The sequence below is a fragment of the Vipera berus genome (assembly GCF_964194415.1).
Source record: "Vipera berus genome assembly, chromosome: 1".
Classification (NCBI taxonomy): Eukaryota; Metazoa; Chordata; class Lepidosauria; order Squamata; family Viperidae; genus Vipera; species Vipera berus.
Window position 1 is genome coordinate 211,442,627 of NC_138202.1, and position 72,089 is coordinate 211,514,715.

The 72,089-nt window shown below is 39.9% G+C and overlaps 1 protein-coding gene across 1 annotated transcript; it reads left to right on the top strand.

Moving 5' to 3' along the window:
- Positions 1-5,386: 5,386 nt before the first annotated feature.
- LDAH (lipid droplet associated hydrolase) lies at positions 5,387-34,092 on the top strand. The gene is made up of 5 exons (XM_081315347.1): positions 5,387-5,506; positions 8,289-8,444; positions 16,075-16,209; positions 31,877-32,046; positions 32,657-34,092. Exons 1-5 carry the CDS (start codon positions 5,470-5,472, stop codon positions 32,660-32,662), a joined length of 504 nt encoding a protein of 167 aa, XP_081171473.1. The 5' UTR covers positions 5,387-5,469; the 3' UTR covers positions 32,663-34,092.
- Positions 34,093-72,089: the final 37,997 nt, after the last annotated feature.

Consider the following 72,089-nt stretch of genomic DNA (forward strand, 5'->3'; position numbering starts at 1 on the left):
ACCTGCTTATATCTCGATGGTACACAGGCTCCCTATACCTAGTATATATTAACTGGTAGCAAGATATTAGGTGTAAGGGTAGATGGGAAAGGACCTTGGGAGATAACAGAATAATGAAGATGAAAAGGGAACAGTTAGATAAGAGACAACATAACCCACTGCTGGTTAGTAGGTGAGGCAAGAGACTCAGAAGAAATGCTCTCTAGTTTTTCAGGCTGTAAAGGACCCTGTACTTTCAGGCTTGCAAGATTCTGCTAATGTTTTGGGGATATGTATTGTAAAAATTTTTTTTTGTAAAACTCTTTAATAAAAAAAATTGAATGAATAAAAAGAAAAAAAGAAAAAAGCACGGTTACTGGTGGGACAATACTGGAAGAAGGATAGTTTGCCTACCATAGAAGAATGGGTGTTTAAAGTATTGAATCTTGCAGAAATGTCTAAGATTTCTGCTTATTTGAAGGATCATTCACAAGAAAGATATATTTCAGTTTGGAGGAGATGGATAGATTATATTCAGAATAAATATGGGACTAAAAAGTTCCATTTAGCTTATGAGTAGATTTTAGAGGGATATTGTTATTAATTTTAGTGTTAGTACTTTGTATGTATCTATGTTAAAGGGGAGTTAAAGCACATTATGAATTTGGTTAATTTTATATTATGGATAATTTTTAGTTAGAATATGATTATTATATCTATAACCCTGTATTTAGCTCTGGGAAGCGGGGGGGAAGGGGGGTGGTTTGGGGTGGGTGGGTTTTGGGGATATGTATTGTAAAAAAATTTTTTTGTAAAACTCTTTAATAAAAAAAATATTGAATGAATAAAGATTCTGCTAATATAGCTTTACAATTAGCTTATCTGATTATATTTCCTGTCTAGACTACCTGGTAAGGCTGATATCAAGATTGCCGCCCTTCTCAACATCACTTACATCTTCCTTGATATAATGTGTCTTCTATGTACTACTTTTTGGTTTGGGCATCTTCCAGAATAGTACAGAAGAAAGAACTAGACACTGCAAATAGGAACTATTACTCCCTGTCCCCTTCTTCTAATGGAAAGCTTCACAAATTTGTTCCTTTACATTTGCAAGGAGGGAAGTCTGGATCCAACTTGTTTTCAAATTCCTCCTCTAAGGAAGTTTACCAAATTCTGTGATTATCAAGATTCTCCAGCAAGTCAGATGAAGTGTATAGTTGGGGTGCCTGGTAAAAATCTTCCACACTTTAAACACGTAGACCTCCTCAGACTCAGAGTAATACGCATGGAGCTGATCCGCCACGGCATATGCGCCAGAAACAACAAACTGCATTAAATCAAACCCAATAAAATGTAATAGGAGTAGAAAGGGATATTTTCCAAAAAATCAAATGTTATATTTCTTCTGTAATATTGCTGAAAGCCGAAATGTTACCATGTAAAATGCAAGCAGTTTTGATAGCTTCTCTACTTTTTCTGTACAGCCGATCTGAATTTCATTATCTCGCTAACTTTAGATCATGAAGAGATTGGAAAGGATTCATTTTCACATCCTTATACTAACTACATGAAGTAAACTTATAATCATGAAAATTGATGAGAACCCACTGAACATCTTTCATCCACAACATGAAGTTTTATTAGTTTCTTCTTCAGCACTTTTCCCCATTTATGTTTCAGACATAAAAATATGCAGAAATAATTCACTCTGAGAATCAAGGTGGCCAGAGAGACTGATGAAGCCCAATCTGCTGGAAGCATTGCGTTGTTTCTAGACTAGAGCATGCCATGTTTTATTTCATTCATGTCCTCTTGAGTAGAAATACAGGAAGAGTTATTCTGGCACACACAGCTGTGTTAATCAAACATTCATCTCCACCTAACACATTATATGTTGGGACACTTTGAAGCCTTTTCTTTACTGTTATTTTATTATGTATTTGTTCAGTTCCAGTTCATGTTTCATGTTTTTTCCACATATGTTTGATTCTTTCCCTGCCCAGATTGCTTTTTAAACTTATTTTCCATACATTCAGAGGGTAAAATTAACATAGGAGGTGCCATCTGTGCCTGGATGGCATTTGCTGTCACAACGGTTGACATGTAAAATGAATTTTGTATTTTGCTTGGATACCACTGGTGCTTTCTTTGGAAGAGGTATTTTGAGCTGATCTGCACAAATGGAGTAAAATCCATAGGTCATAGCAATTAATGCATTATTTACATTATTAAACTGCAAAACATATAGATCCTATAACTTTAAGAACCTTGGCCAGAATAACCCATCTCCTGTAGATTAGATGCTTTGAGATACTACCACAAACTTCTGAAACTCTTCCGTATGCCACTGGGCCTGCAGTTGTTTGCCAAGGAAAATACCTCAAGCCAATATGTTAGGACATTGATGTTTCTTTTGCCTTCTCTGGTAGCCAAGCACTGAAAGTGTTCACACTAAACTCTGCTGGCTCTGAACTCATGCAGAACCCCCACTGGGATGATGTAACAGGATCTACTGCTCAAGAAAGTAAGGGTGGTCTTGTTTCCTTGGCTTCCAATGCCACATTCCATTTGGCATTTGTACACCGAGAACTGATGTCAACTAGTCTGAGAAAAAGAAGGTTCACAAATGGGTAGTAGAGCATTTCTTTTGCAGACCAAGATCCCAAGTTCAATTCCTGGTATCTCCATGGAGGATGGTAAAAATTCGTGTTTGAAACCCCAGCGTATAGTTATCTTGCCAATGAGTATTTTTTTTTCTTTTGCCAAATAGGCAGACCGCAACAAGCAATGCATCCACAGTCTGGCTAACTCTACCCTTAGGTTCCTTCTCTAAAAAAGTAAAGGTAAATGTGCACCTGTCCAAAATCATTTGGATGAGCTGAGAGGATCCAGATAGTTGGGGGCAATAAGCTGACTTTGTAAAATTGCTGCTGGGGGGGGGGCAAAAGCCCTAATAAGCAGGCATATACATAGAATGAAGGCTATTGCTAAGCACATTGATTTGTGCTTCTTAGACTGTAAGCCGCCTTGAGTCTTCGGAGAAGGGCGGGATATATATGGGATTAAAAAAAAGTCAATGGGGAAAGCCAGATTTGCTTAACAACTGTGTGATTCACCTATCTGCAGTAATTTAATTTTAATTTAATTTAATTTAATTTAATTTAATAATATTTATATACCGCCCTTCTCCCTGAGGACTCAGGGCGGTTCACAGGGCAAAAGTCAAATACAAAGACAAACATTAAAAAGAGATTAAATAATTGCCCAAGTTAAAACAATTAATACAATAATAAAACCCCAAAAATAAAATTAAGAGTACAAAAAAAATAAAAACCCCACCAATCCCCATCAGGCTAGGCCGGCTTGTACAAACAAAAACGTCTTGAGATCGCGACGAAAGGAGCGAAGATCGGGCGCCATCCGGAGCTCTACCGGCAACTGATTCCACAGCTCCGGAGCGCCCACAGAGAAGGATCTCCCCCTGGGCGCCACCAATCGACATTCTCTGATCGGTGGCACCCTGAGGAGGCCCTCTCTGTGGGAACGCACAGGGCGCAGGGAGCTTGATGCCGGCAGCAGATGTTCCCTAAGGTACTCCGGCCCCATGCCATGAAGGGCTTTGAACACCATTACCAGTACCTTGAATCTCACCCGGAAGGCAACTGGCAACCAATGCAGCTCACGGAGCAAAGGTGTAACGTGGGAGTATCGGGAGACTCCCAACACAACTCTCGCGGCTGCATTCTGTACCAGTTCGAGCTTCCGGGTGGTCCTCAAGGGCAGCCCCATGTAGAGAGCGTTGCAGTAGTCCAGACGAGAGGCCACGAGCGCATGAGTGACCGTGCATAAATCATCCCGGCTAAGATAGGGCCGCAACTGGCGCACCAGGCGAACCTGGGCGAAAGCCCCCCTAGTCACAGCTCCTATATGGTCTTCCAAGGTGAGCCGTGAATCTAGGAGGACTCCCAAGTTGCGAGCCCTATCTACGGGGGGTAATAGTTCACCCCCCATAGCAAGAGATGGAATGTCCGAATAGACCCGGGATGAAGATATGCAAAGCCACTCAGTCTTGTCGGGGTTGAGTTGAAGTCTGTTCCTCCCCATCCAGACCCGAACCGCCTCCAGGCAACGGGACATCACGTTGAGGGCATCACTGGGGTGGTTTGGGGTCGAAAAGAAAAGTTGGGTATCATCCGCGTACTGATGATACCCAACTCCAAAACCACGAATGATCTCACCCAGCGGTGAGATTTGCTTAACAACCATGGCAAAAAGGGTCATAATATCAGGCATGACTCACTTAACAATTGCTTTGTTTAATAACAGATATTCTGGACCCAATTTTGGTCTTAAGTCAAGGACTACCTGTATATGACACTATATATTATGTATTAGAGGCAAACATAAATAGAAACCAAAACTAGGATGCTGGAGATTGCCATATGCCTATCCAGGGATCTAGGAAGAATACCAAGGTAGGGAGGTATTTGAGTTCAGCGTTAGAAGTGAGAGGAGGCAGCATCCTGAGACTCAGAGGAACCCTGGGGCTCCCAGGGCATTAAAAGTGCTGTTTTACAATGCAAATGGGCTGGAATGGGAGTCTACTTTTAACCTTCCAAAAAATGCTCAAGACATGGCTTTTCCCTCCAAGTGCTGGGATAGGGTGGAGACTGGTAAAATGATCTTGTTGCAGGCTACATGGCAAAGCTTAACTGTGGTGGAAAGTCTATTGGTTTTAAAATTTTTGGATTTAATATTTTAATTATAGATGTTGTTGTTAGTTGCGAAGTCGTGTCTGACCCATCGCGACCCTATGGACAATGTTCCTCCAGGCCTTCCTGTCCTCTACCATCTTCTGGAGTCCATTTAAGCTCAGGCCTACTGCTTCAGTGACTCCATCCAGCCACCTCATTCTCTGTCGTCCCCTTCTTCTCTTGCCCTCAATCTTTCCCAGCATTAGGCTCTTCTCCAGTGAATCCTTCCTTCTCATTAGGTGGCCAATTATAGATAGATGATACCTTATTTTTGGGTTGTAAGCCACTCAATTTAGGTGCAAGACGGTTGCAAGATAGTGCAAGATACATAAATGTTTTGAATGGATGGATGAGATGACCGACACAGAACATTAATGGATGGATGGATGGATTGAGATGACAGACAGATACAGAACACCCGTCTTTTTACCTTGGTGCTACTGTAAAAGAAAGAAAGAAGAGTCGCGAAGGAATAGAGTGAGGATTGCGCATGCGTGCATCAGAAGAGAAGCCGCCCCCAAGTGCGACCTATGCTCTGAATATCGGAATTAAGCGGCCTCCACGGGGGAGGGGGGGCGGAAGCTTTGGAACGATTCGAGCCTCAACGCCCCGTTACGTCTCAGCCGGGCGGAAGAGTCACGGGTGCCGAGCGAGCATCTCGCTACTGTTTTCAACTTCCGCCCGGCCGAGCTTATGAGGAGCAGGAGCTGCTTCGCTTCTCCCTGTCTGAGAGATGCTGAGAGCCGGTCGAGAGCCGCTGAATGGGGAAGGTACGTGCTTGGCCAAGGATTGCCTCGTTGGTTTTTCCGCCGTTCTCCGGTGCTCCTCTTCTCCAGCCCCTGATATTAATCGCTCCCGTTTCCCACCTTCTTTTTCCAGGGTAACGATGGCAGAAGCCATCACGCTTTGCTTGTTTTCTGGACAGCCATCAAGCGGTCATAATTGCACTGAGCCTATGCTAATAATTGAACTTTATAGTTGAAATAAGGAGGCTGATGGAGCAACTCAAGCGAGGCAATCTGGTGCGGAAAAGAAGAGTAACCAAGGAAGGTTCCTGCTCAGTGTCGCGTTTGCACTAAATGCAATATTTCCGTCTGTTTCACACACACACAAACAAACAAACCAACAAACCCTGCGTCACTGCACTTTTGGATTAACTGCTGCTTTGTTTTGGCTATTGTTCCCATGTTATTAGCCTAACCCTAACTATTGGCCACGAGGTGGGCATAGTCCCGCGGGGACGGGGAGCGCCTGGTTGCCTCCCTTGGTTTTTTATATGTTATGACTCAGGCAAAAAAAAAATACTACAGAAGACATTCCCTCCCCCCCTCTCCTCCCAATCCTGTTCTCTAACAGGAAAGAGGGAAAATCATTACTGCTTCCTGGACTGTTTTTTCAACTGTTAATTTGCAGAGAAAGCAACAGTAGTCTTATGATGTTGACTTTTGGAATGTAACCTCTCCTGGGTACAGTAAAATAATGTGATTACAAATATGTGAGAATAAACTACACTACACTTTGGATCAACATAGTTGCATCGTGCAATTTCTCTGAAGAGAAATTTTGTGCTTTGTTCCCTAAGGATGGTGCTGGAAATAATTTCCTGTTTGATTTCTCCTGAGGACAGGGATAAGGCTCACTATTGCATATGCAGTAAACTATACTCAGTGTCAAATGGTGCCATGATATTTTCTGATTTTTATTAGCAAAAGACATTGACTTGATGAAGACTGGTAAGAACATCAGAGATCTAAAAAGGAATATTCACCCCTTCCTCTTTCTTGGTACAGGTAGTCCTCGACCTATGACCACAATTGAGCCCAAAATTTCTGTTGTTAAGTGAGACATTTATTATTTTTATTTATTTTTATTTTAATTCCATTTATATCCCGCCCTTCTCCGAAGACTCAGGGCGGCTTTACAAACTTAGCAGTAGCCTTCATTCTATGTATATGCCTGCTTATTAGGGCTTTCACACACACACACCCAAGCGGCATTATTACAAACTCAGCTTATTGCCCCCAACAATCTGGGTCCTCATTTTACCTACCTCGGAAGGATGGAAGGCTGAGTCAACCTTGAGCCTGGTGGGATGCGAACCTGCACTAATTGCAGGCAGCTGGTGTTACTTAAGGAGGCATTAGCCCACTGCTCCACCAAGGCTCTTTTAAGTGAGTTTTGCCTCATTTTACGACCTTTCTTGCCACAGTCATTAAGTGAATCACTGCAGTTGTTAAGTTAGTAACCCCGGTTGTTTAGAGCCTTGGTGGAGCAGTGGGCTAATGCCTCCTTAAGTAACACCAGCTGCCTGCAATTAGTGCAGGTTCGAGTCCCACCAGGCTCAAGGTTGACTCAGCCTTCCATCCTTCCGAGGTAGGTAAAATGAGGACCCAGATTGTTGGGGGCAATAAGCTGACTTTGTAATAATGCTGCTTGGGGGGGGGGACGAAAGCCCTAATAAGCAGGCATATACATAGAATGAAGGCTATTGCTAAGCACATTGATTTGTGCTTTAAAATTGTAAGCCGCCCTGAGTCTTCGGAGAAGGGTGGGATATAAATGGGATTAAAAAAAAAAGAATCTGCTTTCCCATTGACTTTGGGTGGCAAAAGGTGATCACATGACCCTGGGATACAGCAACTGTCATAAATATGAACCAGTTGCCAAGCATCTGAATTTTAATCATGACCATGGGAATGCTGCAAAGGTCGTAATGTGAAATTGATCATAAGTCACTTTTTTCAGTGCCGTTGTAACTAAATGAACTGTTGTAAGTCAAGGACTACCTGTAGTCATAAGGAATACCCCCCCCCCTTATTTTCAAGGGGTGAGGGAAGCACTCCTCCAAAGCAGTACCATACAATATTAGCTCCAGAGTGCATCAGGGAGCAAATGGAGTAGATTCCCTCCAGGCCTGATTTAATCCCATTAATTGAAGTTTTTTTTTTTTTAATTAAAAAAAGGTTGGCACTGAAGAGTTTGAATTTGGTAAATTAAATCTGAGAGTTTATTTTCCTTGACAAAGTTTAAAATAAGTGATTTTTTTTCCATTACTAATATACTAGGAATAAAAGCCTTGATTTGCTACCTTGCTCATTGATTTTTGTTTTCAATCCACATGCAACAAACATCAGGCCCTTGATCAGTGGTGGGATTCAGCCAATTCACACCACTTCTGGTAGCTAATTTTTTGTTGCCCAGGCCCAGAATGGACTTCCGGAAGTGGCATCCACCCAGAGAACCAGTTGTTCACATATTTGAATCTCACCACTGCCCTTGATGTAACTAGCTTTAGTAAACATTCTGTGCTTGTGGTATTGTAAATTACCAGTTGTAATTCTGATAAGAATCAGTGCCTCTTCTGAAAGTATTTAATAACATAGGAAGCTGCTGTTAATCTTACTTGTTTGCTACATGAGAATTTCTGAAACCATCATGTAGGAGTTGACAAAGCTCCTGTATCTTGTTTGGACAGAAAATAGCCAAACAAGCCAAACAAGTATGGAATGATTATTCATAGCTACCTTTAAACTCTCTTTATTGTCTCTTCAGCAACAAGCATGGAATCAGATTCCAAAGAGCAAGATTTGATACATGAGGAGTTCACTTACATTTCTGGAGCCCTTACACAGATTCTAAAGTGTGGCCCTTGGGAAGATCTCTGGAATGATAAAAGTGCACCCAGACTTCTATTTCTAGTTATCCCTGGTAAGTTTCACATGGTGATGGTTTGACATGTACGTTTTCTTGATCAATCGGTTCTAGAAAATGAAAAGGGGAAGGCTTGAGTATAATTCCATAGAACAGATTTTAATAAAGGCTTGTTTTCTGAAAGGGCAGAGAGGATATGGTAATAAGGATTGAGATACTAGTTGGAAAAAAAGCCCTAAGAGGCATTTTCTGATTTATCCCTTTGGGGAGATGGTGGAGCTAGAATGAGGGTTGTTTTTATTGAAATCCTAGTTGCTCAGTTATGGGAGAAAAAATATTAAGTGACAGTTCTGCCGAATAAGAGAAGCCTGTCGATCAGAAAGTCGGCAGTTTAGCAGGTCGAATCCCGAGTGCCGCGTAACAGAGTGAGCGCCTGTTACTCGTCCCAGCTTCTGCCAACCTAGCAGTTCGAAAGCACGTCAAAATGCAAGTAGAAAAATAGGGACCACTCCGGTGGGAAGGTAACAGCGTTCCGTGCGCCTTTGGCATCTAGTCATGCCGGCCACATGACCACGGAGACGTCCTTGGACAAATGCTGGCTCTTCAGCTTTGAAACGGAGATGAGCACCGGCCCCTAGAGTCGGAAACGACTAGCACGCATGTGCGGGGGAACCTTTACCTTTACCTTTAGTGATAATCAAGTCATCCTTTTTCAAAAAAGGGAAATAGCAGAAAAATGGGACTGGAGGATGGAAATATTTATTATAGTATTGGAATAAGTTTTTCAGTGCCTCGTAAGGCTAAAAGTTTAACTTTTTCTTCCTGGCAGAAATGTTCGTGACTATTATCAGATACTGGTTTTAGAATAGAATAGCTTCTTTGGATTTTGGTGCTTGAATATTGTGGCCACTGGTGGACAAATATTGCCTAGATTTCTAGTTTCCTCATTTAAAAAAAAGGTAAACCTGCTTTCTCAAGTTTAAGCATCTCTGTATTGATGAGTGAGCTATTCAGACTAAAGGGTTACTAAGGCTATAAAAATGGATATCATGATATGAACCAAGCAGGCACAAAACATGTTCTTCCGATAACAGACATGTTGCTTCAGGAGGATTATGCAATATACACTTCAAACAACATAAATCTTCAATTTATGATCAGTCACTTAATGACTGTTCAAAGTTACAATGGGTCTCCCAGAGGTCTTTAGAACCTGTGTGTGGAGTTACAACAGTTGCAACCTCTTGCATCATGTAATTATATTTTGGAGGCTTGGCAGTTGGCTAACTTTTGTGGCTGTTTGCAGTGTCCCATGGTCACATGACCACAATTTGTGACGTTTTTGCCAGTTTCTGGTTCCCAGCAAAACCTGCCCATTGGGGAAATAGATTCATTTAACGACCACCTTATTCATTTAATGACCATAGCATTTTATTTTTTTTATTCCCATTTATATCTCGCCCTTCTCCGAAGACTCAGGGCGGCTTACAATCTAAAGCACAATTGTCATAAAAAGTGGTTGCAACTTAAATTTGGTTAGGTCGCGGGTCGGCAACCCGCGGCTCCGGAGCCGCATGCGGCTGTTTGAGCTGTCTCCTGCGGATCCCAGTCCTCCTCCGCCGGCGGAGGTTTGGGGAGCTGCGCGCGCAGCTCTCCAAACCTCCACTGCCCCGTTTGAAGAGATGCTGCCTTCGTCCATGTTTGACGAAGGCAGCAGCTCTCCAAACAGCTTTCCAAACAGTTTGCAGAACTGCTGCCTGCAGCAGAGGTTTGGAGAGTTGCGCATGCACTCTCCAAACCGCCGCCATCCCGTTTGCACAGCTGCCACGTTCGTCCGTGTTTGGCGAGCGCAGCAGGTCTCCAAACGGGCAGCGGCGGTTTGGAGAGTGTGCACGCACCTCTCCAAACCACCGCCGTCCCGTTCAGAGGTCTGCTGCGCTCGTCAAACACGAACGAATGCGGCAGGTCTCCAAACGGGCGGCGGCGGTTTGGAGAGGTGTGCGCGCACTCTCCAAACCGGCGCCGTTCTGTTTACACAGCTGCCGCGTTCGTCCATTTTTGACGAGCGTGGCAGGTCTCCAAACGGGTGGCGGCAGTTTGGAGAGGCACGCACGCACTCTCCAAACTACCACCGTCCCGTTTGCACAGCTGCTGCGTTCGTCCGTGCTTGACGAACGCGGCAGATCTCCAAACGGGACGGTGGAGGTTTGGAGAGGTGCACACGCACTCTCCAAACTACCACCGCCCTGTTTGCACAGCTGCTGCGTTCGTGTTTCTTTCAAACGTGGAGACATGCAGCAGCTCTGCAAACGGGGCGGCGGTGGTTTGGAGAGCTGCGCAGCTCTCCAAACCTCTGCCTCCACGTTTGGAGAGCTGCTACGTTCATCAAACGCAGAGGTTTGGAGGTCCCGGGAGAGGGGCAGGGCGCTCAGGTGGCTCTGGCGGCGCCCGGGCTGAAGGCACCGCCGCAACCCAGTGCCCGTCGCCAGGGAGACCCATCGCCGCCGTCGCACAGGTGCCTCACGGCTCGAGGGAGCCACGCTGCAGGAGACGCTCGCGAGGCTTCCTTCGGCCGGGGAAGGGCCCGTTGCCTCCGAGGGGGGCCGGGCAGGATCCTCTGAAAGGCCGTTTCCTTCCTCAGCCTGCGAGTCCGTCCCTCCCCCCCCATAAGCTGGCAGCACTGGGCAGCGCCAGGTGCGTGCGGCTCAGGATGCGGTGCGGGCATAGGGGTGTGTGTATGTTTTTGCTTGTTCTGCGCATGCGCGTGCGTGCCCACATGCGCGTGCACATTTTGTGGCTCCCACTTTTTTGTGTGTATGACGGAACCGGTTCCGAGTGGCTCTTTTGCTGTTTCGGGTTGCTGACCCCTGGGTTAGGTAATGCCTTGACTTACATCCATAAAGATTTGTAGCCTAATTCCAGGCTCAATTGTGATAGTAAGACAAAGGATGACCTATAAATGAAAGTAAAGTGAGTTCTAAATCTTCACCATTCATTTCTCCCCATCGACACTGCAAAAGACCAAAGAGAACGAGATAGCAGTAGTTAAGACTGTAGGAAGAGCAGGGTTCAAGTCCATCCTCAGCCACAGAACCTCACTGGGTGACTTTGAGCCAGTCTTTCTCACTCAACCCAACAGACATCCCAGGGTTGCTGTTTTGAGAAAGAACAAGGAGGAGGAAACACCATACATACCACTTTCTGCTCCAAAACAAAAGGAAGAATGGAATTTTAGATACGTAAATACATTCATTTATTCCCAACCACCGTATTACTGATTTCTGTAGAATGCTCACTAATGTCTCTGAAAGGAACATGAGGTCTGTAGTTCAGAAGTAGAATCTCAGGCAACTTCAGGTTTTATTTCTCTGGGTTCTCCCAAATAAAACTGGGAAGCACTCCAATGGTTCAGTGATCTAACTTGTTATAGGGCAGTTTCCAAAATTTGTACTTGAGAACGTGGGAAGAGCCTTGGTGGAGCAGTGGGCTAATGCTTCCTTAAGTAACACCAGCTGCCTGCAATTAGTGCAGGTTCACGTCCCACCAGGCTCAAGGTTGACTCAGCCTTCCATCCTTCCGAGGTAGGTAAAATGAGGACCCAGATTGTTGGGGGCAATAAGCTGACTTTGTAATAATGCCGCTTGGGGTGTGTGTGAAAGCCCTAATAAGCAGGCATATACATAGAATGAAGGCTACTGCTAAGCTTGTAAGCCGCCCTGAGTCTTCAGAGAAGGGCGGGATATAAATGGAATTAAAAAAATAAAATAAAATAAAAAAAGATTTGTGAGAAATCATGTGAAATTATCAAGTTAATGAAAATGATGCCCGAAAAAAATGTAATACTTTATTAAGTCTCTTAGGTTGCATGCAACAAAGTATGCATAAAAGAAAAAAATATCCAGATATATTGTAATGATGGGCACTGCATGTACAAATTGCAGCCACATTCTACATGGCACCCTTCCCTCCCTATTTTCTCTGGATTACAGTAATACATGGCTACAATACGTGCCAAACTAAAATGCCACTTTTGGAAATGGAAGCTGATATGTGCTCAGCTGGAGATGCTGTTTGTTCTGGAAGGAGTTGTATGATCTTTGAACAATCACATTTGCACTTGGGAGTTTTTGGTGTTCTATCTGACATTTCAAAGGAAAGGTGTCTGGTCCTTTCTCCTATATATTTGTGTTAATTGGCTTTATTTGGATGTGATGAGAAGAAGACTAGCATTTCCTAAGCTTGCATATTCTCATGTTTTCCTTGAGCATAACAAGGAGTTCTAAAGCTCTCTTTTGCATTTTAGTTTGCTGTGTTGTCACACTTCACTTAAATGAAATTTGAAGCATTTGATCTTAGAAATGATGGTAGTAGACTGCTGATGATGTTGCCAAGTTTAGTAATGAAATGTCTGCAAGAAAACAACCAAGCTCAAAAGGCACCAAGCATCCCACAGTTTAACTCTAAGCTATAAGTATTCTCTTCTATCATATCACAGTATCATTTTATAGTCAATGACTTACGAAGAAATCAAAAATACAGTGAAGTGGCTAGAAGCTTAAAGCTTTTGCAGTACTGATTTGCCTTATTTTGTTTAAAGATTGCAGTGGAATCTCTCTTAATGTTGGGATCAGATATATTTGTTCAAAGCAGTTCTTGTTTTGCAGATAATGTGGCCTATTCTACATTATGTCAAACTGTCAGGAACTGCTAAATAGGCATTTAAACCAAACCAAATAAAGTTTAATAATGCCCAAGACAATTGTGCTTTCTGACTATAATGTAGAAAGAAGTATGCCAGAAGATGGTGCTGTTTTAAAGATAAGTACAAGGGGTTTTTTAAAACTATTTTTTGGAATGGAGAACTTGATTTTTCAATAATGTTGGAGGTTCCAAAGAGCTGGTCTCACTGCATTCTTCCAGATATTTAAGTTGCCATGTATATGATATACTTCTTCACAGTCAAAGAGCATTTGATGTGTCTGAAGCTAGTTTCTGGGTCATTGGTTGTTTCCCATGATTAGATTTTTCTCAACAGTAATCCCAGTGACAAAAGACTGAAGACTGCCGCTTCCAAAATTGATTTAGTGGTCTGCTCTTCAAACCATTGCATCTGGATGTGGAATTATTTCATTATCCCGAACAATACACAATGCTAAAACAATAATGAGAAAAGTTCAGAAGTCTCTACATATTCTACATTAAGTCAAACTGTTAGGGCATTGGCACCAAGCTAATTAAAGGATCCATGCAGTGATTTTTCCTCAGTGGAGTAGGTAGAACAAGAATGTGGTATGGAGCATTTTGGGGCAGCCTCTCTATCTCTTCTCCTACATTGTGTGTCCTATATAGGTTAGCTTGGGCTCTTACTATTCCTAAAGATGGAAGATAAATGAATATGTTTATATGAGAGAGAAGAATGTAAGGTGCATTGTTCTTATCTCTCTCTTTTTTAATTGGGTGGTTATAAAGAATGCTGAGATTATGCATGTTGTTTATTTCGTACAGGGTAACAAATAACAATTGGTTGCCAAGGTTCTACATTTAAACGACTTGCACAGGGCCAAAATACTTCCTCCTGCTCTATCGGATTTTGGGATGGGATTATGAAATAGTGAGAATTCCCACTGTTCACAGAGCTTTGAACGTATCCTTGGATTTTAATCTTGCTGAACCAGACTTTGTGATAGGTTCATTTGTTCAGCATGCTACCAAAGACCAAGGACAATTCACATTTTGTGGCAGAAAAGTGTTTGTCTTGCTTAAAAGAACAAAGAGTGATAATTTAATAAGCATTGTAAGGTACCGAGTGCTCTTTTGGACAGCATACATTAAAAAGTGCATTCACATTTGTGGCTCTTGTTTCTACCCCTTCAAAGTATTTTGCAGTGTCAGTCGCATGTTGTATTAAGTGATCTATATGATTATCTTTTGTAATTGCTCTTTTCCTCCTCTTACACTTGCCTTATTTTGTCTGTGATCTTTTCTATTTCCTTTCAAAAAAAAATATCAGGTAGTGACATAATTTATCAGAAGGTAGAAATCTTCCCTGTCAGGGAAAAAAAAAAGATTAAAATCTACACTGAGGGATTGACTACAAAGCTTAACAAAAGTTGTATAAATCTTACTTTCGCTGTTCATCTGATGATGGGAATGAGACAAATATTCCATACTCCCCAGTGGAATGAATAGGGAAGAATGAAAATCTGTGACGAAGTTACAGCATAAAATCTCTGTTTTACCTTTGGTGGCTCTGCCAAAGAAAATTATTTTTTTTTTTAAAAAAAGACAAGAACGTGTTATTCAAAGAGCATTTACTATAGCTCAGGTCTTTTAAATAAATTCTTCTCTTTCATATTATGGGAAAATGCACGCACATTATGTGAATTACAAAAATATTATTTTTTCTAAACCCATTTTGATTACTGAATATTTTCACAGTGACAAAACCCCCAGAAGTAAACTCTTCTAATTTGGGAGGAACAGGAACTAAACATTCCAGGAACTTGAAAAATGTGGATAATATACTATATTTGAAGTCTACATTGCTGGATAGGTTTGTATCACAAAGCAATACAATGAAGGAATTAAGTTCTACTTTTTCCCCCCTGAAAACTCATCCATGTGGGTTAAATCTTTAGAATAGAATAGAATAGAATAGAATAGAATAGAATAGAATAGAATAATAGAATAGAATAGAATAGAATAGAATAATAACTTTATTGTCACTTTCAATGTACATTGTCACACATTAAAATGAAATTTTGTTGCATTCAGCTCTCAAAGGGTTACCACCTCCGAAATACACTACATAAATATGACAAAAATAAATAAATACAGAATTATGCATATACCCACATATATTATATGACAGAGAAACATCAGTCTAGTTTGGGTTATGTACACATGTGAATGGTGAATCTTGCGAGTTTATCAGATGGATGACGTAGGGAACAAAGTTATTACAGAATTGGGTAGTCCTGCTAGAAATACTTCAAAACCTCCTCCCAGAGGGGAGCAACAGAAACAGACCATGAAGTGGATGTGTGGGGTCTTTAATGCTTTGAGCTCTAAGCATAGAGCGCTTATAAGCAGCATCCTGAATACCAGGGAGTGAGCTTCCTATGATCTTCTCGGCTGTCCTTACCATTCTCTGTATGGACTTTCTATCTGAGGCATTGCTGCCACCAAACCAGAAAGTGATGCAGTTTGTTAAAGTGCTCTTAATTGTACCTCTGTAAAAAGTGGCCAGGACAGAAGGAGACAGATGTGCTCTCCTCATCCGACGTAGGAAATGTAGGTACTGGTTTGCATGCTAAGGATGATGTGTGGAGAGATCAATTCAGATTGTTAGTTATCTGCACCCCCAGGTACTTAATACTGTTGACCACCTCTATATCCTTGATATTGAGTGGAGTATAACATAACTATGCTGGCTCTTTCTTTGGTAAGGTGAAAGTTGCTTGCTGAGTTGCAAAGTTATTTTTAGACAAAAAATGAGAAATGCCATACAGTTTAAGATCTATTTTCATTCCGAGTTCAAATATGATGTATAAATGATCCATACAGTGAAAAATATTTGATAAATATAATTTGCACAAGATACAAGATGAATCTTAATGTTTCAATCTTTTCAATGAATTGTGTTTATTTGTGGCCTATATTTTTAGTATATTTTTCTCTCTTTTAGGTAATCCAGGATTGGTTGGCTTTTACCGGACATTCATTGAGGCTTTATATTTTAACCTGAATCAGCAGTATCCGGTGTGGGTCGTTAGCCATGGTGGACACTGTAAAATTCCTCATAGCATCAAAAGAAAAGAAGGTAGTCTTAATATTTTTCTTCTATTAGATTATTTATCATTGATGAATGCTTAGCCTATAGAGGTCAGCTGACAAACGTGTTTTATGCTAAACTGTACGAAAATGGTGCCATAGATTTTATTGATATTTTCATTTATATGTCTAAGACTAGTTTTAATATTTATTTAGGTGCTTACATGGCTGTTCCATTAAAACTCTCTGACGCTGGGTAGTGTACAAAAGATACCCCCATCCCCAATTTTAAAAAAATACAAAATATCATAGCACCTGAAAACATACTAAACCTTAAATATCGAACACTGAAAATGTCAACAACCTACCCAGGGGTACTCACCTCAACCCAGCCACAAAGCTTGGTGGAAGATCCAGATGTTAAGCACCTTCCTAACAGGAACATCTAGGAGGTAGATCATTCCAAAGAGCAGCCAATAATAAGGAACTTAAAGATTAGGTAATACTCCCAAGACACTTAAAAAGATGAATACTTTTCCAAATTATTACTGTAGTATTGGCTTATCTTGGATCAGCTTTTGTGATATGAAGCATTTTTAAGGACAAAAAAGGAAACAGGATTGACCTGAAAGCAGCAGTTGTATCTGTCTTATACAAAATATTAGCTACTTGACTATGTCCACAGGTAGGTGGTTATTTATTTTGGAGCAGAAGGTCATGGAACAATAACACATTTGAAATGTATTGCTTCCTTTGGTTATCACCATAAGCAGTATGCTATCTTCATAGCTAGAGGTGCTGCATGTAAAAGGCAGGGTTTTTTTAATTGCCATTTACTGTATTATGGACCTACTTAGCACAGGCAGGTGGAATCTACTAAGCTAATTATAGCTGAGCTGCCAAAAACGGAGGCTGGTTGGTATGTATTTGGATGGAAGAACGTGAGAACAATCCAAAATTGCAGACTGTCCCCACCTCTAAAAATTTCTCTGCTGATTTTCAGCCTGCTTTCCAATTATTTTAGGAGGGGTTAGTGGTTTCTCAGGAATTAATCTTCTGAAATAGAAGCAGTTCTAGACCTAGTCCAGTCCTATTTTTTTTCATACACCTTACCCTGAACACTTTGGAACCATTTCCAGCTTGGAGAATTAATTTCCAGAAAATCGCCTGCCCACCCCAGGAACCGCCAGAATGACACGGCCTGAGAAGGAACAGAACATTCTGCAATTCTCTGGAAAATTCCATTCTGGGATTGATTGTTTTTATTCTGTGTATCACAACTCCTTAGTCTTGATGGAATTTAAATTCATGCTCTGTTATTTACACAGTGAGGATACACACACAAACACACACATGTCTGTACCAAAAGTCAGGCTTCATAGACAGTTTATTACATAAATCACATTAGATGTTCAAATTGGTTGTCATTTTCTTCCAAATATTTCATTATTCATTTGATGCATGACCTTTGAACATTCCTAAGTATACGGTAAATAAGACTATTGGACAACATATGGAGAAATCAAATTGTGATTAGCCTGTAGAGGCTGACTTTTGGCGCATTCTGTGTATGCATGAGTGCGTGCGTTTTCCTGTTATACTAACACACCCTTTGGTAAAAGATTAGTGCTTATAATGCTTATGACATTGCAGCTCATTTTGTCATAGGTTTTTTTTTATTGAAAAGTTTTAAAATATATTTTTAGAACATATACCCCATCTCCCCCACCCCCCTCCCCTTCCCTCCCTTCCCAACACACCCCCCCCCGACTTCCCAGAGCTGAATACAGGGTATTACATCATACAATCTTACTCTAAAATATTCTAATTACTATAATTACTCTTTAAATCCTATCGCACTTTAACTCTCCTTAGCCATAGAAAAAAATAAATAATATATCCTCTAATTATAATAACTACGGTAATCAATCCATCTTCTCCATTCCACTATATATCTCTGTTGCAAGTGATCTTTCACATATGCCGAGATTTTGGGCATTTCTGCCAGGTTCGAAACTTTCAAAGTCCATTCTTCTATAGTAGGCAGATCCTCCTTCTTCCAGTATTGCGCTACCAAAAGTCTTGCAGCTGTTATTAAGTTCAGCATCAATTTAGTTTCTATAGCAGTACAGTCAGTACAAAACAGTACAGCAGTACAAAAACAATTGTGGTGAGAATCTTATCTTTTTCTTAAAGATCTTCTGCATGTTCCATCAAATTTTGATCCAAAAAGCTTTAACTTTTTTACAAGTCCACCATACATGATAATACGTTGCATCATCACAACCACATCTCCAACATTTTGGCTGACAATTTGGATACATACATGCTAATTTTTTGGGATCTAAATGCCATCTATAAAACATTTTGTAAAAATTCTCCCTTAAGTTTTGTGCCTGTGTAAATTTAACATTCCTAACCCATATTTTCTCCCAAGTATCCATTATTATTGGTTCTTGAAAATTCTGGGCCCATTTTATCATACAATCCTTAACCAATTCCGCTTCTGAGTCAATTTCTATCAATGCATTGTATATCCTTATATGCGCTCAACTTTGATCTCTAATTTGCTTTACCAAATTCCCATCTGATATTGAAATGCCAATTTTCTGATCTTCTTTCCATCTGGCCTGTAACTGCCCATACTGAAACCAAGTTTGTACTATTTTTTCTTCTTTTAGAATATTGAAAGACTTCAATTGCCATTCATTCTTTTCCAATCTAAGAATTTCTTTATATGTTATCACATCATGTTTAAATCCCACATTTATATTTTCTATTGCATGTTTAGGTAAAGGTAAAGGTTCCCCCGCACATGTGTGCTAGTCGTTTCCAACTCTAGGGGCCGGTGCTCATCTCCGTTTCAAAGCCAAAGAGCCAGCGCTTGTCCGAGGACATCTCCGTGGTCATGTGGCCGGCATGACTAGACGCCAAAGGCGCACGGAACACTGTTACCTTCCCACCGTAGTGGTCCCTATTTTTCTACTTGCATTTTTACGTGCTTTCGAACTGCTAGGTTGGCAGAAGCTGGGACGAGTAACAGGCGCTCACTCTGTTACGCGGCACTCGGGATTCGACCCGCCAAACTGCCGACCTTCTGATCAACAAGCTCAGCGTCCTAACCCACTGAGCCACCGCGTCCCTATTGCATGTTTAGGTATTGCCCAAATAGGAATTTTATAATTCAACTTGTGTCGATATTTTTTCCAAACTCTCAACAAGGCAGACCTTAATATATATGTATTTTAAAAACTTTGTCTACTTTTTTATCATACAATAAATAAGCATGCCAACCATATAACAAATCACACCCTTCAATATTCAATAAACTCCTTTGTGTTAAATTAAACCAATCACTAATTGATGATAATGCTGCCGCCTCATAATATAATTTAAGATTGGGCACTTTGAGATCACCTCTTTCACGTACATCTTGCATTATCTTAAATTTAACTCTCGGTCTCTTCCCTGTCCAAATAAATTTATTAATACCTCTCTGCCATTCCTCCAAATTTGAGTCTTTTTAAAGTACAGGTATCATTTGAAATAAAAATAAAAATTTAGGTAAAACATTCATTTTCACAGCTGCAATTCTTCCCAATAAAGACAGTTGTAATTTTCTCCAACTATCTAGCTCTTTTTGTATTTTTGACCATAAGAATTCATAATTATTCTTATATAATTTAGTATTTGAAGCTGAAAGATGTACCCCCAAATATTTAACCTTTTGGCGTAGGTTTTTAAAAACACCTGAGTATTTAACTTTGTATCCTTTTTAAAAATGTACAAAATAATTTTGTAGGGCAACATGATTTTTATGTACATATCTGGATTCATACCTGCAGTATATTTGAAGTATATATGACTATTTAGCCAGGGAGTTGAAATTTAACACCATTAGGAAGATTGCCTACCCATGTTTAGTGGGATTGTTTGGGACTACATTTCCCCTTTGGCAGCCATAAGGCTATCTCAATTGACAATTGACTTAGTATACTCAATAGGGCAACCAAATTTGAATTTACAGCTTGAAGGTAAGGTGGGTGTCAATGGCCACTTTCTATAAAATCTAGATTAACAGGAGTCACTTCCTTATGTGATACTGACTTAGTGGTCTGCCTTGTCAGCCCTATAAAGCAGGAGTCCTTAACCCTTGGGCTTCAGACCATTCTCATTTGGAAATTACTACACCATAATCAAGTAATGGTAGCACTGCATATTTTGCATTCCAAGTCAACATTTTATTTGCACAGCATCTTAATTTAGGTGTGCCTGTTTGTAGTTTTAGCTACTGTTCAGTTATATTATGCTGATTGTTAATTATCTTATTGTTTAACGTAGTGTGACTAATTTCAGTGGATATTTTTGACTAACAAAGAATGGCTTTTGTACTTTTCTTCTGCATCTTTAAATAGTATCTAGAAACTTTAATACACAAATATTTAAATAATATTTGTAACAAATAAGAATGCATTCAGCACTACCAATTATAGAACATGAAAAATTATTTTTAACTTTTCATTATCACTAACTTCTCATCTGGATTCTAACATCCTACTTCCTGTACTACTAAAGCTGAAAGTGAAATCTGAGGTATCATGGTATTTTGTTTAAATTGCTGCTGATCATTGTGGTCAAATGTCAGATTCTAAAGCAAACAATAACAATTTGGCATTGCAAGGGAAAAAATATTTCTCAGCTTTCAGATTGATAATAAAACTTGAGAATTAGCATTTGCTGGCAAGTCCATGACCTTATACAGTTAAAAAAAACCCTCACTGTAGCTTGAAGTCATGTAAGCTTAGATTTTATATTTAACTTTTAGTGCAATTGCCAGAAAACTCAGAGCATGTATCCCCTGATCGTTTATCAAATTGATCTCCAGTATAGACACAGTAGGGGGGGAGAAGCCCTTTGGTAGATGAATATTAGAAATTAAATTATTCGGGTATCTTAAAAAAAATAATTTATTAATAGTTTAGTTTGATTTTTTTCAAAATTAATTGTGAGCAGCACAATGTAAGACCGCCTAGGCCCTAGGACAGGGGTGTCAAACTCAATTTTATTGAGGGCCACATCAGCATTGCGGTTGCCATCGGGGGACCGGGTGGGTGTGGCCAGGGTGGGCGCTGTTGTGATTCAGTGTCAGCCTGTGATACTGGCAGCTGAGTCTGATGATTCTGAAGAGGAGGAGGAGGAGGGATTTGGAGAGCCTTTGGTGTCAGAGGGAGGCTCTGATGCACTGCAGGACTCTCAGCCTGGCCCCTCCCGTCATGTTCCTCATCAGACTCAGCTGTGTGAGCACGAGGTATTGGATGTAGATGATTCACAGCTGGATCTATTCAGGGACGCTAGGAGCAGGAGGCAATCCAGCAAAGTAGAACAAAGAAAGGCAATGAGGCAACTTGGTGAGAGGAGGAGAAGACAATGAGAAGCCACGCCTTGGGACTGCTGATAAAAGGGGAAGTTGTGGGAGGTGCTGGTTGCTGAGGGAAACCGTTTGAAGATCTTCTGCTAGAGTCCTGGTCTGTTATTCCTGTTTAACTCTTGTTTGAACTTTTGATTTCTTTGTAAATAAATTTGGTTGGGTTTTTCCAGCCTGTTGACTATAACAAGGGGTTGTCCCTGACATTCAAACAGGGCCGGTCATAGGCTGGAACAGAACAGGCGCAGCCTACTGGGTGGGTGTGGCTGCAGTGCGTATGGCCTACTGGGTGGGCATAGCCAGCTCTACATCATTCACATCAAGGGTCCCTGTGGGGGCCTGGGCAGGAATGGGACAGATCTGAGGGTCTCTGGCAAAAGGAGATGAGACCGGGGCAAGTGCAAAGGCATGGTCCACTCTCAGGCCATGCGGGTGGGGGGGCTGGACGGTGGTACGGAGGTCAAATGCCCAGCCCAGCCCTCAAGCACCTGCGGCACTAAGCCCAGCCCCACTTTCCCAAGGGGGCGCCCAGCTGCACTTACCTCCTCCTCAAGGCTGTTGCTGCTGTGCTTGCTCTCCTTAGACAGGTTGCTCATGATGGGTACGAGGGCAAAGCTCAAGAGGGAGGCCCACTCCCTCTCCATGTGAGGAAACCTGGCTTTGTATCCAAAGTTTCCTTAGCAATAGGATGGGAGACCGCCCCCAGGATAGGCCAGGGGGAGGGGGCAAGGGGATGGTGAAAGGGCAGCAGGGTAGGACTAAGGCATTTCAATCAGAAATTTCAGTCAGAACTGAAGAAGCTTCTTGGATGAGAAGCAAAATGTCTTCCTCAAGGAAGAAACAAAGTCCAGTTTACCTTTCAAAAAAGCATGTTTGAGATAACTTGAGAAACATTACTCACTGTAAGATTTAATGTTTTATATTATTGTGTGATTTAATTTGATTTGTATCTAAACGGCCATTATTTTTTATTAAAACCTGTAACTTCCTCCAAGGTGTGTTGGTGTGCCTGGGCCAGGTTGGGCTGGTCACCTGGGAAAGGGATAAAAGCGACTGATTGCCAGTGGCCCTTTCAGGGGAGGTGCTACAGATGGATTTGCTAATGCTGACTTTTTGGTCAATTCTTGTTCCAAAAGATAATGTCATTTATACTGACATATTGATATATACGGAATGTTATCAAATGGTACAGTATAGTTAACTATATATTTGAGATCTCTTTACATCCGTCTAGCTACCTACCTTGAAAGCTGAAGTACTCATATTGAAGTATTTAACGAGGCATTTTGTCATTCTGCTTAAGAAGGAACGATCTATACATGCTGAATAAACATTAGCAGAATCATTAAATGTTGCTTTTTCCTCTGCGCTGCCCAGTATTGACACTTTGACTCATTACATTTTCCTAAGGGTTCGTTTGCTTGACTGCAGATGCTACTTATGAACAGCTCCTTTTATAACCTCATAAGCACCGACTACTTATTTATATCCCGTAGTTTTGTCCATTACAACTTGCATATTATTGTTTTTGTTTGTGTCTCTGTTTTTATATGGTAAAAGAGTTAGAGGATGTTAATGGCATATTTGGATCGAAAATGGCAAGCTTAAAAAACAAGGAGGGGGTAATATTAAAATGCCTTCTTGGATTTTTTTGTAATCAAGGCACAGCAATCCTTGTTTCTTTCTTAAAATAAGCAACTGAAGCTTGCCCACAGTGCATTTATTTTTGCAAGATTATAGGGTTTCCCTTAACGTATCTCTTAACATTTGGAACAGCTTTTATTTAATTTGGTTTGAGAGTTTCAGTTGTATTTTGTTTGAGTGGTGTAGTGGTGAAGCAATTTACTTTCTTGCTCTTAAGCTTGAAAACATAGATTTGGAAAGTTTATTTAAATGGCATGTTAGTGCTTCCTCTCAGAGGCTTTTTAAAATACATTGTACTTCAGAGCCCTGGCTTTCAAAACGGAAGCTACTGATCGTATGCTGCTGTCAATAAGGTCATGTTCGACTAGAGATTAAACAATTAATCTTTTATTGAGTTATAGACACTATACATATATTGGTTTAAACTTACATATATTGGGTTTATCTTACTATATTGAAATTGTATTAGAATCTTTACAAATAGTTACGTTAACACTTTACATGCCACTCATAGCCTCACATTTAAAACTTTGGCTGGACCTCAATATTGTTGTTATAAGCCACCTTGAACACATTTCTTAATGAAAAGGGAAGACAAAACTAAGCAATAACTAATGTGGAAAGTCACAAGGATAATGTTGATACAAAATGCTGTCTTTATTGGTTATATATTTAAATATGAAATAAAGAATTATACTGTGCAATTTTGGATATCTCAAATTCATCACATAGAAATGAATTTAATTTTTCAGAGAGCTTTTGTATGGGATACCTAAAAAAATGTTGAACCTGACTGACTAGGATCCAGATAACTGCTTTATCCAGTGTTCTCTGAACAAACAGCCAAAAATGATGGTTGGACAACTGGGTGATAGTCATTTAATTCTTATTTAATTCCTATTTGAGTCCAGGCTCAGCCTCTTAAGGAGAAATTATGCCAACTTCCTTGAAGGCTATTGGAAATATTTCCTTCTTTAAAGAAGTATTAACAATCTAGTCCAGTGGATGCAGAGAACTGTACCAGTTGTTCCAAGAGTCTAGGACATTTAAGAGAACTCCCTACCCAATTAATCATAGGTCATAGGCTAAAATGAATTCCAAATAATCATTGTCCTGATCACTGCTTTAGATTTTGTCCGAGCGGGTTAAGATTCAAGCAAATTTGAGCAACTTTACTAGTCAAATGCTGAGCTAAATATCACTATGGCAAGGGATGTGGGCTCCTTCCAAAAAGGGATTAATCACCCCTAATTATGCTTTGGACAAAAGTCCCCCCCCACATGCAGTAGGAGAAAAATAATAAATAATTTAGTTAAGGGGGCTTGTTTGCTCCATTAAGATACCATTGTGAATGCAGTAGCTAATCAGCCACACTTGAAAACCTATAAATTCCCTATCCCTGTCAAAAAAAATTAATACACAGCTGTTAAATTGTTTTGGGGATAGGATAAAGTCATATTTAGCCCTAATTCACTTCAACTATCATGCAAATGTCCATAAAATATAACCACTGAGTGGAAAGTTGTGTTCTTGGGGAGCGGGGCAGCCATTTGAATGAGAATGTACACTAAAAATGTGCATTTGTTCTCCCTTTTTTTTTCTCTCTGGACTTTTGTGTAACATCCGAGTCCCCAGACATGGAGGGCAACCATCCATTCCCAAGATGGTATAGCTAATCAGCTTGTCCCAGAGGTGCTTTTTGAAAAGGCAACTGGACTTGGTTTTTCCCTGAAGGCATTTTGCTTCTCATCCAAGAAGCTTCTTCAGTCCTGACAACCATGACCGGGATGACTGAGAACCTCCATTGACAACTAATCAGCTTGTGTCAGTCTTGTGGGGTAAACCAGGCAGGAATCACAACCAAATAAGCTGATTTTTACTTTTTTGTAAAGATACATTGACAGAATCTTACAAGTCTGAAAGTACAATCCTTTCTTCCCCTCCTATCTCTTCCCAACTTGAGAAACTAGGAAGTCTCTTCAGAGTTTCTTATCCTGCCCATTATTCAACTTCTTTCTATGCTGTCTCTTATCGGATTGTTCCCTAGGCAGTTCTTTGACTTGTCTCCCCAAGTCTTTCTCACGTATCCTTACAGGTTGGGAGGGCTGTTTAGGTAGAATAGTCCCCTATTTACATGTGGAATGGTCTCCCATTTAGCAGTTATCTCTCCCATTTTGTTTCACTGACTGCTGAGATAGTAACATCTCAGTATCAGGTTTTCAGGTCTTAGCTTCAGCCTCAAGATTAATATCGCATCTGATTTGGCTCTGATGAAAGCAGCAGCAACAACAACAAATAAATGCAGGTGAAAGAAGTACTGGGTGTGTTAATGAAATTACATGGTTATTTCTTACAGTATCTTAGCAAATAGTTTGCTTAAAATGCCTGTATTTCATAATCCTCATGAATTTTCATGAGGTCTACATAATGCTAACCAACAAGTGTTATATAATGAGAAATGAATGATTTACTCTGTTGTAGTGTCACAAATATACAAGAATGTTTTTTACTACAGAATATGTCTGATGTTTCAGTATAGAGCAGGAGCTTCCTGTTTATAGGACTGTTTAATATATGTGATGATTCACTTTCAAAGTTCTGCAGGCTATTCGTCAACAGTGAAATATTACCACATCAGTGTGTGAGGAAGAACGGGTTGTTTTCATTTAATGTTTCAGAAACTGCCTCAGCATGTGGTGGTGCTCATCATAATGGTTCAGCCTTTACTGCTCAGTTTGACTCTTCAGGAACTTTAAAGGACATTTGAAAGCATAAACATGCATAATAATTCATTAATATTGATTGGAAATGGACAAACATTTTGTGCCAGGAGTTAATATGGAATATGGAAAATATACTGTGGGGAAAATGCATCAAATTTTCAGCTGCTTTTTTTGTCTTTTGATTTGCTTTGTGTTTGCTTGTAATCTGTCATATACCCACATGTACACAAACACATGCAAATGTCTATTTGTGGTATTTTTATTCTATATCAGAAATTTTGGTCCTACAAAAGTTAATGAAGTCCTATGATTCCTTGATACTGGCTATGTTGGCTAGGGATGCCACACTGAAAAGTCAATAACATGTGAAGACTTGTAAGTTCTTCACCCTGATTTATCCCATTAACTTACTAAAATTTAGGGGTATACAAACCAGTTCAACTTCAGGAAGTTTTATACTTGAACCATCTCCCAGTTCTAATTTGAAATGGATGGTTTCAGCCATTCCAGAAGTGTTCTAAATTTGAAAAGAGCCTTTGCATCAAAATGAAAACATCTTGCAAAACCATTTGTAGAATGTTTGAAATAACCCATTTTGAGCTTAAAACATTATGAATTCAAAACCTTTTGCAAATGTCTACTAGAATTGTATAACTGTCTTTGCACATATAACACAGACCTTAGGCTTGTCAGCAAGAGTAGAATTAAGTTGAAGACTGCATAAATCAGTTGGTGTGATTTAAGGATAGCAGGTAAAATAAGAAGATTATCCAAAATAACACGAACATTACTTTTCTTGTATAAATTAAAAGATAAGCATAGAGGTTTACTCCTCTGTGATAATTCCCCTTGAACATATTTTATTTTGGAATCGGTGCAAATAATACTGAAACATTGCAATTTTAAAGTATGTTTGGTTTTGATTTGTTTCAAACAACCTACTTCTTAAATGACATACATATTCAGCAATATTAAACATTTATTTATTCATTCATTCGTTTATAGGGGGTGCGGTGTCTGAGCGGTTAAGACACAGGACTTGTCGATTGAAAAATTGGCAGTTTGAGACTCAAGTACTCCGTAAGTTCCTGTCCTTGCCCTAGTTCAGGGGTAGGCAACCTTGGCTCTTTTATGACTCGTGGACTTCAACTCCCAGAATGTTCCATGCTGGCTCAGGAATTCTGGGAGTTGAAGTCCACGAGTCATAAAAGAGCCAAGGTTGCCTTCCTCTGCCCTAGTTCCTACCAACCTAGCAGTTTGAAAGCATGCAAATGCAAGTAGATAAATAGGTACCACTTCAGTGGGAAAGTAACAACATTCCATGCACTTCAGGATATAGTCATGCCAGCTGCAGCACCACAGAAGCATCTTTGGACAACACTGGTTCCCTTGGCTAGGATGAGCACTGATCTCTAGAATCAGATATAACTGGACAGGGGAACCCCTTTACCTTTTTACTTTTCATTCATTTGTATCCTGTCTTTATTATTTTCACAAATAACTCAAGGCAGCAAACATATCTAATATACCTTCCTCCTATTTTTTCCATAGTAATTCTGTGAGGTGGGTTGGGCTGAGGGAGAGTAACTGGCCCAAGATCACCCAGCTCTGGTTATCTCTAAATAACTTGTGTGCAAATATACCAAGTACACTTTTTGCCCCTTTGCTTCATGCTACTGTAACTATAATATTCATTTTACTGTGGTTTATTTAAAATCACATTCTCTATATTAGGCAGCACATTGTGTTTACCAGTTTATTTTGCTAGTAATTTATGTAATTTGTAAAAATAAGTTGGCTGATCTTGTGTTAAAAGTAATGTTTCTTCTCCATTCTGTTCCCCACAAACACCCCGTATTTTTTTTTGAGCAAGAATATGGATTGGAACACTTTTCTTTTTTTCAAATCTTGTACTACTGAGGCCTTTTATTATCCATATTTCTCTTAACTTTGGGCCTAGGTGTGTGTGTGTGTGTGTGTGTGTGTGTGTGTGTGTGTGTGTGAGAGAGAGAGAGAGAGAGAGAGAGAGAGAGAGAGAGAGAGAGAGAGAGAGAGAGAGAGAGAGAGAGAGAGACCGTGACTGTTTGTGTGCATGTGCATATTGTTTATGGATATTTTCAGCCTTTCACTCCATGACATAAGTTGTTCTCTAGCTGATACCATCACCCATTCTGTAATTGGATGCAGATGATATCCTAAGTAAGGGAAGGCTGAAAGAAATTTCTTCATGAATTTGAAGCTTGTGGAAAAGAAACATTTATATCTTCTGGTATCCCAGTTTCAGGGGGTTTTGTCACAGTTCACTGAGATGAGTAATACTGTGGTTTTCAATTTATATTCTTAACTCCCTCCTTGAGAAACAACAATGTGCATTACTTCCAAAACAGCGAACTAGAGATTTGAAAAGGCATTTTGTTTGGAGAGAAATCCCTAGAAGACAAATCATGTCCCAATTCATAGTTCATTTGTATGAACTATGAAGGGTATATAAGATGTCAGCAAGATGCTTGCTGACTTCTGGTGCTAAATGAATAAGAGAAGGGGGCTTCAACTAATTTGATATTCTGAATATTAGTGGCTGCCACACATGTGCTAAAGAATACAACACAAACTCTTTCCTATGCATTTGCACTAATCTTTACAGAAAATTAAAACTGTGGATAGGATCTAAACTACAATGCCTTCTGTGATCTCTTTTCCTGCTCTAGGTGTAGAAACACATTGATAGCTTTGCATTTGTGATTTAAATGTAATTAAATTAGCTCAGTTTCACCTTGATACTTTTAGCCTTTTCCTTTTTTCCTCTTTCCTTTAGGGTGGTGTATCGTTGTGTCTTTTTTCCCCAGTACAACATTTCCTCTATTTCAAGACGTTTTCCAACATAGCAAATGTTTTTTGAGTTCCATTTTATTCTGTATGTAAATTAAATAGATAGGATGACAGTATACAACCATGACATAATCTTTTCTTGATTTTGAACACATTAGTTCAGCGGTGCCAAACTCGTGACATCACGTGACATGTCGCGACGTATCATGACTTTTTCTCCATTGCCGGCAATGGGGTGGGTGTGGTTTTGGCATGATGCATCCGGCCCTTGGGCCAGCAGTCTGACACCCCTGCATTAGTTGAAGATGGGGTAGTCCACTAGGTCCATATTTTTAAAGACTATCCACAATTGTTTGTAGTATCCACAATCAAAGGCCTTATTATGCACAGGAAAGAAAGAAAAAAAACCCATTTCTTTTTCCTCTTCTATTTTCTATCAGATATTTGAAATGCGATCCTAGGTGTCTGTCGCTTTTCTGAGACCAGTTTCTGCTTCTATAAAAAATTGACAACCATTAGTTTTATCTTAACTAAATGACTTTTTAGGACCAGAGCAGAAAAACCAATATACATACTCGGGGTACATGAAGATACTACTTTCTATACCTTTATCGTAATCATTTTATTTAATTGTTAAATGAATAAGGAAAGACATGAGAAATGATCATAAACATGTCTTAGGTTTGGGTTACTTGAGAACTTCATATAATTCAGGACAATACTTTTCGTAGGATGAATTAGATGTTCAGCTTACAACACAATACTTGGCGATGGACTGGATGAAAAAATAACCAGAGCAACTTGGCCTAAAAATAGGCCTTCATCTGAAAACAATGCTTTGGCCTTAGGCCTTTGCTACAAAACTTTTTATTTTCCATTACCTGTATAATAAATGAAAAAAAATAAAACAATTATTGGCAAAAGATTGCTTTCATCTTTTTTTTTAGGAGGTAAAGAAGAGGGCACATGTCGTTTATTTCTGCCTTTCTCATTCTCCTTTCCGCCTCTTCCATTTTTAATTTAATAGCATAAATCATGGCAGGATGTTTCTAAGGACAGTTTACCAACAGTATTAATTGGCTTTCTCAAAGCTTTCTCTGTGGCCATCCCTGGTTTAATTTGTTTAAGATTTGAACAAAAGGCTAAACACTGAACACTAAACAATAAACAGTAGAAGATCCTGTTTCCTTGAAGCAATTATCATTTTATACCCAACAATTACTTTTTTGTGGCATTTTTTAAAAACAACTAATTATGTGGGGACTGTATGAGAGCACACTCAATAAGTGGTTCTTCATGTTCTCAGCATGGTGCCAAACACGTTACCATAGACAACCCTGTGCAATATAGCCTCTGAGAAACTAAATAGTGAATGTCATCCCGCCTTGACTGTCATCTGAGCAACTTACGAAGAGGAATACTAAACAGAAACAGATTCTCTTCTTTGTTTTTCTCTCTCCCTCTCATTGTTGAGTGGATTTGAACCTGGATCTTAGTCTGACTTTCTGCTATTTACCACATCAGACGTAGTCTGTTAAAATGGAATGAAGGTTTGCCATAGAAGAGAATATTTGAATGAGATTTTTACAAGCATTTTTTTTAATATACTTTTACTTCATGGGGGAAATGACCCAGAGTGGAAAAATGCACTTGAAATTATATTATACAGTGAATGTCTCCAAGACCATGAGTATTTTATTTTATTTATTAGTTTTATATAGCTGCTCATTTCACATTGCAACACTGGGCTTGTACCCTGCATCCCCTGGAGTTTGAACATTTTTCCGAAAAACAAGAAATGTAGATTCTGAGCATAAGAAAATTGGCCACCCTTTCTTTAAAAACAGTTGGTTCTTAACTAAGTGCATATCTATCACAGGTGGCCTTCAGAAGTAGGCTAAGTAAGTCACTTAAATGTTCAGGTGTTTAAAATTTACTGTAAGTAATAAACATAATAATGGAATGCTTATGTTTATGATTTTCCTAGAAAAGAAAATTCCAGATTGTGTTTGATATAAAAGAAAGTTCTTTAGTGAAGTATTGGAGTGGGAAAATAAAGTACAAAAGATTGACAACCATTTAGGTTTTGAATAATATCAACATTTTCCAAACTTTTGATGGCTGAAACCAGTGCTTTTTTTGTAAAAAAAAAAAAAAGTGCTGGAACTCACACACGTCATACCACCCGCCTTGCCTACCCTATAAGGCAGGGGTGTCAAACTCCCGGCCTGCGTCATCCGGAAGCCAGCAATGGAAAACTGTCCCGATACGTTGTGCAACGTCACATGACGTCGTGAGTTTGACATGTCTGCTATAAGGTTTACCTTTGTAGTTGGAAAAAAAACCCTTCAATTTTTAGTGTATCTAAAAGACTAGGATTTTGTTCAAGGCAACTCTGCAAAATCCACTGAAAAAAGGTGCCAGAACTCTGTTCTGGTGTGTTCTATGACAAAAAAAAGCCCTGACTGAAACATACTAATTCTCTGAATAAAATAAAATTTCTAAAATTGTGGGATTCCAATTCTTTAATACAGTGGGACTTAAGATGCAAATGGTTAAGAGTCATCACTGTAAAGATAGTCTAGCAACATAATTCTTGCTAACTGTTACCTGAAAAAATTCCGCTGCCTTTTGGTTTCAGGATTCAGTTTAAGATGCTGCCATTTTGTTGGCTTTTCTACTTTTTAAGATCAGCATCTATGGCTTGTTTTCTGTTCCTACAGGAAAAACAGAGATTGGGGATATCACAACAGGGTGTCCTTTATGGTAATTCTACATCTTTCTTTTGTCTTCATTCAGGAATTCAGAATGGTCCCTTCTGTTAACTTTCTGGAAAAGCTTTTATATTATATTTGGTTAACTTTACTGTATTGCAAATTTAAATAGGTTTTAATTACTGTTACTATTTTATTGGTAATATTCTATTTAATACAAGTAATTGAACAACATTAATTATCACTAAAAGAAAGTCTATGAGTATTCTTGGTAATTTCTGGATTATTTTGGAAAGCAGTTATAAAGAACAACAGTGAATGCAATGAATCATCTTCAAAGCAAAGGATATAATTTTTTTATTATTTTTTGGTTGTTTATAGAGATGGTTTCAAATGACACTGATGATGTTTTTGGACTTCATGGGCAAGTTGAACACAAGTTGAACTTCCTCCGAAAGTATGTGCCAAAAGATGTCAAGCTCATACTTATTGGACACTCAATTGGCTGTTATTTTGCTCTTAAAATTATGAAGCACTCACCAGAAGTGGAGGTATGTCAGAGATGTATAAACTTATTCAACATTTTCTTTCTCCAATCCCCCCATCCTAAATTGACCATATTTGTATAACAATAACCTTAATTCTCAGTCACAGAAGATGGCCCTGACAGGAAAGGGTTAATACACTTGGATTAACAATAATAATTATTATTTTTCTGTCTGGGAGATTCCAATCATCTATTTTTTTACTTTCTATTTGTGCTATAGAGGATGTAAACTAAGTTAATCATCTGCAGTCCTGGAGACCATGTTTCCTTCACCAAAATTGGTTCAAAACATTATTAAACTCTTGAATATGCATTGCTTTTTAACTAACACTTCTGCTAGGACTGGAATTGGGCAAAATTGATGATGAAGAATAAGAAAAATAGAATATTCTAACTTCCTCCACCTGAAGGAAGAGTCACAGATTGTAGAGAGGGGATTTCACCAAGCATCACAGTTATAGGAAATAAAGTCATAACTATCACAGAGGCAAGGAATCTAGTGGCTTCCACAAAGAGTAAGAGATGTGTGGTGGTGATTGGTGACTCCCTACTGAGAAGAAGAATCAGCAGTCTGCAGATCAGACATCCTATTAAAACAGTATGTTGTCCCCTAGGTATGAAGATCCAAGGTGTGAAACAGAAGCTGACCCAAGTAATCAAATCTATTAACCACTATTTCATGTTGAAACAAGTGAAACTGCCAGAGACAGCTTGAGAAGAATATTGAAAGATTATGAGACTTTCAAGTCTATGAGCAAAATAACTTGGGGCACAGGTGGTATTTTCATACATACTTCCAATCTGGAAGATATCTCGCTAAGGTTATCTGGACAGCTTTAAACTAAATTTGGAGGGGGACAGTGTCATCTTTTCAACATAGACCACACTAGGAAAGCAAAGTCAGGCAGGTCACCACTACTTTTTATTTATTTATTATTTATTTATTTATTTATTTATTTATTCATTTATTTATTTATTTATTTATTCATTTATTCATTTATTTATTTGATTTATATACCGCCCTTCTCCCGAAGGACTCAGGGCAACAAAAATAAGAATACAGGATACAAGATTCAAAGTTAAATGATTGTGCCCAATGTAGTAGGTTAGTTAAAATAATGTTAAAACCCAAACCCATCAGGCCAGGCTGGCTTGTTCGAATAGATAAGTTTTTAGATCACGCCGGAAGGAGCGAAGGTCGGGGGCCATCCGGAGTTCAGCCGGTAAGCGGTTCCAAAGGATTGGTGCGCCCACCGAGAATGCTCTCCCCCTGGGGGTCACCAGCCGACATTCTCTGACCGGTGGTACCCTGAGGAGGCCCTCTCTGTGGGAACGTACAGGACGGAGGGAGGTTGACGCCAGCAGTAGGTGCTCCCGTAGGTAATCCGGACCCATGCCATGTAGGGCTTTGTATGTCATCACCAGCACCTTGAATTTCACCCGGAAGGCAACTGGAAGCCAATGCAGCTCACGGAGCAGAGGTGTAATATGGGAGTATCGGGAGACCCCCAAAAGAACTCGCGCAGCTGCATTCTGTACCAGCTGAAGCTTCTGAGTGGATCTCAAGGGCAGCCCCATGTAAAGAGCATTGCAGTAGTCTAGACGAGAGGTCACAAGGGCATGAGTGACTGTATGCAAGGCATCCAGGTCCAGATAGGGTCGCAACTGGCGCACCAGATGAACCTGGGTGAAGGCCCCTCTAGTCACAGCTCCTATATGATCATCTAAGGAGAGCTGTGAATCTAAAAGGACACCCAAATTGCGAGCCTTATCTACGGGGGGGGGGGTAATAACTCACCCCCAATAGTAAGAGATGGAATAATCTGAACTTCCTGAGATGCCGGTATGTACAGCCATTAAGTCTTGTCCGGGTTGAGTTGAAGCCTGTTCTTCCCCATCCAGACCCGGACCGCTTCCAGGCAACGGGACATCACGTCGAGGGCATCACTGGGGTGGTTTGGGGTCGAGATGAAAAGCTGGGTATCATCAGCATACTGATGATATCCCACTCCAAAACCACGGATGATCTCACCTAGCGGCTTCATATAGATGTTAAATAGGAGTGGTGAGAGGAACGACCCCTGAGGAACTTCATAAATGAGAGGTCTCGGGGTCGATCTCTGCCCACCCGCCAACACAGACTGTGAACGTTCCAGAAGGTAGGAGGAGAACCACTGGAGAACAGTGCCTCCCACTCCCAATCTCCTGAGACGCCGCAGTAAGATACCATGGTCGATGGTATCAAAAGCCGCTGAGAGGTCTAATAGAAATAAAATCATGAAAATCAGAATGCATTTCACATACAAGCAAAATTTGTAAGAACTGGTGAAGGTCATGTCTAAGACATTTTTTCAGATTACGGTTCTGCTCCCAGGCTCAGGTTTCTTTTATCTGACCATTATCCTGGTAGCAGCTTTTCCTCTTGTCCTCCTAGGCCAGTGTTTTATAAAGTACTGTCCTAAGACCCCTGCAGGTCCCCCAAGACCTTGTCCAGGGAGTCCACAAAATCAAATTATTTTCCAATCTATGTTGAAAAAGAATGCAGTATTAACATCCAGTCGAACAATTGTGAGAAACAGCAGCAAATGCCCCGATTTTAATTTTTAATGTGGTAAATATCAGGAAATAAAAACCATACAAACAAAAGCGCTTTTGGGATTTACTGTGATTTTTCAAAGTGGGGAGGGGTCCTGAGAGGAAAAGTTTAAGAAACATTGCTCTAGGCCACTCCCTCTGCCTATTATAGAGAGGAGGACCACTGCCTAGAATGGAGATAGAATTTCAAGATCATGGGAAGAGATAGTCCCAGTCTATGTTGTACTGGTCAGACTACACTTAGAAAACTGCTCCCTGTTGTGGAGACCACAATAAGAGAGAATTTTGGTCACCATATCACAAAAACGATGTAGAGAGTTTGGAAAAAATTCAGAGAGGAGCAACAAAGATGATCAAAGGCCTGGAGACTAAAACATACGAAGAACGGCTGCGGGACTTGGGTTTGGCTAGTCCAGGGGTAGGCAACCTTGGCTCTTTTATGACTCGTGGACTTCAACTCCCAGAATTCCTGAGTCAGCATGGCTCAGCTTGGAAACCTCTCCCTTTCCCCTCAGCATGGCTGGCTCAGGAATTCTGGGAGTTGAAGTCCACGACTCATAAAAGAGCCAAGTTTGCCTACCCCACGGCCAGTCTAAAGAAAAGAAGAAATAGGGGAGACATGATAGCAGTGTTCCAGTATCTGAGGGGCTGCCACAAGGGTGAGAGGGTCACATTATTCACCAAAGCACCAGAGGGAAGGACAAGAAACAATGGTAGGAAATTGATCAAAGAGAGAAGCAACCTGGAATTAAGGAGAAACTTCCTGACAGTGAGGACAATCAACCAGTGGAACAGCTTACCCCCAGAAATCGTGGGTGCTCTATCACTGGAGAGTTTTAAGAAGAGACTAGAATATTCAACTGTCTGAGATGGTATAGGTTCTCCTGCTTGAGCAGGGGGCTGGACTAGAAGACCTCCAAGGTCCCTTCCAGCTCTATTCTATTGTATTCTAAACAGGAAAGAGAATAGCAAAAAAAGATGGTAAGAGGCCTGGAAACTAAATCTTACAAAAAGTGGTTAAAGGAATTTGATGTGGTTAGCCTAAAGAAGAGAAGACTAAAGGGAGATATGATAGCAATCTTCCAATACATGAAGGGATACCACAGGGAAAAGGGTATTGATTTATTTACCAGAGTACTGAAAGCTAAGACAAAAATCACGGATAGAAGGTTTACAGTGAGTAATCCACACTTGAATTAAAGAAGGAATTTCCTAACTCTGAGAGCTGTCAAGCAATGCAACAGCAGTGCCTTCTCAAGCTGTAGATGCTCCATTACTGTCCAAGAAAAAAAATTGGACAGCTATTTTTTTAGAGATGGTATAAAGGTTCCAGCAATAGGCCAAGGATTGGGCTTGTAGACTTCCAAGCTTCTTTCCAATTTCATTCTAATTTTTTTGTGTGGGGGGGGAGGGGAATATTCTTTATTTCCAATCCATGTGTTTTACTGTACAACACAGGTCTCGCAAATTCATTTGCAAAACAGATGGCACTAGAGTGGAGGCAAGGTGGGATATAAATAACTTGAGAAGAAAGGAGTGTAGATATAATTAGTCACGCTTTTATTCTGTTTATGGCTCATGATCATTCATTAAAAAAGTGTTGTTTTTTTCTATTGACTTTAGCAAATACTTTATGAATTGTACAACATCATAAAATTAGTATTTAAGTGTGAGAGTATGTATGAATTTATTCCTGTAAATTGTTCTCCTTTGATTGAAAGCTTCCTTTTTGTTAAGCTGAAACTACAAATCTATAGATCACACATTAGCCTATACTTCATACCCAACCCAGGAATTAACATGGTTAACATCCAAGCTCAGATACAAACTCCTATCTATTTGTCTGTCTGTCTGTCTGTCTGTCTGTCTGTCTGTCTGTCTGTCTATTTCCAGGAGAGAGATAATACACTGTATTATATTTGTAATTTATGTAATTCTAATATTAAGGGACGTGGTGGCTCAGTGGGTTAGGACGCTGAGCTTGTCGATCAGAAGGTCGGCAGTTTGGCAGGTCAAATCCCGAGTGCCGCGTAACAGAGTGAGCGCCTGTTATTCGTCCCAGCTTCTGCCAACCTAGCAGTTTGAAAGCACGTAAAAATGCAAGTAGAAAAATAGGGACCGCTACGGTGGGAAGGTAACAGCGTTGCGTGCGCCTTTGGCGTCTAGTCATGCCGGCCACATGACCACGGAGACGTCCTCGGACAAGCGCTGGCTCTTCGGCTTTGAAACGGAGATGAGCACCGGCCCCTAGAGTCGGAAACGACTAGCACACACGTGCGGGGGAACCTTTACCTTTAATATTAAGGGATCTAGGGAAAAACCAGCTTATTTTACTCTAATAGTTACCTGGTTTCAATTATATTTGATTTGTTGAATTGCCTTCCCCCTTCACATGGCCCCAAAGATACTGCTGGCACAGTAATGATTTGTCAGTGGGTTGAAACTATAGATATGTTTAGGATGATTTGAGAGCACAATGTATGTGCTTGAAGTTAAATTATGACAAGCTGCATTTAAGATAGGTCAACAATAAAAAAATATTTGCGTAAGCCAGTTGGTTGCACCACTTCTGCCCAAAGTAAGTTAACCTCTATATGTTATGATATGAAGTGTGATAATAAGAAACTTGTGTTTCCATCTCTTCTCTTATTTTTATTGGAACATTTAATTCTCAGGAGAATTCAAGTCCATAAGTGTAATTTAGTAGCTGGCTATGCATCTGTGTGTGTTTATAGCTACTTTCAGTATTTGCTATGGAATTCTGGTTTGTTTGTTTTAAATGTACAGCTTTCTAAATGGTTTTTCAATGCAATGTGTTTCTTGCTTCGAACTACTTGGTTGTTATTTACTAGTTCCCTAATTTTCTGTTTTCATTCAAAGTGGACCTATTAAACTTTTATTTAAAGTTATTTTAAAAAATTGGAAAACCTGGACCAGGATTCAAAATGAATGTTCGCACAGGTGACCCTGTCACCCCCCACCCCTACCCCTACCCCATTGACCTGATGTTGGTTTTTTTATTAAAGAGTTTTACAAAAAAAGATTTTACAATACATATCCCCAAAACCCAACCACCCCAAACCACCCCCCTCCCCCCCACTTCCCAGAGCTAAATACAGGGTTATAGATATAATAATCATATTCTAACTAAAAATGATCCATAATATAAAATTAACCAAATTCATAATGTGCTTTAACTCCCCTTTAACATAGATACATACAAAGTACTAACACTGAAATTAATAACAATATCCCTCTAAAATCTACTCATAAGCTAAATGGAACTTTTTAGTCCCATATTTGTTCTGAATATAATCTATCCATCTCCTCCAAACTGAAATATATCTTTCCTGTGAATGATCCTTCAAATAAGCAGAAATCTTAGACATTTCTGCAAGATTCGATACTTTAAACACCCATTCTTCTATAGTAGGCAAACTATCCTTCTTCATTGACCTGATGTTTACATTGCTTTGAACTAAGAAGGCACACCAAGTTAACACCATGCCTAGCTTCAGTTATATAAACTTTCTCCTTCAGGTCTGCAGCTTGGAGATGCACAACTGGAGTCAAAGTATATGACAGCTTATATCTAGAGGCTCTCCTAGGTTCAAGAATGACTTACATTTGCTTGAACATTTAACATATATATTTTTACATACAGAAGGCATAAGTTATGTTATTGCTTTAGCGGGGGGGGCAGAATAAAAGGAGAGAGAGAGAGAGAGAGAGAGAGAGAGAGAGAGAGAGAGAGAGAGAGAGAGAGAGAGAGAAGGGGGGAAAAACACCACAAATATAAAGAAGAAAGGGGAAAAAACATGTTACATATAAGAAGCTATTTTTCCTAGTTTTTAAACTGATCATTACACCCTGACCGTGTGAAATAATATTGATTGGGTGGAAGCATGTTAAAGCCAACCTAAAAGTAAGGAGAAATTTTCTGACAGTGAGAACAATTAATCAATGGAATAGCTTACCTCCTGGAGCAGTGGGTGCTCCATTACTGGAAGTTTTCAAAAATAGACTGGATAATCATTTGACTGGGATGGTATAAGGCATCTGGCATGAGCAGGGGCTTGGACTAGATGACATCCAAAGTCTCTTCCAACCTCATGATTCCATGTTCTATGTTCCATTACACTGATAGAAAACTAACTAATAAGCAAAAAGTGAACACCCATCAGTCATTTATTTATTTTTATTTATTTTAATTTTAATCCCATTTATATCCCGCCCTTCTCCGAAGACTCAGGGCGGCTTACAATTTAAGCACAAATCAATGTGCTTAGCAATAGCCTTCATTCTATGTATATGCCTGCTTATTAGGGCTTTCACACACACCCCCAAGCGGCATTATTACAAAGTCAGCTTAATTGCCCCCAACAATCTGGGTCCTCATTTTACCTACCTCGGAAGGATGGAAGGCTGAGTCAACCTTGAGCCTGGTGGGATGCGAACCTGCACTAATTGCAGGCAGCTGGTGTTACTTAAGGAGGCATTAGCCCACTGCTCCACCAAGGCTCTTTTGTGTGTGAATGCAGGTAATAGAAACATAAAGACTTCCTGCTGTGATTTGCAGATATTGGTGAACGTACCTGGCTGCAACGTTTTCAGTGTGTTGTCATTATCACAACTTTCAGTGAGAATTTATATGCAGGGAAATGGATGGCTTGACAATATTTCCTTTGTATCAACAGCTAAGAAATTCGGCAAAACAATAAGATAAATGCATCAAATAAATATAACATACAACTCTAATCTTAAGGAGGGAAGGTAGTACTGAATATATTCACAGATAAGCCCATCTGCAGATCATCAACCCTCAAAGTACTGCACTGTAAATCTGTGTTTGCACTGTCTTTCCAGTGTTGAAGAGTTATCTTTTGTACTGCGCTCCATGTTTGATAAATCTCTAGTTCTTCATATAGCAATGTAGTTCCAAACTTGTGATAATTCAAAAATACCCTCAGGTGTCTAAATTGAATTGATCGTTGTAACACCAGAGAAGCAAATTTAATAATAGTGAGACATGGTTTGGAATCTTGTAAATGCCGTGATTTGATGTAGCTGATCAGCACTTCTGAAGGATTACAGATTCCCAACTTCTGCCATCTTGCCTCATTCTGCAGCTTTCAAATGTTAAAAAAGGGGGGGGGGGTATGATAATGTTGTCCTTAGCGTTTAATCTTAACTCAGTCAGCTATTGTGCATGTGTATGTAAAATATACCCATTGCTTGGAAAGTAGTGTTCTTGGAGGAAAACAATGCTGTATAAATCAGCAGTCCTCAACCTTTCGGCTTGGTGGACTGGCAGGGGGGGGGAGGAGAAGAAATGTTTCTGTGAGAGCAGCTGGTGTGTGCACCTATGCATACAGCTCCATTTGCCTGAGCGGCAGGCTCGCACAAATGGAGCTTTGTATGTGAGTGCGAGCACTCAGAGCTCTGCAGCTCTTGTGTGCGAGTGCCTGCCTCTCATGCAACTGGAGCTCTGCACACACACTCACCCACTTCTTGCGCAACCCGGTTCCAAATGGATTCTGGGCAGGGCAGGAGCCTGGGGGTTGAGGACCCATGGTATAAATGACATCTTTATTATTTTTGTGCAATTCTGTAAGTTCCTGGAAACTTTTCCTGATGCCAAGCTGGCTCCCTTAACCTCGGTTCTCAAATTCCTATCAACTTTGCTATCTACCATGCCTTTCTTGTAGCATCTGGTGATTCATTCCACACTGTTCTGAAGGCTGCTTAAACCCTGCAGAAAGAGTTGGGGAAGGCATGAGAACATAGGTGAAGGAAGACACCTGTAAAAGGTACATCCCTTCTTTTGCTAGAGCAGTCATGTCAAACTCGTGACGTCACGTGACATCGCACGACGTATCGCGACTTTTTCCCCATTGCCGGCAATGGGGTGGGCGCGGTTTTGGCGTGACGCATCCACCAGCAGTTTGACATGCCTGTGCTAGAGTGAGCTAAATGTAGTTGCTAAATGCCTTATATAATAAATAGCTTGTTACACAGCTTCAGGCACAATTATGAAGACCTTGGATTCCTGTTTCCAGACAGGTTTTCATGAGTACACTGTGCATTTTCTTTGCTACTAATTATTGTTACTAATTATTTTTATGGTATCACCAAAGGAAGTAGATAAGGCTGACTCAAAGGCATATGAACTGATCTTCTATTTGCCTCCTTGGCAAACACTGCTGTTTTAAGTCTTTTCAAAGTGCATGCATTTGTTGTTCCCAGTGTTTCTGAGTAGTCACACATTGAAAAGAGCTACACTGATACTAATTTATTGCTTGAATAGGCTCTAATTTGCAATTTGATTACTTTTTTCCTCTCTTAAGAGACTCCCAAAGTATATATTTTTCCAATTCCCATTCCTTCAAGAAGTATCAAATTTCGTTTTGTTGTATCCAAATGATGGTAGATGCTAAGAAATCAGCTTCTATTCCATTTGTTGCTTAGTCAGATTGCAACAATCACTAAAGATGCTTATATGCTACGTATATTTTACATAGCAATATGCTTATATTATTTTTACCAAGGCTGAAAATCAAGAAAAAGTGCAATAGGTTTAAGCTAATGAACTTAATAAAGTACAGTAATTGCATACATCATAAATACATTATTTTAAAAATAGGTACAGGTTTCTGTTTATTTTTATTTATTAACTTTATATGCTGCCCATCTCACTATCCAAAGCAACTCCTTTTTAAAATAATTACAAGAAGGAGGAAGAAAGTTGTGTTTGTATTACTACAAATAAGAAGGATGTATTTAAATGTTCTTTACATGGAGATGGTAAAAGCTTTCAAGTTCTCAATGAAATCTTCCTCATGTTTCATCTGGCTTCCTTTGAAACATATGAAGAGTGAGAATTATGTTGTTTAAAAAAGCCACTTAAAACAGTCTTTTCTAGGAAGTTACATAGTCTGTTATTCCGCTGCTGTAGTCCAAGTACAATACGTCCAACTGCTGTAGTGCAAGAAAAGAGGAAATGGAGAATTAAGATCTGAATGACCGATAGAATAAATAATATTAAATGGACTTCAGTCCCAGTCTTAACTCTTGTGTTCAGTCCCACTGAGATGACAGCAACAGTCAGGTTAAATAATATTACACAAGAAAGCAATTTGAGCATTGATCAGCTTGCATTACTTTTAGTTTCTGTTACCAGCATTATTTGATTTGATTTTTGATTTTTTCCCCCCTTTGTGGTAACGTTTTCTCTGTAATCTTAAGACATCCGAGCTTACAAGATTTAAACCTATAAGACTCAAACTCACTTCTACAAAAGTTACAGTAAAAAAACAAACAAACTGGATCTTATTTTTATTCATTAAATTTATTTATGGACATTTCACCTTTTCTTCAGCAAGTTCAAATGGGCACATACAGCCTCCCCCCTGCTCCAAGTAGTCCTCAGTTTACAAGCATTTGTTTAGTGACTGAAGTTGCAAAGGCAGTGGAAAAAAGTAACTTACGACCAATATTCACACTTATGACCATTGCAGCATCCCCATGGTCACATGATCAAAATTCGGGCACTTGGCATCTGGTATATATTTAGGACTGAGCTTAAATGGACTCCAGAAGATGGTAGAGGACAGGAAGGCCCGGAGGAACGTTGTCCATAGGGTCGCGATGGGTCGGACACGACTTCGCAACTAACAACAACAACAACAAATATATTTAGGACAGTTGCACTGTCCCAGAGTCACATGATAACTATGTGTAAACTTCCCAGCCAGTTTCCAACCAGTAAAGACAATGGGGGGGAAGCCAGATTCACCCTAATTACTGCATGATTCACTTAACAACTGCAGCGATTCATTTAATTGTGGCAAAAGTCATAAAATGGGGCAAACACTTTAAAAACTGTCTTGCTTAGCAATGGAAATTTGGGGCTCAGTTGTGGTTGCAAGTCAAGGGCTACCTGTATTTAGTCACATGGGAATTTCTGCAAATGAGATTTAGTTAAATGACAACAAGTATACATAGAATGAAGGCTATTGCTAAGCACATTGGTTTGTGCTTAAATTGTAAGCCGCCCTGAGTCTTCGGAGAAGGGCGGGATATAAATGGAATTAAAATAAATAAATAAATAAGTAACCTTAGGTGATTTATTTAGTTTCATGACTCAGTGGCAGTTTGATTCCTATTTTAGAGTCTTAAGTGATCAAGGAGTTGATGCTGGGTGTGCTTATTTTAAAGGAGATTTTGTTGAGCTGAGTAGTGACTGACACATAGATTGGATTATAGAACAGTTAAGCAATTAATGGTTTAAACACAACTGCAGGACTGCACCTTTTTTTCTGAGTTGCTGTATATAAATTTGTAATTATAGCAATGCATGTTGCAAAACTTGTATGAAGGAGCATTTGGCTTGCTGGAATGAGGAGCTCCTGAGATAACAGGAGCAGTTACATATATCAACAGTTGAATCTATGTATTTATTGCAGTATTAGTAAGTAGGCAGATGAAAGAAATACATCTTGTTAAATAATAAGAGATATTTCCCAGCAAAGCTGGAAAAAAATAACCTCAACTTCCAGGTTCTCAATAAAATTTCTGGGAAGATAAGTCACCAGAAAACAATGGCAAGGATGTTTCTTGGTCATTGCTTTCTACGGGTGAATATCTAAATATTTTACTTACTAAACAATACTACTATAACTGGGCAAGCCATGAAAAGGAATTAATGGTAGATGGTAAAACATTTTAATCTCTTTAGCAATCCTTAACATAACATTTTGCCTTTTTCAGAAAAGCCTCTTCAAAATTAATTTACAAAATTCTTTATATACATTATGAAAGAGAAATTATCTAAACTGACAGCATGAAGCATCTAAAGCAACATTAGCAAAAAGAAGTGAATGTTCATTTACATAAAATCAGAGTAGAAATCTTAAGTCCTTCAGATCTATTTACAAATGACCAGCAATGCTCCTATTCCCTGGGAGGGCCATTCACAAACATTGAACTACCACATAAGAAGCTCTATTCCGGGTGTGTGTGTGTGTGTGTGTCAAACTCACAACGTCATGTGACGTGTCGTGCTGTATCACAACTTTTTTTCCCATTGCCAGCAATGGGATGGGTGTGGTTTCGGCATGATGCATCCAGCCCGCGGGCCGGCAGTTTCACACCCCTGCTCTACTCACTGATTTTTTTTTAAATCCCATTTGTATCCCGCCCTTCTCCGAAGACTCAGGGCGGCTTACAATCTAAGCACAAATCAATGTGCCTAGCAATAGCCTTCATTCTATTTATATGCCTGCTTATTAGGGCTTTCAGCCCTCCCCCCAAGCGGCATTATTACAAAGTCAGCTTATTGCCCCCAACAGTCTGGGTCCTCATTTTACCTACCTCGGAAGGATGGAAGGCTGAGTCAACCTTGAGCCTGGTGGGACTCGAACCTGCACTAATTGCAGGCAGCTGGTGTTACTTAAGGAGGCATTGGCCCACTGCTCCACCAATTCACATTACCAGAAAGGCCCTTCAAAAATGAAAGTGGGGTAGAAAGTGTTAAGATCATATAGAAGCAAGCAGCTAATGGAGTGACTCTTTATACTGAGCAGTATTTTGTCACTGTGATATTATGAGCCACATTGAACTGGCCATGGAATAGATCTTTGGAGGAAAATAATTGATATTTGAGATTGGCATTAAAAAAAAGTGGCGTTCTGCAATCAAGATGTGCTTCCTTATTAACAACACTGGAAAGTTTTTCAATACTTTTCCTTGTTATTCTTCCTTGGATTGTGTGCAGAAATATGGTTGTTAATGTGGTCAGAATGCTAAAGTTTGTTGTGGTAAAGAGGAAAAAAAGAATTTTGAGTGAGAATAGGGGCCAGCAGCAGGAGCTCTTGGCTATAGTTCTGTAGAAACTGCCTTTTCTGTACCATGCATTTATATTGATTGCATTACATTTTATTTAGTTATTTTGGGAAGAAAATACTTGTACATTACTTTTCAACTCTAAGAACATTTTCAGAACCTGGTTCAGAACCATTAAAATTAAAAGGTTCTTGTAAAATAAACATGTCCACCAGGTTCTGCCAGGGGTGTCCAACTGGCAGCCCGGGCTGGATGCATCATGCGCAGGCCACGGCCACCCCGGCTCCTCAAAGGCAAAAAATGTCACGATATGTCATGTGACGCGATTAGGTTTGACACCTGTACTCAAGATGAGTGAGCTCATGCCTTTGCGGGTTGAGGGCTGTTTTTGAGTGGTTTATTGGGGACCACAAACCATAAATTGAGCGGGCTTAGACAAATAATCTATATTTAATTTAAATGTCATGTCAATGCAATTGTTAGAATTATGCCTTGTGCATTCAATACTTTTTCTGTGTCACATTAAAAAAATACAGTTCAGTGGCAATTTTTTTTAAGGGAAAGCCTCTCTTTATGATTTGTGGTTATGTATCCAATCTTTGCGCTGCTAAGTAAGATAAAAAACCAGCTCAGAGGTCAGGCCCCCCCCCCAAAAAAAGCTTTACTTGGTAATGGAAGGATAAAAAGATGGAGCCAAACAAGTTTAATTCATTTCATCGCCTAACTCACTGGGACTGGTATAGAATGAGATCCAGGGAGTCATTTTAAAGAAACAGCAAGGGTGAAGATGAAGAGTACAAAAGGTTGATGCGGCAGAAGTATGGAAAGGTTAATGGGTGGAGAATGGGTTGAAGTACAGAAAGAAATTGAATATATAATTACCTGAGTTCCTTCTCTAAGATTACTGATAATGGTGTGGTACTCTGATGAATACCATGAAATATGTTCAGAGCATGCCACCTGCTTTAGATGATGGTATGCTACTTCCACTTTTGTTAAAATTTCATTGGTGTATAATCAGGAAGTGTGATATACTCCTTACATAAAATGTATCTTGGATAAGATGAGGCTTTAAAAGAAATAATAGTCTGAATGGTATAGGGTTTCCTGCCTGAGCAGGGGATTGGACTAGAAGATTCCAAGATCTTTTCCAAATCTGTTATTCTGTTAATAATAAATATTATAATACCTAGGGAATAATATGGCAATAGACCATTAAGGCCATGGCAAAGAAAATTAATTCATTTGCTTAATTTCTTTAGACTTCAAATATACCTTCCATAGGATTCTACAGAACAGCTAATTAAATTGTTTGGATTTCATTTTTGTTCATTTGCCAACAATGTGCTTATCTATCAGTCAATCATTTTTATTTGGTCATAGATCAGCAAATAAAATTAATTAGGTAAAAAGAAACAAAGTTCTAAAATATCTTAGAAGGATTAGAAAAGAAACTACGGCATACTGTGCAAACTATACAATAGTACTTTGCTCTAGTCAAAGAAATAAAATCATTTTAACCCATGGCACAGAAGAGCAGAAGGATAAGTGGAGATTAAGTTGAATCAGGCACACAAGGAAGCTGTTTTTCATTCAGAGAAAATACTTTCCAAAGTAGCCATTTTAGCCTGGAGCAGGGAAATAAAATGTTACATTTGAATAAGAGGCCATCCCAAGTACAAGATTATTTCTCCCAGTTGGAACCAGCTTACAATCTTCTTCCTGCTTATCTTTTTTTTTCCTTAAGGTTGAGAATCAGTTGACCTCTTTAAAGTGCTAGGTTGGGTTCTTAGCATTCCCTGAATTAAAAATTCAATGTGTCTGGACTATAACCCTGGCTCCTTTTCTTAATGCATATGTATTACATCCAACAGAATTCAGCAGCCCTGCAACATATTTTGCTAAACTTTGATGAAGCTAACACCGTCCAGATTTAGATGTGTCCTAAGCAGAAATATAAAAAGGCATTTAAGGAGATGACTTTAAATGGCCAAAACAGAGACAAGCCACAGGCTACAAGTAAAGGGACATGCATCTGGAATACGCTTCACCAGATGAAATTAGTGCCTCAATTCTGAATTTTCATGACTAAGTCTAATTTATTCATAGCAACTCATTCTTTCCAGACAGTATTACCACAGCAGCTATCAACCTGGGGCTGCCATTGAAAAGTTACAACTCAAGATTCTCCTGTTTACAGGAGTGGGTCATTGAAAGAAGGTTGGAGAAATTCTGGAATGATTTTCTTGGCTTACTTAGAACTTTTGAATTTGAAATGAAATTTAAAAACCGTAAATGTTGTTGGGTAGGCTGTATTTAAAAAAAACATATGTAATATGCTTCAGCTATTGAGCAGTTTAAATTGTAATAAAACAAATAAAATATTTTACGTACTTGAACTGAAGTTCTACTAACTTGATCTAATGAAAAGTGACCTGGGATCAAATTGATCAGTGTCTTTGTGAACTTCACTTTATGGGTAATTTCATTTGTTAGGCACAAATAACCAGGAGCATTTATTGAGTTCAAAGCACAAAGTTTATTACTGCTACCCATACACAAGAATCTAGTCAACCAATGGTCAAAGCTTAACTGGTGCCAGTTAAGGCTCAATCAAATTCATGGTGGGGCTGCACTTGGATCTTTTATGGCAACACAATAACTCTAAACTAATGACAAGTTTAACTCCACATTTGAACTCAACCTGTTCTTCTACACATTTTGCTTCTTCAGTATTTGGCAAAATCGTTCTTTCAGAGATCATTTGTATTTCTCAAGAATCCTAGCTGAATTCTTTCATTTTTGGAATGTCTGTTTCTTTTTCTTAATGAGAAACCTTTTGATGGGTTAGGAGAGTTGCATTCTTCTATTCATACTATTTTTTTCATAGAGCAAAGTTTCCATAGAAACTTCTAACAGCTTCTAATTGAAAATCTTAGGTTTTCTAACGCATATAGGGGAAAGGCAAACTAACAATTCCCAAACTTGATTTCTATCCAGTGATACATACCATACACTAAACTGCACATGGAAAAGAGCCCCAGGATTATATATTATGATGGATAAATGTTTCTGGTATATTTTAACAAGAGTGTAGGTAGAAGAATGAATTAATGGCTTTTCTTATATCAAGTATTTCCTATCCTCTGTAATATTCTAAAAGGTCTGTTAAAATTCCATCTGGATTTTCTTTAATTTTAGGAGACTAGGAGAAGCAGAGGAAATTTGCTAATAGTAAATGCAGCTAAATTAGCTAAATTAGCACTTGGTCTTTGAAGACAAGATTTCAAAAGAAAAAATGCAATAAGCAATCCTGTTTAATAGAACAAGATGTGTAACAGTTTCAGTAAGAACTTAAAAGCACTCAACAACTACAGTTGATGACTTTTACTAAAAAGGTAAAGGACACAAACAGATTTTTTTTTGTATCCTGGTATATTTTCATCTGTCATGACAAATAAATCATGCCCTATGTCATTTATAGCATTACAATAAAAAGAAAAAATGCTAGAGATCAGTGCATATGTTTGATAGTTTCTTAATATATAAGTAAAGAAGATTGGAAGTTTTTTTGCATATCTCTCTGCTGTAGGGTGGATCATTAGTTTTAAGAAATACACATAGTACAAAGGGTTAGAGTAAGAATGTCAGTTGATTCTAATCCTTCTCAGAGCATCACAAAGATATGATGATAAAGATAAAAGTATAGTTTTGGCAGTCTTGAGGTTGGACCTAGAGCTTTTGTACTGCAATAACAGAAATAATACATGATATATATTTGCAGCAGAGAACACATACAGATAGTCCTTCATTTAGTGACTGTTCAAAGTTAAAACATCACTGAAAAAAGTGACTTATGACCATTTTTCATTCTCACAACCATTGGAGTATCCCCATGGTCACATGATCAAATTCAGACAGTTGGCAACTGACTCACATTTATGATGGTTGCAGTGTCCCGGAATCATGTGATCACTTTTTGCAACCTTCTGGCAAGCAAAGTCAATTTTGATCACATGACCATGGAGATACTGCAATAGTCGTAAGTGTGATAAGCAGTCATAAGTCACTTTTTCAGTGCTGTTGTAACTTCGGAGGGTCAGCAAATGAACTGCTGTAAGCCAGGGACTACCTGTATAAAGAAATGACTTCCCCTTCATAACAATAAATGTAAACAATTTTAGCAATTTGTCATCTTCTCTTAAAATGTAACAAATGACCTCTTCTTCCCATTATCTCATCTCTTATTTATAAACAAATCCTTAAAACCCCAGTGTTCAGTCTTGGGAGCAGAAGTCCATTAAGGGTGATCAGAGATAGCCGTATATCTATTTTAACCTTGAACAACTAAACCAACTTTGTATTCCTTTATTTACTTTTAATAATCTTGGGTTTTTTTATATTCCTTCCCCCTCAAATAAAGTTATGGAATCTGATTTTTTTCTCATTTTTTCTTCATCCTTTCTCACAAAATTCTTCAGAACAACTAACAGATCACTTTTATAAATCCAATTGCTTGATGATTTCTTGTACACCACCCCAGCTAGACAGTCATATAAATGTTTGAAATAAATTAAAAATTACTCAGTTGTGACATATTTTAATAGCCTGACAAGAGAAGAGAAATTTGGTGTCTGAAAACAATACTTATGTATTTATTATTGCCGTATATGAGTGAATGACCAGCTGTTTTCAAGTCTAATAGAAGCATATAGTGCTGCATCTTTTCTAGGCACAGTGTAGATCAATAGATATGAAATACATAAACAATCTAAAAGGAAAATAAATTCTTTTTTATATTGTCCACTTGCACTGTTATAGAAAAATTCATCCCATGATCTCCCAAGATACTAAGACTGTAACTTTTTAAAAAAATTAATGGGATGCTACTTATTTTTATGTTGTCAGGTGGATTCTTTAAAGCATTAAACAAAGTCAGGCTTCCATAAGGGATCAATTAAAGTGTGATGGTTATGCACACAAAATTTGATTTAACTGTCCAGGTTTGGCAGTTACAAAGTAAGATCAACTGATAAGCCAGCATGTGATATTAAGGACTGCAGAATAAGTAGGCTTAATGTACTAAAAAGACTATAAAATTAAAAACTAAGCCTTTTTCTCTCTTTATGCATATTTTAAAATTCCTTTAGTAGCATTATAATGTTCAATCTCAGCTCAACTCCTCTCACCGAGTTGCTGTGGCGAAAGCAGAAGGAAAGCTGTATATGCCACCTTGAATTTGTGATAGAAAGGACAGCATCCAAATCTAATAAATAAATGAAAGTCTACTTGTGCAGCATATAATACTCGGAATAGTGTTGTTGTACAAATGGTTCTGTCATTGTGAAACAAAACAACGTGGATTCAGAGCAAAGCTTTCAGAACTCTATATGCCTCAGCCTCAAAGGAGCTTTTTCAAAAGGCAACTGGATTATTTTTTCATTGAGGAAAATATTTTGCTTCTCATCCAAGAAGCTTCTTAATTTTTTTTTGGGGGGGGGGGGGAGGAAGGGTAATCTTCCTCAAGGAAAAAAACATAGTCCAGTCGCCTTTTGAAAAAGCACTTTTGAGCCAGCCATGACCTGGATGACTGAGAATCTCCACAGACATATATGCCTCAGTGTTAAACATGGATTAAATGTATGCCTGGCTTACATATTTAGGAATGCTTTTTAAGGCTCCAAATCAGATGGAAGTTTTTCTACTATTAAAATACATTAAGCACCCCTCATCCGTAACAGCATCACCCTTTAGAATTCTCTTTTATCAGTGTGGTCACTGATTTTTGTAAGCTGAAAATGATGTCTGTGCGCGGCGCGCAGGTTAGGAATTCTGTTATATAATTGAGCAAACCCGGCCAATGGCTTTTACTCAGTACCTCCCTCCTGTTTCTGCCACTAGACAGCCCACGAACTGAAAACAGCCAATGTCTCATAAATTGGCTGGGAATTTCAATTATGTATGCTGTGCAGAATAGTAAAGAATGATCGGGGAGGGTGTTGGTGGGTTTTAAAACAGATCACCCATTCTACATTGCTTTCTTTTTTCAAATCTCCAGAGAAGCAATTTAAGTGGTCTGCATTTGGACACTGCCTAACTCCTTTTCCTTCCATTCCAATCGATTTATCTCTGGTTTGCTGGGCTCAGGTAACAGTAATGTCAAACAAGTGAAGGTTTGTGAAGGTAGTCATTGTATCAACTTCATGCTTGTAAAAAGCACATTGGTCTCACTTGAAGGCATACAGAAATCTGTAGGAGTGGTCAGGAATGATATAGGAAGTATGGCAGTGTGTAACTATGTGTGTACTTCCTGCTCAGCATGGTATTCTGTGAAGTTCAGAAATGATGAAGAAATCTAAGATGATTGCAGTGTTGTTCTGAATGGCAGAATTCGCTTGACCTAGAAATCCTGAAATTTTCAGAAAAGAAAAAAAATAGTTTTGCAGGAACCCAAGGCAATGAGCCAATTCAGAGAAACAGTGCAAAAACTGCCTTGGTGTAGCTGAAGTGTTCATACTGCAGTGACTGTAGTTTCTTCACTTGAAGATTATTTATTCTTATATAATGGATAAAAGTACCAGCCAGTTGTGTTTGCTACCTGAAATTAAGTGAATGGAATAATATTTTCATCCTGTTACCCCAGGGATACTGATCTGTATTATCAAATGTTTTAAACATAAATTTGAAAAGCAAAGCAGCTCATTTTATCTACTTTGCCAATTTAAACCATTTTTAGTTTAGGTTTTCAGTACTTTTAGCACATGAACCAAACTTACTTATAGTATTTTCTTTGCAAATAATGCACCATTTAAGCATTTTTAGGGATTGCAAGACAGTCTATATCAAGTAGTTTTATCAACTGGACTGATACTCAGTGTTTAAATAGTTCTGCTGAAGTTCTAAAGCAGCTGTTCCCTTCCATATATCTGATCAACGTATCTGTCTAGAGTAGCCCCATGGTGAGGTAGACAGCAAATAAATTTAATAATAATCTGATCCTTCCAGAATTATCACTCCTATTTGGGTTGGGCATTCCAGGAGTTTAATTCCAACATCTAATTTTAAACGGAAATCATCTAAGCTAGGTCAGGGTATATTAATTTAGACATCCTACAATATTCCCTTCTACGTGTGGAAGTCTATAAGATCATTGTATTTACCTTCATGTTAATGAGAGTATGTTTGCCTTTCCATTAAGCAATGGCAAAGAGCATTAAAAGACTTCTTACAGGTGCTTAAGTTGGAATCTTCAACAGTTGCTTTGGCATTTACTGAAGCACTGTATTCAATGAAAGGTAAAATTTTATTGCAGAGGGGGAAAAGGGAATTTAGTGGGAGAAGTATAGGATTTTCTTAGGAAAATCTGTAGGTTATAGACTGTACCTGTAAATATTGAGCAAATGCAAAATAGTATTTCTGAGTATTAATTAAAGCAGTGATAAAGCACGCTGGGAGGAGAGAGCAAACATCTTGACTAAATCAGGACAGACATATGTGTCTGTGAGTGTGTGTCCTTACATCACAATTTGGCAAAAGTCACTCAAGGGTACATTTTCTGATGGCCCCAAAAAATGAAACTGATAATGTTCATCGCAGTATGCCTGAGAAGCAAGGACACTCCCAATGGAATTAACAGAATAACAGAGATGGAAGGGACTTCACTTGGAGATCTTCTAGTACAACCCCCTGCTCAAGCAGAAGACCCTGTACTATGTCAGACAAATATTTCATCCAAGATTTTCAATATTCAGTTGTGCATTCAGCATATTTTAATGATATGAAAATGTTCAACATGCGGGATAAGAAACATAATAATTCTTTGTGAAAGTAGAACTTTTATCTTCTTGAAAAGGGACTTTAATACAGGAATTTTCCTGGGGCTCAGTAATTCAGTGCAATGTTAGGTCAGTCTTTAAAGGCACACACTTTATCCATTCTGAATGAAAGGGCATGACTTCATGATTCCAGACATACTTGAGCAGCACAGATCACATGGATCCTTTAATTTGGGTTATGTATGGATTTATTTATTTATTCATTCATTCATTCATTCATTCATTCATTTGGAGATCTTAGGCCACCCAGCTTAACAGAACTCTGGCTGGCTCACATATTAAAAACAACCCAAAATACAGTACATTAAACCCTAAAGAAAAAAGATAAAAGATTATCATAATAGGGAAACTATAATCTAATCCTCGTAGTTAAATCCCTGTGGACACATACCACAGAACCTGGGGGGAAAGACCAGGCCCATTTGGAGCTGTTTGAACGTCTGGAGGGATGCTATTCCAGATGGCTGGTGCTGCAGCACAGGAGGCTTCTGGGTAGATATAATAATAATAATAATAGTAATAATGTCTGTCAGAATTCTCAATTTTCCAGGTCATGGTTGTCCCAAAGGTCTAACTGGACTTTCTTGTTTTGTTTTGTTTCGTTTTTTCTTTGAAAATGTTTTGCTTCTCATCCAAGAAGCTTCTTCAGTTCTTCTTACAAGCTTTTGGAAGAGCATCTTTGGAATGCTTCTGGGTAGCATACGGGACTAAAAGGCTAGACTCATCTGGATGAATGATCTCTGCTGGGACAGGGTAATATTGGCTTGTTAAGTCATGTGGAACTCTTGATTCTCCTACCCAAGGATCTTTCAGGCCCTGAATGCGTTAGGTTGCAATGACTCTTTTTTTTAAATTGAAAAGTTTTACATTTTTGAATACAAAAAAACCCCTCCTCCCCCTCCCCTAGGTTGCAATGACTCTTGTCATTTATGGCATATTGTCTCCAGAAGGTGGTGCTGGGAGACTGCTGTTCAGGGTCATTGTTTTGTCTGCAGTGCCCCATAAGGTTCCATTTATCTGTCCTTGTAGTTTTGTTACTGTCCTGAAGCATTGGAGAAGAACCATTTGGAGCGCTGGATGACTTGTCTTCAGCATGCTGATGCCACTGAACAGTACTGCAGTTTATATTCAATTCAACAAAAGTAGTTGCCAGAGTTTGATAATAAGCTTATTTTATTGAGTGGGCAGGAGAAAAGACAGACTTGAGAACATTCCGCTGATCATCAGAAAGCTCGGCTCGAAGACCGGATCCTACTTACTTATGAAAGGGGTGTATTCCCACTGAAAGATCATGGTCTTAACTTGAGAATGTTTCTTGATTCTGTGATGCCCTGGATCTTCATTTGATGACAGTGGATTTCTTTGTTTAGTTTAAGGCAGACTGTAAAAACTTATTGGTTTCACAAGGCTTTTAAGTGATTTTTAAATATACCGGTATTTCTTCTGAGCTCTGGTTTTTAAAGGACTGGGGTTTTCCTGATCTTAATTTTGCTAAGTATGCTTTTAAGTTTTAAAGATGTAATTTACCCTTGGGCCTTTTCTAGTTCCAAAGGCTACTCAGAAATGCTTTAAATAAACATAGTTGCTTTGCCTGCCTGGAATATATCTCAGTTATGCATGAACTGATCTTGTGCTCTTGAAAGTATTTGGTAGAATAACTTTTAACATTAAAGGCTTCAGATAGCATTCAAAGGGCATAAGCAGTCGATATTCCCATTTTAAAAGATTTCACTAGCACATCTGCCCATAAAGCAGCACAAGTTAATTTAATAATGCAGTAGTACATCAGGACTTTACATGTACGCTATAATTGGATGTACATTCATCAACAGTGAGTGCTTTTACTTAAGCAATGGGATTTTTCCCCCTATTCCACCAGCATCATTCCCTGCGCGTTCCTAGTTTTCTTTTAGAGAATCTCCAATGCTCCAGAAGAGATTTGAGGATGTTTCAAGAGTAGAGAAGGATTTCCTTCCCTTGACAGATAATTCTTTGTCAATAGAGAAAGGATACCTTTGAATGCAGTTTGATAGGATGATGTTTATACACTGATGCAGCCGTATTTTTATCGTTCCGGGCAAGATGCCTGTTTTCTGTCTCTTTCTCAGTTACACCATGTTTTATCTGTCTTTTAAAAAGGGTGGGGTATGTGGAGCAAAGGGACGCGGTGGCTCAGTGGGTTAGGACGCTGAGCTTGTCGATCAGAAGGTCAGCAGTTTGGCGGGTCAAATCCCGAGTGCCGCATAACAGAGTGAGCGCCTGTTACTCGTCCCAGCTTCTGCCAACCTAGCAGTTCGAAAGCACGTAAAAATGCAAGTAGAAAAATAGGGACCACTACGGTGGGAAGGTAACAGCGTTCCGTGTGCCTTTGGCATCTAGTCATGCCGGCCACATGACCACGGAGACGTCCTCGGACAAGCTCTGGCTCTTCGACTTTGAAACGGAGATGAGCACCGGCCCCTAGACCTTGCCTTTACCTTAAGTGGAGCAAATCAGCCTTGTACCTTGATTGGTAGAAGGTGGCTGCCTACAGAACATAAGGAGAATGAAATGAGTATAAGAAGAAACGGGGATATCTGGAAAAAGGTCTCCTGCCTGTCTTACTCGGGCAATACTCACTGCTACCTTATTACCTACCTCTGTTCCACTAATGTGCATGTGTATCTTTTGTATATCACAGATTACTAGTAAAAGAAGGTAATGAATAAAATGTCAAAATTGAAAATACAGCATATTTACAGGTTAGGTAGAAAATGTAATATTTTTTATTTTATTTTTATTTTAATTCCATTTATATCCCGCCCTTCTCCGAAGACTCAAGGCGGCTTACATGCTTAGCAGTAGCCTTCATTCTATGTATATGCCTGCTTATTAGGGCTTTCACACACACACACACCCAAGCGGCATTATTACAAAGTCAGCTTAATTGCCCCCAACAATCTGGGTCCTCATGATTAAGGATATGTTTCAAACAAGTGGGTTTTTATCTTTATAGTAATTTTATTAAAATTGACATTGACAACAATAAAAATCTAATACAAACTAAAAAGATTGAAAAAGAAAAATGGAAAGGCTGAAAAACTAGAAAAGAAAGAAAAAGTATAGTCAAGAAAAAGAAATATATATAAAAAATATATCTTGTTTCATCACAGCAACTGATAGTAATAAAACTTGTAACTACATAGTTATAACTATGACCTGTAGCAATGTATCATGTTCTCTTGAAATTCAGCATATGATCTCTTCTTTTAGCAGAACTGTCTTCAGTTTGCTATTTCTTGCCTGGAAGTCCAAACAAAGGAGTTACTTTTTGTGTAAAATAAACCATAGTCGTTTTAAACTATTACTGAAATTGAAAGATTTCTGTTTCTGTTGTATTAGAGAATTGCTTTTCTATTAAATATTTTTCTTTCAAGTATACTTGCACAAAATAGCCAAGGAATGATCAAAGCTCTTCTGAGTCATAGGAGTGTCCCAAAATGTATCCCAAAAGAGCTAATCTAAGGTTGTATCTTATACAGGGTTTAGAATTCAAAGACAGCTAAATGCTCTACCTTCTAGAAACACAGAGGTAGGAGGAACAATTGGTAGATGATTGAGAATGGCTAAGAATTGCATTTTTTAAGTGGCCTGGATTGTTTTCACAGTAGTAAGTGTTTTGCATTTTATGGAAATCTTCGCAATTGCATTTGAAAAACAAACAACATTTCTTCAACTGGATGGATATGTTTTGAACATATTAACTTTTGGATCACTCATTGGCAAAGTAATATTTGGATGACCTGCTGTTTATAAACATGTCTTAATGGCCTAGTGTATGAAGCCAGATGAAAGTACAACTTTTCAACCTGGGCTGAAAAAGTGGTAGTTAAGGTATATAAGATCATTCTGTTAGTTTATCCCATCACACATCAAAACCTAGTAGAAGGAATTATAATATAGGGGCCCTAGTGAGAAAATGTGCATGTCAAATTGAATAAGAAAAAATATATCAGATTTGCTCGTGACCTTATTAATGGATGTGTATAAGTAAGTGTCTTGATACAGCCTCTGGTAAGTACACTATTTATTATGGGAACCAAGATATGAACAAAGCTCTTGGCTCCATGCATGTTTAGAATATAAATTATACCTGAGCTCTGTGTTAAAAAAAATTCCCACACAATTTGTATACTGCTATTTTAAGCTATTAAATCCTGGATGTGGAAGGACATTTTTTTAAAAAAGACCTGAATAATCTGAATATCAATCATATTGCTTCCCTAGCATTATTCATTTCAAAAGATTAAGAATGTAAGTGGAGATATATATATTTAAGTCATTTCATTTAGTATTGAAAAATTAATTCCTTATGCTATGCTGTTGCTCAAGACAGGCACCTCAGAGGGAAGAATACTGTGGCTCCCAGAACAATTAAAAGCAGAACTGAACTTATATTCAGGCTAATTCAAATACTCTCTACTCTGTACAAAACTGCTAGTTCTGCATGAATGCATTTGGTCAAAATCTAATTTGTATTTATATCTTCACAAGGGTCAAATCCATAAAACATTGTCCCTTCTTTTTCGTGGAGAAAATAATCACTTAGTGCAAAGTATGTATAGATAAGGTATCCTCAATATGTATAGATAAGGTATCCTCCTAGTTATTTATGCCAATATATAGTTTATCTATTGCCCTCACATGGTTGCTTAATGCTAGATGAAATGTTCCCCCAAGTGAATTGTCATTCCTCACATGTGCTTGTCCGTGAATAATCTTTATCAGTTGTATTCCTATTGTGTGAATCTAGGGCGCAGGTCTGCAACCCGCGGCTCCAGAGCCGCATGCGGCTCTTTCAGCCGTCTCCTGCGGCTCCCAGTCCTTTCCTATGTGTAGTCCAAAAAAAAAAGTGGGACTAAAAAAGTTCAACCAATCAATTCAAATATGCAGGGTAGGTGCATATCTTGCCTTGGCTCCACTCTTCAGTCAAACCCTGTTCTACACATGCACGCATGTACGCGCATGCACACACATTTTTTTTGCGGCTCCCAGTTTTTCCTTTTGTGAGGGAACCGGTTCCGAGTGGCTCTTTCACTGTTTCAGGTTGCTGACCCCTGAGCTATGTGGTAATAACTGTGGGGCATTTTAGCTTGGGTTTGTTTCTTTGTGAAATTGGTAACTGGTTGGATTAGGTAATTGGATTGTAATTAGCATAGGTGTAGACACAAATAACTAACAAGTGTGATTTTAATCTTATTTTGGCCCGTGGTAATCTTGGCCTGATACAGATCTGGATTTAGATCAAAGAATATTTGAAGGCAGGATAGGCAGCAAGTGGTTCTTATGGTAATTCCAAAGGACCTCACCCTAATATCGAAAGATTAGCAGCATGAGCAAAGCAGGAAACATGTTTTACTTCAAGCTTGAAACAGAATAATTTTACTGAAAAATTCCTCTGGAAAATACTGTATTGGCTCTATTTGAAGAGAATACAACTTGAAATTGCTCAAGTGTTCCATCTGAACAATCTCAAAAAAATGTGAATGTTCCAGCTTTGGAAAATAAGGGGAACATGGGACAAGACTTTTCTATTTTTTTATATTCCAGGCCATAAGAGTAAGTGAGGTACTATTCCCTGCGGACTGCTACTTACCAATCAAAATAATCCTCTGGGGATTATGGTTTTGTAAGTAAAGAAATAATAAAAGTAATCTCTTTACCTGATATTTCTGTTGCTCTGATCACAGGTAGCAGTTAGTATAAACTACCATTTCATCTGCTAAGTCCTTTGCTGGACTTCTCTAGAGCTCTAAATTTGATAAATAATATCATTAACATTACTATAATAGCAACAAAAATATACTAATCTTCCAATTTTGTAGGCCACAAAAGCTTTGCAGTTACATTAGGATACATCAAGATGGTTAAAAAAAAAGTCCACATGCACACTAAAACTCACCAGAGCAATCCAAATGGTCCTAACGTAGAACTAATAGTAGTCTTTATATTTGCAACTCAGAAGAATTAGTAGCTGTTTGATGAGTTGTAGCAATCCAGACCTGTCTCTAGTAGCAGAACAGTTGCTGTCTTCAGTTCTAAACCATGAGTTTAACTAATTAGTGTTTTGCCTCAGCATTCCACTTTTTACCCTCTCCAGGCTAATAGAAGTAGGGACATCATAGAATAGAATAACAGAGTTGGAAGGGACCTTGGAGGTCTTCTAGTCCAACCCCCTGTTCAGGTAGGAAACACTATACCATTTCAGACAAATGGTTATCCAGTCTCTTCTTAAAAACTTCCAGTGTTCGAGCATTCACAGTTTCTGGAGGCAGGTTGTTCCACTGGTTAATTGTTCTAACTGTCAGGAAGTCTCTCCTTAGTTCTAGGTTGCTTCTTTCTTTGGTTAGTTTCCATCCGTTGCTTCTCGTCCTGCCTTCAGGTGCTTTGGAAAATAGCTTGGCTCCCTCTTCTCTGTGGCAGCCCCTGAGATATTGGAAGACTGCTATCATGTCCCCCCTTGTCCTTCTCTTCATTAAACTAGACGTACCCAGTTCCAGCAACCGTTCTTTATATGTTTTAGCCTCCAGTCCCCTAATCATCTTTGTTGCTCTTCTCTGCACACTTTCTAGAGTCTCAACATCTTTTTTACATCATGCTGAACAAAACTGGATGCAGTATTCCAAGTGTGGCCTTACCAAGGCATTAGAAAGTGGTATTAACACTTCACGTGATCTTGATTATGATCCCATCTACTACTGTATTAAGTAACTTGTTATAAACTAGCCCAATCAAAAGCCACAGTATAAATGCCCAATTAGTACTATCACAACATTCCCAAAAGTGTCACTGAAATTAGCTGAATTCTGTTTTGAATACAAGTTGGACATCGTTTCAAGTCAAGCCAAAACAAAACTCGGAACAACAAAAAAATTGTTTCAGAGCACTAAGAACAGCTATTTTAAAACATGTTTTGTTTCCATTATAAGAAATGATGCAGACCTCTTTTTTTTTACAGAAAGCTATCTTTGCTTAAATTATATTTGGGAGGAAGGGAGGATATTGGGTTTCCGTGACTGACAGGTCTGTTTTCAAATTAGAGTGATCCTAACAATTAGGACATCAATTTCCAGGATCTTGAGGGCTGAAAAGATTTGGGCAATTAGTGTGGAGTGATTATTTACCAATTCTGCAAGGATCTATGTCTTAATGTCACCAGTACCTCATTCTGAGTGGCTCACAATGGGGTTTCTAAGTTGTACTAGCTGACGTTGCTTAACAGTTGTGATCAATAATTTTTCTATGCATTTATTTTTTCTCCACTTTTTGAATTGGTTTAAGCAATGTAAATGGATGTTGTAGAAAAGGTTATCAAATTAATCAGTGTACTTTAATATTGCCCTGTGAAATTCTGTTTCACCACATTCAGGAAGGGGCATCATTATCTTATACTGTAGATATGTGTTCCCTTTGAACAACATTTCCTTTCCTATCTGCCTAGAATTTAACACAGATATGCTGGAATTTATTACTACATATGTCATCACATTAGATAAACAAAGCTGCAGGCACCGTTTTAAGATCAGATGATAAAATACTAAAGCTGAACAATTTCTGTGGATTTTAAAAGACTTACTCTCTTTAGAAAAGTTTCCACATAAAGCTGTAGCTTAGTATTCCTGTAAATTTCATTGTGTTCTTCTGGAAAATACGCTGTGCAAGACTTAAAAGAGAACAAAGTTTTGCCTTTTAGAATTTTGCACTACAATCCTGATAAAACAAATAGCACTATTTGTAGGTTGGCTTGGATCTGACTAGACTTTTGAAATTTATTTTGTTTGTTTGTTTGTTTTATAATATTTATATAGCCACCCATTTTATGTAGAACTGTGGGCAGCTCCGATCAACTGAATCTTCTGTCTGAGCCCCCAGGTGGCCCTTTTTGTTGAATATCAGTAGTATAAACTTTCATCTCATTGCTGTCATAATAAATGGAATGCATTTTGCATGTATGGTTTGAAGTCTACAGATACAGTTGCAAGAAAAAGTATGTGAACCCTTTGGGATTATGTGGTTTTTTGCATGAATTGGCCATAAAATGCGCTCTAAACCTCATGTAAGTCACAACAATAGAAAAACACAGTCTGCTTTAAATAATACTCCACAAACATTAGCTGTTGTCATGTTTTAATTGAAGATAAGATGGAAACATTCACAGTGCAGGGTGGAAAAAGTATGTGAACCTTTGGACTTAATAACTGGTTGGCCCTCCTTTGGCAAGATAACCTCAACCAAACATTTCCTGTAGTTGCAGATCAGACCTGCACAACGATCTGGAGTAATTTTAGACCACTCCTCTGCACAAAACTGTTTCAGTGTAGCAATATTCTTGGGATGTCTGGTGTGAATCGCTCTCTTAAGGTCATGCCACAGCATTTCAATCGGGTTGAGGTCAGGACTCTGACTGGGCCACTCCAGAAGGCGTATTCTGTTCTGTTGAAGCCATTGTTTTGTTGAATTACTTGTATGCTTTGGGTCATTGTCCTGTTGCATCACCCATCCTCTGCGGAGCTTCAGTTGGCGGACAGATGGTCGTACGTTTTCCTGCAAAATGTTCTGATAAACTCTGCATTCTCCCATCAATGACAACAATCCATCCAGGCCCTGAGGCAGCAAAGCAGCCCCAAACCATGATGCTTCCTCCACCATGTTTTACAGTGGGGGTGAGGTTTTGATGTTGGTGTGCTGTGCCTTTTTTTCTCTACACATAGTGTTGTGTGTTTTTCCCAAACAACTCAATTTTGGTTTCATCTGTCCACAGTATATTTTGCCAGTAGTGCTGTGGAACATCCAGGTGCTCTTTTTCAAACTTCAAACGTGGACAGATGAAACCAAAATTGAGTTGTTTGGGAAAAACACACATAATCCCAAAGGGTTCACATACTTTTTCTTGCAACTGTATATGTAGAAGATAGAACACAGAATAATAGGATTGGAAGGGACCTTGGAAGTCTTCTAGTCCAACTGCCTGTTCAAGCACTTAAGGGTGCTATGCTCAAGGACTAAGGGTGATATGATAGCAGTCTTCCAGTACTTGAAGGGCTGTCACAGAGAAGTGGGGTGGGAGGGTCTGCCTACTCTCTAAAGCACCTGAGGACACGACAACAAATAACAGGTAGAAGATCATTAAAGAGAAATCTAACTTAGAAGTAAAGAGAAATTTCATGACAGTGAGAAGAATTAATCAGTGGAATGGTTTACCTCTGGAACTTGTGGGTGCTCCATCACTGGGGGTTTTCAACAAGAAACTGGACAGCCATTTGTCTGGAATGGTATAAGGTCTCCTGCTTGAGCAGAGGGTTGGATTAGAGATCCCCAGCCTTTTGGGCACCAGGGACCGGTTCCATAGAGAGAGGTTTTTCCACAGACTGGAGGGTGTGTGGTTTTCGCAGACAGGGCTTTGCTTGTTTGTGCAGCCCAGTACTGGTCCATGGACCGGGGGGCTAGGGACCCGTGGACTAGAAGCCCTCCAGGACTCCTTCCAACCCTATTATTATATGTTCTATATATTCCTGCAGGCTTTAAACCATAGGTGAGCAACTTGCAGGCCACTTGTGACTATTAGCTACTACAGTATGGTTTGCAGAGCCTCAGTAGAGAAAAAAGAGAACATAAAAAAAGAAAAGTGGGTTTCAACCTTCTCTTGGCTTTGGCTCCATCTTCTGCCAGCAGTAAAAGGCCTTCCATACAGTAACATGAAAGCTGAACTCATATAAATTTTCCTGCTCTGGCTTTAAACAAACAGGTAATTAATACAATACATTGATTCAAATTGTAGATTACCATTAAATGCATCGTTATCCTTTAAAATAACAGTGCATTTCACTTGCCTGAAAAATGTTTCTCTGTTTTCCAAGCTTGCGCTGCATAAAGATTGAGTGCAACACATGAACAATAGCTGTTAACCTTTGTCAGTTTTGACTTCCATAGATTTCTTCTTCAAAAGTTGGTAGTCCATAGTGAACTATTGTGATTGCTTATAAAACTCCCTTGTTTTACTTCCTCAAAGCTACCTAACTCTGAATTATCTTAATTTTACATGCACATTTTTTTTAATATGGATCAGTGCTCTGCAGCCATAAGAACTGGAGTTGGAGGAAGCTTTTCTTTCTAGGGGTCATCACAGTGGATCAGTTATCAAAATAATGGATTGCTTCCTGTTTTTGTTGGCTGATCCGATCAGGGCCTAAAGTTTATTGGAAACTTCAAGTTACATACTTAGCATGGAATCCAAGTCATACATTCTTTTTACTTGAGGGTTATTACATTAACTGTTTTGTGTACATCCCCAAATAATTCAAAGCAGGTTATTCTTCAAAAGCAAATGAGCTCCAAGACAATTTCTTCCTCGGGCACGGAAGTGACCCTTAACAACTGTCGAATCTGTTACTGACATTGTGTGAGCCAGCAAACTAAGTTGTCTGCAATTTGTGACAGTGTAAGGAGTGGTTTTGCCAATTTTGCATTTCGGGGCATGTATCGTTAAACCAATAGTTGTGATTATGGGGGTTCTGGAGTGCAGAGGGTCACAAGGTTAGAACGCTGGACTGAGGATCGGCAGGTTTGCATTCAAGATCTACTGCTGCCACATGACAGAGTAAGCTCCTGTCAGACTCTCTGACTCCTGCCGACCCAGCAGTTCAAAAGTGGGTGACCATGAGTAGCTAAATGGATACAACTTTGGTGTACAACTTCATGGGAGCACAAAAGGAGCCCCCAACTGGGCGTCCCCCAGGCAGGGGTGATGATACCAGCAAATCCTTTCCCCATGGCTTGTGACATGGAAATATTATTATGGGGGGGGGTTGTTTCTATCCATTTCCTAAGAGACAGTGTAACTGATAAGAAATGTGCAGTAGAACTGAGCAAGATGTCAGAATGATAGTACACATTATAAAAATTATGTTAGGCAGGCAGGCAGATATCGCAAATGGCCAGATTTCTTCAATACATTATCAAATTTAATTGGTTTGGATAGTTTTCATATCTCTTCTCATGAGCTTATGAAAAAAAGTAACTCTCACCTGAGAAACAATTCTATAAATGATGGTTTGGGGGAGTTATGTTTACAACCAGGGCTTTTTTTGTCATAGAACGCTCAGAACGGAGTTCCGGCACCTTTTTTGGATGGAACCTTGTAGGGTAGGCAAGGCGGGTTACATGACATGTGTGAGTTCCGGCACCTTTTTCTTTTACAAAAAAAGCACTGTTTACAACTATTATAAGCCTGGGTAAAACTCTAGAAATACATTATTTATGCAATGATAAAATAGATTGTTGTGGTTTCAGTGTACATGTCTTGTTGTTATTGTTTCCAGCTAATGTGTAATGAGCTTTATATATAATGAGATGAAAATTAATAAATATTTGTTAACAAAAATATAGAGACATGGGAAGTCCTATCCCAAAAGGTGCTTTTTCCAGAAGGTATTTATTTTATTTTATTTTATTTTAATCCCATTTATATCCCGCCCTTCTCCGAAGATTCAGGGCGGCTTACAATCTAAGCACAAATTAAATGTGCTTAGCAATAGCCTTCATTCTATGTATATGCCTGCTTATTAGGGCTTTCAGCCCCACCCCACCCCAAGCGGCATTATTACAAAGTCAGCTTATTGCCCCCAACAGTCTGGGTCCTCATTTTACCTACCTCGGAAGGATGGAAGGCTGAGTCAACCTTGAGCCTGGTGGGATGCGAACCTGCAATAATTGCAGGCAGCTGGTGTTACTTAAGGAGGCATTAGCCCACTGCTCCACCAAGGCTCATTGGTTTTTGCCAGGTAACTGGACTTTCTTGGGTTTTTCTCCCCATTTGAAGACATTTCGCTTCTCATCAAATTTGGAAGAGAAACAAAACATTTTCAAACGAAAAAACCTAGAAAATCCAGTTGTCTTTTAGAACTGAATGATTGAGAACATCCATAGACACATAGAAATTTCTGATTCATGCATGTAGCCAAAGTCTTAATATAGATTAATAATAGATAAAAAATTAAAATTTGATACAAAGATGGTCCAGAATGTTTTAATGATTAAGATCTCCAGCAGTGAAACAGTGATGTGTTTGATTGTGAACGTTCAGTATAATGTCAACCTAATAATGATGCTGGAGATTCCAGCAAACACCAAAACATAAATATGATAAAATGCAGTAATGAGCAATTTCACTTTTGTGGGCATATTGGAAGCATCCTTAAAATGCAGTGAAAAGCTCTAGTGGTAATCCAGATTTATGTATGTCTGCAGAGTGCTAGTTATAATTATTCATAAATAACTAATATTTATTAACATGTATATCTTAATTTATAAAAATAATTTACTTTAAAATTATTGTTTATATCTAAATAAGATATAAAATCTTAATTTTCAATTTTATGGTTTTCAATAGGCAAAGCACAAATAGCTTGCTCACAAGCTTAAAAATACCTCTCCATTTTCTTTTTTCCAAGCCATTTTCTAGTCTTACTTGTAAGTAAGTGGCTTTGAAAGAAATCTTTGTTACCTGATGTTTTTCCTTATCTGTCTTTTGTTGTTGAGCTATTATTTAGAGTTGGTTTTACATACATGATTTTAAAATCCAGTGCAAATATTTGGAAAAAGTAAGCCAATAATACAAATATGTGAAAAACACTGAACTAAAGCATAATAAGATAAGTCTTCACAAGAGTTTTCTTGTCTTTCCTTGAATAGATTCTGGAATTATTTTTTCACCAATAAACATACCGTGCCAGTCCTCCTATCTGTGTATTATGGTGTATCACAGAATAGAATCTCAAAAGAATCTGGTTTAATATCGTGACATGACACTGCCGTGTAATATGTTATCAGTACTGCATTCCTGTACTTCAGCTGTATGACATCTTAAAAGAAAAAAGAGGGCTGTAGTAGATATTTTTTTCCATAGAATGCTTTTTCCTTCACCCAGAACCAACACAGTGTATGTTGGATGGTTTACAGAGCTCTCCAGATATAATTCTTTCCTTGCTTTATGCTAATATCACAATTTTGTCACTGTATCACAAAAAAGATGTTGAGAGTTTGTAAAAAATTCAGAGAAGAGCAACCAAGATGATTAAAGGTCTGGAGACTAAAACATACGAAGAACAGCTGCAGGACCTGGGTCTGGCTAGTTTAAAGAAAAAAAGAAATAGGGGAGACATGATAGCAGTATTCCAGTATTTGAGGGGCTGCCACTGAGAAGAGGGGGTCAAATTATTCTCCAAAGCACCAGAGGGCAGGACGAGAAACAATGGTTGGAAACTGATCAAAGAGAGAAGCAATCTGGAATTAAGGAAAAACTTCCTGACAGTGAGAACAATTAACCAGTGGAACAGCTTGCCTCCAAAAATTGTGGGCGCTCCATCACTGGAGGTTTTTAAGAAGAGACTAGACAGTTACTTGTCTGAGATGATATAGGACCTCCTACTTGAGCAGGGGGCTGGACTAGAAGACCTCCAAGGTCCCTTCCAGCTTTATTCTATTCTAATAGAAGAAATCCTTTGAAAAATATTTCTTGCCTAAACTATGATCTGGCATGGCCTACGGACATTTTCCTCTCACCCGCCAGAGCAGATGCTTGAAAACTGAACCACTGGATCAGCATATCTATTGGTTGTTAATGTCTCAAAACCTCCTGCGAACCTCAAGAATGAGGCCTGGAAAATAATTTTAAAATGTCTTTGAAACCTGGATAGTATGATTGATATAATAAAAAAAATATTAATTTAAGAAGGTGAAAGATCAAACTGTCAAAGGGTTCGATATATTCCCATCGCCCAGTATGCTCACACAGAGAAGGCCTCCTCAGGGTACCGTCAGCTAGGCAATGTCGGCTGGTGACCCCCAGGGGGAGGGCCTTCTCTGTGGGAGCGCCAGTCCTATGGAATCAGCTCCCCCCTGAACTTCGGATGGCCCAAAATCTCCAGTCCTTTCGCCGCGGCCTCAAAACACTCCTTTTCCACCTGGCTGACCTGGACTGACAGGCATTTTAATTATATTTACAATTTTTAATTTATTTTTAATTTTTAATTTTAATTTATTGCACAGATGATTTTAATATTATTTTTATCTTAATTTCTGTACTTATTATATGTTTTGTTGTTAGCCGCCCTGAGTCCTTCGGGAGATAGGGCGGGATATAAATCCCATTAATAAATAAATAAATAAATATGTGAGATGAATGCCCTCCCCCTCCCAAAATAGATGTAGAACAGTGTTTGAATAGGGTCGCCCTTTCTAAAGCGGGGGTTGAAATCCCTGTCTTGAACAGGCCAGACAAATTTGTCTTTATTCAAGACAAATATGGCTCCCAGTGACTTCAGGACCCTTCCTGGCAGTTCTCTTGACAACACTATGGAAGAGATTGGTCATCACCTTCTTTCAGAAATAACCTTTTTCAATTTCTAGTCTATTTAACCTACAACCATGATATTTTCTGATGGACTCTATTGAAATATTAATCAACTCTTGTTTATTTTTTGAGATCAACCAGGTTTTTTTTTCTTTTTCTAATTCCATTTATATCCTGCCCTTCTCCGAAGACTCAGGGCGGTTTACAATCTAAAGCACAAATCAATGTGCTTAGCAATAGCCTTAGTTAGGTTTAGTTAGATGTTGGAGCGCAAAGCCTAAAACAAACTTGCATGCAAATTCAGAAATGGCATTCATTTTCGGGGAATGTTTACTTTTGTTTGCTGAATTTTAAGGCAATGGCAAGGATTAGCATACTAAATTTAATAATGTGTGCATCCTGCAATTTAACTTAGTTTAAAATTTCTGAATCTCAAAATGTTCCACATTTGTCAATTAATGATAACATAAAGGAAGTACAATAAACTGTTCTCAGTAAATGATACGTTCCTCTTGCAAGACCTCAGTTTAAACATTCAACCTCCATTCCAATTTGTTGGAAGTTAAGTTCTCGGTTTGCTTTATACATTTACCTTTGGTGGAAATATTCAAGAAATATTCAAAAAAGCAGGAATTTTAGAACATAATTCTGAACTCCTGTCAGAAATTCCTCATTAGACAATTGGAAACTCCTGAGGCCATTTATTCTTTTGACCCTAATCTTAGATTTCTGTAAAAAAAAAAGTTTTATTGTTATATATAGCAGGGTCATATATCACCTGAATGATTGTCTTCAAAGCTGCTCATTGCACAATAATAATAGTTCCAGGATTATTCTTGTTTTCAGATAGATTCCAATTCTGTACAAATAGACATATTCCCTGTTGAATGATATTCCAAATGAGTATAACTTTTATCACTAATAGATGTGCAGATAGGAATCTCAAACTAATGCAGATCAGTTGGTGACACAGGCAGGGTTGCGCTAAGTAACATTAGTCTTTTATTGCAATATTTCAAGGAACTGTGAAATCTCTGAGGGAGTTGGGGAGTTCAAAAATGAAAAAATAAAGAAATTTAGGCAAGGTACTTTCTATAACGTCTGGATTCTCAAAGAAAATCTTCAGTGATTATCCTATAGGGTTTTTGAATGAAAATGCTAGAACTTGGAAATATATTTCATCATACTTATCCTATTAGCTTCCCCCTTAAGACAGGGGTGTCAAACTTCCGGCCCATGGGCCAGACGCATCACATGGAAGCCATGCCCACCCCAATGCCGACAATGGCCAAACTGTCCCGATATGTTGCATGATGTCATGTGACCTCACGAGTTTGACATGTCTGCCTCAAGAGGACAGGAGGTGAGAGAGGAACCCTTGCAGGGTCGTGCCGAGGAGTTTAGCCAACATCTGTCGGACAAAATCGCTCGGATTCGGACCGGTTTGGACTCCGACTGGGCAGAGTCTGACGATCAGGACATGGGTGGTCTTGTCAATGTTATCTGGGAGGAGTTCGATCCTGTGACTCTGGAGGAAGTGGACAGGATTATGGGGAGGCTGAGCTTCACCACGTGCTTATTGGAACCGTGTCCTTCCTGGCTGGCTTACGCGGCTCGGGAGGGGACACGAGGCTGGTTCCAGGTGGTTATATCTGCATCTTTGAGTGAGGGGAGCTTCCCCGCCGTCTTGAAGGAGGCGGTGGTGAGACCTCTCCTCAAGAAGCCTGCCTTGGACCCAGCTGTGTCAAACAACTTTCATCCGGTCTCCAACCTTCGCTTTCTTGCGAAGGTTGTTGAGAGCGTGGTGGCGCATCAGCTCCCTCTGGTTCTGGATGAAGCGGATTATCTAGACCCGTACCAATCGGGTTTCAGGCCCGGGTACAGCACAGAGACGGCATTGGTCGCTCTGGTGAATGATCTCTGGAGGGCTCGGGACGTGATATTCCTCTGTCCTAGTCCTATTTGACCTCTCAGCGGCTTTCGATACCATCGACCATGGTATCCTGCTGCGGCGTCTCAGAGGATTGGGAGTGGGAGGCACGGTTCTTCAGTGGTTCTCCTCCTATCTCCTGTTGCCTGGAGGCGGTTCGGGTCTGGATGGGGAGGAACAGGCTTCGATTCAACCCTGACAAGACTGAGTGGCTGTGCGTACCGGCATCTCGGGATATTCAGAATATTCCATCCCTTTCTATGGGGGGTGATTTATTACCCCCCGTAGATACGGCTCACAACTTGGGAGTCCTCCTAGATTCACAGCTTTCTTTAGAAGATCATATAGTAACTGTGACTAGGGGGGGCTTCGCCCAGGTTCGCCTGGTGCGCCAGTTGCAGCCCTATCTAGACCGGGATGCCTTGCGTACGGTCACTCATGCGCTTGTGACCTCTCGTTTAGACTATTGCAACGCTCTCTACATGGGGCTGCCCTTGAGGACCACTCGGAGGCTCCAACTGGTGCAGAATGCAGCCACGAGAGTTGTGTTGGGAGTCTCCCGATTCTCCCATGTTACACCTTTGCTCCGTGAGCTGCATTGGCTTCCAGTTGTCTTCCGGGTGAGATTCAAGGTGCTGGTAATGACCTTTAAAGCCCTACATGGCATGGGTCTGGAGTACCTTAGGGAGCACCTGCTGCCGGCAACAACTTCCCTCCGCCCAGTGCGCTCCCACAGGGAGGGCCTCCTCAGGGTGCCACCGGTCAGAGAATGTCATTTGGTGGCCCCCAGGGGGAGGTCCTTCTCTGTGGGTGCGTCGGATTTGTGGAACCGTTTACCGGTTGAGCTCCGGGAAGGTAATTTCTATAACGTCTGGATTCTCAAAGAAAATCTTCAGCGATTATCCTATAGGGTTTTTGAATGAAAATGCTAGAACTTGGAAATATATTTCATCATACCTATCCTATTAGCTTCCCCCTTAAGACAGGGGTGTCAAACTGCCGGCCCATGGGCCAGACGCATCACATGGAAGCCATGCCCACCCCAATGCCGACAATGGCCAAACTGTCCCGATATGTTGCATGATGTCATGTGACCTCACGAGTTTGACATGTCTGCCTCAAGAGGACAGGAGGTGAGAGAGGAACCCTTGCAGGGTCGTGCCGAGGAGTTTAGCCAACATCTGTCGGACAAAATTGCTCGGATTCGGACCGGTTTGGACTCCGACTGGGCAGAGTCTGACGATCAGGACATGGGTGGTCTTGTCAATGTTATCTGGGAGGAGTTCGATCCTGTGACTCTGGAGGAAGTGGACAGGATTATGGGGAGGCTGAGCTTCACCATGTGCTTATTGGAACCGTGTCCCTCCTGGCTGGCTTACGCGGCTCGGGAGGGGACACGAGGCTGGTTCCAGGTGGTTATATCTGCATCTTTGAGTGAGGGTAGCTTCCCCGCCGTCTTGAAGGAGGCGGTGGTGAGACCTCTCCTCAAGAAGCCTGCCTTGGACCCAGCTGTGTCAAACAACTTTCATCCGGTCTCCAACCTTCGCTTTCTTGCGAAGGTTGTTGAGAGCGTGGTGGCGCATCAGCTCCCTCTGGTTCTGGATGAAGCGGATTATCTAGACCCGTACCAATCGGGTTTCAGGCCCGGGTACAGCACGGAGATGGCATTGGTCGCTCTGGTGAATGATCTCTGGAGGGCTCGGGACGGGATATTCCTCTGTCCTAGTCCTATTTGACCTCTCAGCGGCTTTCGATACCATCGACCATGGTATCCTGCTGCGGCGTCTCAGAGGATTGGGAGTAGGAGGCACGGTTCTTCAGTGGTTCTCCTCCTATCCCCTGGGACGTTCGCAGTCGGTGTTGGCAGGGGGGCAGAGGTCGACCTCGAGGCCTCTCGTTTGTGGAGTTCCTCAGGGGTCGGTCCTCTCGCCTCTCCTGTTCAACATCTACATGAAACCGCTGGGTGAGATCATTTGTGGTTTTGGAGTTGGGTATCATCAGTATGCTGATGATACCCAGCTTTTTATTTCGACCCCAAACCACCCCGGTGATGCCCTCGACGTGATGTCCCGTTGCCTGGAGGCGGTTCGGGTCTGGATGGGGAGGAACAGGCTTCGATTCAACCCTGACAAGACTGAGTGGCTGTGCGTACCGGCATCTCGGGATATTCAGAATATTCCATCCCTTTCTATGGGGGGTGATTTATTACCCCCCGTAGATACGGCTCACAACTTGGGAGTCCTCCTAGATTCACAGCTTTCTTTAGAAGATCATATAGTAACTGTGACTAGGGGGGGCTTCGCCCAGGTTCACCTGGTGCGCCAGTTGCGGCCCTATCTAGACCGGGATGCCTTGCGTACGGTCACTCATGCGCTCGTGACCTCTCGTTTAGACTACTGCAACGCTCTCTACATGGGGCTGCCCTTGAGGACCACTCGGAGGCTCCAACTGGTGCAGAATGCAGCCACGAGAGTTGTGTTGGGAGTCTCCCGATTCTCCCATGTTACACCTTTGCTCCGTGAGCTGCATTGGCTTCCAGTTGTCTTCCGGGTGAGATTCAAGGTGTTGGTAATGACCTTTAAAGCCCTACATGGCATGGGTCTGGAGTACCTTAGGGAGCACCTGCTGCCGGCAACAACTTCCCTCCGCCCAGTGCGCTCCCACAGGGAGGGCCTCCTCAGGGTGCCACCGGTCAGAGAATGTCATTTGGTGGCCCCCAGGGGGAGGTCCTTCTCTGTGGGTGCGTCGGATTTGTGGAACCGTTTACCGGTTGAGCTCCGGATGGCGCCCGACCTTCGCTCCTTCCGACGGGATCTAAAGACCTACCGTATATACTTGAGTATAAGCCGAATTTTTCAGCCCACTTTTTGGGCTGAAAAATTCCACTTCGGCTTATACTCCAGTCAACAAAAAAACTTACCGAGGACTTGTGCGCGGCCGAGGCTTTGGTGCTTCCGGGATTGCGCGCACCTCTCCCAAGCCACCGCCGTCCGAGACCTGCCGAAGTTTGGGGAGGTTTGGGGAGGTGCGCGCGCACCTCCCCAAACCTCCCCAAACGGCAGGTCTCCGTTCCTCCGCGCCCTGCCTGCCTGCTTCTTTCCGCAGCGGAAAGAAGCAGGCAGGCAGGGCGCGGAGGAACGGAGACCTGCCGACGTTTGGGGAGGTTTGGGCGCCTCCCCAAACCTCGGTAGGTCTCCGTTCCTCCTGCCGACGTTTGGGGAGGTTTGGGCGCCTCCCCAAACCTCCCCAGGTCTCCGTTCCTCCGCGCAGACCTGCCGACGTTTGGGGAGGTTTGGGCGCCTCCCCAAACCTCCCCAAACGTCGGCAGGTCTCCGTTCCTCCTGCCGACATTTGGGGAGGTTTGGGCACCTCCCCAGGTCTCCGTTCCTCCGCGCAGACCTGCCGACGTTTGGGGAGGTTTGGGCGCCTCCCCAAACCTCCCCAGGTCTCCGTTC

Bases quoted from the DNA above. Each gene is read 5' to 3' on its own strand.
- LDAH (XM_081315347.1), top strand. From the start codon at position 5,470: ATGCTGAGAGCCGGTCGAGAGCCGCTGAATGGGGAAG. The intron at 5,507-8,288 runs GTACGTGCTTGG...TTGTCTCTTCAG, and splicing joins AGAGCCGCTGAATGGGGAAG to CAACAAGCATGGAATCAGAT. The intron at 16,210-31,876 runs GTAGTCTTAATA...GGTTGTTTATAG, and splicing joins TAGCATCAAAAGAAAAGAAG to AGATGGTTTCAAATGACACT.